General features: G+C 48.5%; 1 protein-coding gene, 1 long non-coding RNA gene and 1 other non-coding gene across 12 annotated transcripts; 2 read left to right on the plus strand and 1 right to left on the minus strand.

Annotated features, from left to right (window-relative positions):
* Positions 1-2727: 2727 nt before the first annotated feature.
* On the minus strand, positions 2728-16947 carry LOC102446281 (uncharacterized). The gene is made up of 4 exons (XM_075913107.2): positions 16817-16947; positions 9118-9318; positions 8078-8191; positions 2728-6053 (listed from the first exon to the last, which is right to left on the minus strand). Exons 2-4 carry the CDS (start codon positions 9302-9304, stop codon positions 4255-4257), a joined length of 2100 nt encoding a protein of 699 aa, XP_075769222.2. The 5' UTR covers positions 9305-9318; positions 16817-16947; the 3' UTR covers positions 2728-4254.
* LOC149522261 (uncharacterized) lies at positions 16891-45961 on the plus strand. 10 transcript variants are annotated; one of them, XR_016347356.1, is made up of 7 exons: positions 16891-17272; positions 18199-18618; positions 20510-20605; positions 21191-21423; positions 21732-21754; positions 24613-24667; positions 34183-37529. It is a non-coding gene; the product is annotated as an uncharacterized LOC149522261 (long non-coding RNA). The 10 variants fall into 10 exon arrangements; XR_016347359.1 differs by having other exon boundaries at positions 16922-17272; positions 21191-21539; positions 24613-24747; positions 28672-37529; XR_016347361.1 differs by having other exon boundaries at positions 16923-17272; positions 21191-21539.
* Positions 26226-26439, plus strand: LOC142821671 (small nucleolar RNA U3). Its single transcript, XR_012898359.1, has one exon. It is a non-coding gene; the product is annotated as a small nucleolar RNA U3 (small nucleolar RNA).
* Positions 45962-71237: the final 25276 nt, after the last annotated feature.

The raw sequence follows: 71237 nt of genomic DNA on the forward strand, positions 1-71237 counted from the left end.
CAGGAGCAGAGAGGTACCATGAGCAATGGCACTGCAGCCTGGCTCTGGCTCTGGCTCCAGCAGGTGTCCACTACATAGTCTGGGAGCATCTGGTCAGCCGCTACAAAGCCCTGGCTGTAGCTGCAACTTTCATCTCTGGAACAGCCGTGGGGCAGGCCGGGGCCCAGCCTCTGACCCTGGCCCCAGCCTCTGGACTAGCCGCCCCACAGGCCTGACCTAGCTGCCAGAAGCTCCCAAGGGTGCAAGTGACTTAGCGCCATGGAGAGCGCAGCCGGGGTCAGTGTGTGGTTTATGACTTTCTGGCCACGAAAGCAGCTGACGAGAGGGGGGTTGGTGAGTGCAGTGAGCAGGGGGAAACAGCCCACCAGTGTTTTCTTAGACTGAGTCATCTTGAGGATATCGGTCTCACCACTGTATTTATTTGTAGTGGCAACATTAGATCAAGTGGGTTTGGTATTTTTGGTGTTTGGTGGAAACTTTGGGTGATGATGGTGTGTTTGCAAATGATTTGCTACATTCTGTTAGTTCCGTAAGGATATGTCTACAATGCTCCTCTCTTGCGGAAAAACAAATGCAGACGAAGGTAAGCATGGAATATTGCTGTGCTTCATTTGCATAATTAATGAGGCCCAGTTTTTGTGCAAGAGGCTTTTGCACAAAAAAAGCCATCTGTACTGCTTCTTTTTGCACAAACCCCCCCTCTTGCACAAGAACCGTTCTTTCACATTTTTTCCATTTACACAGCTCCTTTTTGCACAAAAGCTCCTTGCTCAAAATTAATTATGCAAATGAAGCACGGTGATATTCCACACTTAGCTTCATTTGCATTTGTTTTTCCACAAGACAGGGGCAGTGTAGACATAGCCTAACGCAGACATTTCCTAAAGTGGCAGTTAGAGTTAGTTGTGATTTTTAATTACTCCTAAATAGTAAGTGCAGCCCGGGGCACTGTAGGGGCTGGGCATGCGGAGGTGCTGGGGGCACAGTGGATAGGGGCCTCTGCAGTGACCAGACAGCTAAGTTCTCTCTCAGCTGGGCACAAAATTTTCAGTCCCACCTACATCCACAGTGAAGCCGTGCACTCGCCTGTCTTACATGTGGCTGGGGAGCTGGTGGACGAGGACTTGGTGGGAGAGGAGGAGCCAGGGCTCCAATGTGGCTGCCCAGCTGATTGCAGGACGAGGTCCTGGGATAGCCGGCTGGCAGCCCCATGGGGGCGATGGGCCTGGGGCCAATCTCGACTCCACATGACCCCGCCCTGGGAGCAGCAGGGCAACCACCACATGGCCCTGGCCTTTGCTTCAGCCCTTCCCTGGGACTGGAGCCATGGCCAGGGCTGCCTTGTGGCTTCTCAGCTGCTCCTGGGGGCTGGAAATGCGGGTTGACCTGGGGCAAGAGCTAGGCCTGCTGGGCAGCTGCTCTCAGCATCGGAGCTGGAGCTGCAGCCTGGGCCATGTGGCGGATGACTGCTGGTGCTGGCACCAGGCTGCCTTGCAGTTGCTCCTCCGTGGAACGAGGTGTAACGGTAGTTCGAATTAGAAAGCCTAATTCAAACTACCTACTCCATGCCGTGTGTAGCTGCGGGCACGGAGTCCGAACTACCGGGGATTTAAAAATGGCGGCGCCTGGCAAGATGCAAATGAAGTCCAGGATATTTAAATCCCAGGCTTCATTTGCAACTTCGATTGACTACATTAACCACCCTAGTTCGAACTAGGGTGGTAGTGTAGACATACCCTTAGTGAGGTGGGGGGGGGGGGTTGGAGGTGGTTATTTTTGCATCTCATTTGTGTGGTCCCAACTGACTTTTCTGTGGGTCAGTGACCCCTGACTCAAAACAGGTTCCCTGCCCTTCTCATAAGTAAAGACAATGCTGAAACCTTTTGTGTTTGAAATAATATTTTATTTAAAAATGAAGCCTGGCCAACAAACCCCTAATTGGGGCCAAGCCCCCATCTGGCCTCAGCATCATAACACTCCTGCCCCCCTCTCCTGATCCCAAACCTGAGCCTATCATACACTAGAACCCCGTCCTGAGCCTCTCACATCCCCAAACTCCTGCATCCCCAGTCTTCTGCCACAACACTCCTACACCATCCACACACTGACAATCTGTGTCCTGAGTCCATCATACTCCCAACCCTCCCTGCCCAGGGTCCCTCACACACCCAACCCAAATTCCTGCACCCTCACATCCACAAGCCTGTGGCTGGCTCAGCACCTCAACAATACTGAGCCCAACACTGCTCAGCCTGGAGCTCCCTCCCTGAGCCAGAATCCCCTTCTCCACATTATCCTACATCTAAATTTCCTCCCAGAGCTTCCACCTCTCACCACTTCCCACACCCAAATCCCTCATTCCCACCCCAAAGCCCACACCTCCTGTCTCAATCCAGTGCAGATACGGCTAGACTATAAGGCTGTGTCTAGACTGCATTCCTTTTCCGTAAAAGGGATGCAAATTAGACACATCGCAATTGCAAATGAAGCGGGGATTTAAATCCTCCCTGCTTCATTTGCATAAACATGGCTGCCACTTTTTTCCAGCTTGGACCTTTGCCGGAAAAAAGCGCCAGTCTAGATGGGGATCTTTTGGAAAATAAACCCTTTTCCGAAAGATCCCTTATTCCTTTTTCTAAGAGAAATAAGGGATCTTTCAGAAAAGGGTTTATTTTCCAAAAGATCCCCGTCTAGACTGGCGCTTTTTTCTGGCAAAGCTCCTAGCCGGAAAAAAGCGGCAGCCATGTTCATGCAAATGAAGGGGGGCAGATTTAAATCCCCGCTTCATTTGCAATTGCGATGTGTCTAATTTGCATCCCTTTTACAGAAAAGGGATGCAGTCTAGACACAGCCTAAGAGTTTTCCAGGGACACGTTTGTTCTGCTTTTTTTTTTTGGCAGAAGAACAGACACGTTCCACGAGGAATAAGGGGGCTTCCAAAAGAGGGTTTTTTTCTGACATTTGGCCCAGTCTGAATGGGCCAAACGTTAGAAAAAACCTCTTCCAACAGAAGGATCCAAAAAAACTATGCAAAATGCGGTGTACGTTTTGCATAGCTTTTTTTGAAGAAGAAAACAAGTGGCAGTGTAGCTGTACCGTGAGAGTGTCTAAGGGCTGAGGATAGCAAGTGATAGAGAGGAGGGGAACAGAGAGGGCGGAGCCTCAAGGAAGGGGTGGGGTTTTTTGGGAGGGGATGAGATAGATCTTAGCTTGTTCTGACATTTAAAAAGTGATTTTGGATGTAAAAAGGTTGGACACCACTGCCTTAAAGGGACAGTTTTTGCAGGGGACACGGAGTTGAACCAAGGACCACTTGATCTGCAGGCAAACACTCTACCACTGAGTTACACCCCCACCAATGCTTTCCTTTTGATTCTCTGATCTTCAGGAATGTGAAGGACAGACCTAGCTTCAGTAAGTTTCATTTCTGTTCCCAGACCAGAGGGGTTAAAAATGGGCTTTGATTAAATGTCACACACACAAATAAATGCCCTGGCTTGAAAACCCACCCACAATGCTTCTCCACCTCACAGAGCTGCCGCCTCTCTGGGAGGTGGATGAACTGCAAGTGCAGGACAGCTCTCTGCCAGCATGGACAGCAGCCAATGTACCAAATATTGCTGTCTGCAGCCAGTGTTGGGAACTGAGCAGAGAGCAGGAGGGATATTTCAGACTGAATAACAATGAAATGTAAATCGCAGTTCCATCCCAAAGTTGGAGTGAAATAGCTGAGCAAGACAAGGCACATACTTCTGGTATCCCAAAAAACCCCCCGCCATGTCCAGTAAAGGCATCTGCTCTTCTGCTTATTTTTGCGGAAGAGCAAACATGCTCTTTCGGGGAGCCCTGTATACCTTGTTTTACAAGGAACAAGGGCTCCTCCAAAAGAGGAGGCTTTTCTGCCATTAGACCCCATTTACATGGGGCCAAATATTGGAAAAGCCTCTTCTGGAAAAGCAATCGTAAAAAGCTACGCAAATCCCTGTTACGGTATATTAACTTTTTGTCCTATTGTGATTAGCAAAACTGGAAACACACGGTTACATGGCCTCGTAGATGTCACAACCTCCCTAGGCAATTTATTCCAGTGTTTCACCACCCTGACAGTTATCAGGTTTTTCCTAATGTCTAACCTAAACCTCCTTCACTGCAACTTAAGACCATTTTCCCACAGTAAGAGCAATTAAAAGGCCTCTCAACTATGTTGGTTCTCTGATGTTCAAAAACCTATCAGCTACGATTGAACATTTTTGCTCAGTTAGAGCAGTTGAAATGTTTCTCTCCTGCATGAATTTTCTGATGTTTAATCAGGCTTGTGTTCTGACTGAAGCTTTTCCCACACTCAGAGCAGTTGAAAGGTTTCTCCCCTGTGTGAACTCTGCAATGGCTTTTAAGATGTGAGCGTCGACTAAAGCTTTTCCCACAGTGAGAGCAGTTGAAGGGTTTCTCCCCTGTGTGGACTCTCTGATGATTAATAAGGTTTGTGTTCTGACTGAAGCTTTTCCCACACACAGAGCAGTTGAAGGGTTTCTCCCCTGTATGGATTCTCTGATGTTTAATCAGGTTTGCGTTATGACTGAAGCTTTTCCCACAGTGACAGCAGTTGAAGGGTTTTTCCCCTGTATGGATTCTCTGATGTTTAATCAGGCTTGCATTCTGACTGAAACATTTCCCACACACAGAGCAACTGAAGGGTTTCTCCCCTGTGTGGATTGCACAATGAGTCTTAAGAAGTGAGCTCCGGCTAAAGTTTTTCTCACAGTGAGAGCAGCTGAAGGGTTTCTCCCCTGTGTGAATTGTAGAATGAGTCTTAAGATGTGAGCACCGACTAAAGCTTTTCCCACAGTGAGAGCAGCTAAAGGGTTTTTGTCCTATGTGGATTCTCTGATGTTTAATCAGGTATGCGTTCTGACTGAAGCTTTTCCCACACTCAGAGCAACTGAAGGGTTTCTCCCCTGTATGGATTGTATAATGAGCCTTAAGAAGTGAGCGCCGACTAAAGCTTTTCCCACAATGAGAACAGTTGAAGGGTTTCTCTCCTGTGTGGATTCTCTGATGATTAATCAGGGTTGCATTCTGACTGAAGCTTTTCCCACACTCAGAGCAATTGAAGGGTTTCTCCCCTGTGTGGATTGCACAATGAATCTTAAGAAGTGAGTGCCCACTAAAGCTTTTCCCACACTGAGAACAGCTAAATGGTTTCTCGCCTGTGTGGATTCTCTGATGTTTAATCAGGCTTGTGTTCTGACTGAAGCTTTTCCCACACTCAGAGCAATTGAAGGGTTTCTCACCTGTGTGGATTGCACAATGAGTCTTAAGAAGCGAGCGCCTACTAAAGCTTTTGCCACAGTGAGAGCAGCTGAAGGGTTTCTCCCCTGTGTGGATTCTCCTATGAGTAACAAGATTTGACCTCCTACTGAAGCTTTTCCCACAGTCAGAGCAGTCAAAGGGTTTCTCCACTCTGTGGATTTTCTTATGTCCAAGAAGACATGAGTGCTCATTGAAGCTTTTCCTACAGTCACTGCACTTGAATGGTTTCTCTGCTCTATGGTTTGTCTTGTGTTCAGTAACACCTAATCGGCAATGTAACTTTTTCCCACAGTCAGGGCACTCACAGAGTTGCTCAGTTGGATGCATTCCCTGATGGGTAATAAGCTTGGAGGTCCAATTGAAGTTATTACTACAGTCAGACAAGTTGAAGGGTTTCTCACCTATGTGGATTTTCTGGTGTAAAAGGAGGACCTGTTGACATTGGAAACTTTTCCCACAGTCGCTGCAAGTGTAGGGTCCCTCTTGATGAGGGATTTTCTGTTTAACAGTGTCTTTGTTTCTTTTCACACCTCTGTTCCTATGACTAGATTTACCCCATCCTTCCACTGCATGAATTCCCTGTTGCTTTTCTGGGCTAAGATGATTCTCACATGTCTTTCCCTGCTCAGGATTCTGGGAAACATGCCCTTCAGATCTTCCTAGTAACATCCCATGTGGAGCAACTTGCTCCAGTCCTGCCTGCTGAAGACTCTCCTCGTTGTTCTCCCTCAGCATCCCATCACCTGCTGGGACAGAGACAGAAACCAAACAGGAGTCATTCACTGTGCTGAGCTGAAAGGGGAACAGGAAAAGGGGGAGAAAACACCGAAACACCTGCAGGGGAGATGAAATTGTCACAGCCCTCCACTTCATGAAAACTGACTGATGAATATGAATTTTCATAAAGCATTTTCAAGATGTTACATGATGTGTTATGTCTATCATTTTTAAAGTTACAGTCTCCATAATCTGCATGCCCTGTTTTTGTGCCTGTATCATTCTTGTACGTGGAGTTAAACATACAAAGCATGAACCTGGTAGTGATTCAGTACTCAAACCAACCACCAATGACGGTTCTATTTCTGCTGTGGTTGATCCTAGAAAGTCACATGACCATGCCACAGAAAAGTCCATGTCCTTCCTGCAGAGATCTCTGTTGCAATTGCTGAGAAGCCTGTCTGTGTGCCCTCAGAGTGTGTCTGTCAGGGCCCCAAGGCAGGAAAACTCTGAAATATCCCACCTGGCTAGCTGATGGTTGGAAGGTGACTGCCTGCCTGACCTTCAGCATTGCTCAACTTTCCCTGAAATGATGGGTTACTGTAATACTAATGAATAAACAGGGATGACAAGTTAGGGACTTATCAGGGATTCCCCTACAGGAAGTTGTGGTCCCCACCAGCAGAAGGAAGATTGGCCCACTGAAAACTGCCGCTGGGTCATTCAAGAGCAGGGGTGGACAATCATTTTTTATGGGGGGGGGGGTTCACTCTCAGATTTTGTAAAGTGCTCAAGGGCCACTCATCTCTATGCAGGGGATGTGGAGTTTGGGAAGGAGGCTGGGTCAGAAGGGAGCTTGGGGTAAGGGGACTGGGGTGCAGAAAAGGGCGTGGGGTCAGAGAGGCAGTTGGGGTAAAGAAGGAGTTGTCTGGGGCAGGGGATTGGGGTGCAGGGTCCAGGAGGGAATGGGGTGCAGGAATTAATTTTGACTTGGGTGACAGAGGGAATTGTAACCTGGGGCAGGATGTGTGTGCAGAGCATTTGCATGGTGATGTGGGGAAGGAGGGGGTGGTGACCTGGGCAGGGAGTTGGGAAGTGGGAGGCCCTGGGGTGCCAGAGGCAGGCTCTGGCTGGGAGTAACTTACCTTAGGCTGCTCCCAGCCAGCAACCCAACAGGGTTCTTGAGGCAGGCACCCTCTTGCAGCAGCCCCTGGCGGCTCAGGGAGGTTACCTCCATGTATTGCTCAGAGCCATATGGCCCTGGGAAGGGTGTGGGGAGAGACTTTGTGTGTTTCCCTGCCCAAAGCCAATCATTGTACCTGGGCACGGGACCTGGGGGAAAAGAGAGTATGCAAACTCTTTCACCCCTCACAGCCAGAGCTGGGTGGCACCTACACGGAACCACCAGCCATTCTGAACAGCTGGCGGTTCAAAGCACTGCGCACCCCTGATGAAGGGTGGGGGGAGGAGACTTGGTTTAGGAGCAGGGAAGTGAGCAAAGTCTCTTGCCCCTCAGTTTCCTCCTGCTAGCACACATTTCACTGTTGAAAATGGCTGGCAGCTCCCTCCAGGCACCTCACGCTCCTGGTGGAGGGAAGCCACCAGCTTCAGGGCCCAGACAGAGCAGGCCTTGGGCCGGATCAAACAGCTTGGTGGGCTGAATCTTACTCATCCTTGCTCAAGAACTACACCCAACTTCAGGAATCTTTGCAGTTTGGGACATTTTACTAACCTGTTGTAGACAAGTGTAAGCAACTGAGGTGAAATAACGTTAAAGGTTAAGTGAAAGCTCTTCTGTGGTCCTGTTTGTGCCAGTCACCTATTGGTTGGAGGCCACGTCTCCCTGGATTTACTTCCCAACATCATCTCACACAGAGTCAAGCTACCCAGGTGGAAAGAAACCTGAGTAACACCCCGTCTCCCACCTCCCTCGCCAGACTGCAGTTGAATACAGGCTGATGGGGTAGTCAGACATGATGAAAATGCACAAGTGACACCTGCTACGAGGACACAGAAATTGGTTTCTGTGTCAGTTTAGCTGATTCCTCACCTGTGTGGGAGTCATTGAATATCTCCCCTTCCTCACAGCCTTGGAGATCTGGGACCCACAGCTCCTCCCCTCGCTCCACCCAAGAGATCACATGAGCTTTGGAGACTGGAAATCCTGTCCAGGGGAGCAATTAACCAAGTGCTGATCTTGTTCATTAAGGTTTGAACCACTTCCAGATCCACGTCACCCACCCAGAGAAGCTCCTTCCCCACGTTACAGGGACTGGGCTCTGGCTGGTACAAGATCCCAGGACACACTTACCTTCAGTAAAGGTGCCACTTCCCTGGGGGAGCTGAGCGCTTTGCTACACTCTCTAGGGTACAACTAAGTCTCCCTCAGGGTCCGTTCCATTCCCCCTGCCCCAGGGCAGGACAGGAACACACTGCTCAGAAAAGGAGCTCCAGTGAGGGCTCACAGGTCTGATATCAAGGCCCCCAGGCAGGGCTCAGACTGCAGCTGCCACACGGTGGGTCACTAGGACTTGGAGAGGAAGGACCCAGCAGAGCTCTAGTTCCCCAAGGGTTCTGACCACAAACTCCTGGCTGGAGAGCTTGGCTCGCCCTGATCTTTGCCTCAGAAGCTCTACTTGGGCCAGAAGGAGGCAGACGAAGTAGCCTGAGCAGCTAAGTGAGTCCTTGGCTGCCTGCTTCAAACCCTGACCAGGTGGGGGGGGGGGGGGGGGGGGACATACCCTGCAGGCACTAAGAGCAGCTGAACCCAGTCCCAGAGTTCTGATACCTGCCATTCCTGCCTGGGCCCTTCCACTCACACCTCCAGCCAAAGAACAACATGGGCAAGATGATGGGAAGCACATGGAGACTTGGGGCGTGGGAAGAGCTGCACCATTTTTATGTCCCTGAACCTGCTTCCCCTGGGAGAGGACATGGAGTAGACAGTCTCTCACACAGGAGTCAGGATGATTGGGGCTGATAGTCCTGACACTGGAGAAGCAGAGAGCAATGAGGGACCCTGAACCATACCCAACCAACTGCTGCAGAGCCCATCCAGCTTCTAATACCCGAGGGGACAGGAATCCTTACCCAGCCAGCTCACAGCCTCATAATTCTCCTGCATCACATCCCTGTAGAGGGCTCTCTGGCCAGGATCCAGCAGAGCCCATTCCTCCTCAGAGAAATACACAGCCACCTCCTCGAAGCTAACCGGCTCCGCCACAGCCATTTCATGTCCCTGGCTCTGCAGGCCAGGGACTGAACTGGAGACAGACATGGGTGTTCTGCAGCCTGTCAGAGGGAGAAAGGCAATGGGAGACATTTCAGAAAGGACTCTGATTCTTTTCCACACCCCCATTCTGCCTAGTCTCTGTCCCTGGTGACACACATGCTAGACTCTGCCACTGTGGGCAAATGCTGAGTCTAGATATTCCATAAAAAGCACACAACTTAGATGCCAAATCCACATTCATTTATCTCAACACCTGATTTGAGTTTCAACATTACTGCACCTGTAACAACGGGATTCAGTTCTGAGCTCCCAGTGTTTTCAAGAAACAAGCCACTAATTATGCTGCCTGAGCATGGATGTAGGTGTTTAAATTTAGGTTCCTGCAGCTACTCGGCTCTGGTCCTCACCAGATCTGGACGTATTGTGTCCAGTTCTGGGCCCCCCACTATAGAAAGGATGTGGACGCATCAGAGAGGGTCCAGCGGAGGGTGACCAAAATTATTAGGGGGCTGGAGCACATGACCTATGAGGAGAGAGAGAGGGATTTGGGCTTGTTTAGTCTGCAGAAGCGAAGAGTGAGGGGGGATTTGGTACCTTCCTAAAGGGGGGTTACCAAAGAGGATGGAGAGAGGCCGTTCACAGTAGTGACGGATAGCAGAACAAGGAGCAATGGTCCCAAGTTACAGTGAGGGAGGTCTAGGTTGGATATTAGGAAACACGATTTTATTAGGAGGGTGGTGAAGTACTGGAATGGGTTACCTAGGGAGGTGGTGGAATCTCCATCCCTAGGAGGTTTTTAAGTTTCGGTTTGAGAATGCCCAAGCTGGGTTGATTTAGTTGGGATTGGTCCTGCCTTGGGCAGGGGGCTGGACTTGATGACCTTGTGAGGTGTCTTCCAGCTCTATGATTCTAAAATGCCTCGTTTTCCTCCATTTATTTGTAGCACAGACTCAGGCCATCTCATAAGGACAAAACCAACAGAGACTTTATAACCCCTCCCCACAATAGACGTACAGGCTGGCTGTGTCTACATTAGCACCCTTTTCCGGAAAAGGGATGCTAATGAGACCAGTCGGAATTGCAAATGCTGCGGGGGATTTAAATATCCCCCGCGGAATTTGCATGAACATGGCTGCCGCATTTTTCCGGCTCAGGATTTTGCCAGAGAAAAGCGCCAGTCTAGACGGGATCTTGCGGAAAATAAGCCCTTTTCCAGAAGATCCCTTATTCCTACTTGAAAGTAGGAATAAGGGATCTTCTGGAAAAGGGCTTATTTTCCACAAGATCCTGTCTAGACTAGCGCTGTTCTCCGGCAAAACCCCGAGCCGGAAAAAAGCAGCAGCCATGTTCATGAAAATGCCACGGGGGATATTTAAATCCCCCGCGGCATTTGCAATTCTGACTGGTCTCATTAGCATCCCTTTTCCAGAAAAGGATGCTAATGTAGACACAACTGCTGTGTCTAGACTGGCCAGTTTTTCCGGAAAATCAGCCGCTTTTCCAGAAAAACTTGCCAGCTGTCTACACTGGCCGCTTGAATTTCCGCAAAAGCACTGACTTTCTACTGTAAGAAATCAGTGCTTCTTGCGGAAATACTATGCTGCTCCCTTTCGGGCAAAAGTCTCTTTTGCGCAAAAGTTTTGCGCAAAAGGGCCAGTGTAGACAGCTCAGATTTGTTTTCCGCAAAAAAGCCCCGATCGCGAAAATGGCGATCGGGGCTTTTTTGCAGAAAAGCGCGTCTAGATTGGCCATGGACGCTTTTCTGCAAAAAGTGCTTTTGCAGAAAAGCGTACGTGCCAATCTAGACGCTCTGTTCCAAAAATGCTTTTAACAGAAAACTTTTCCGGAAAATCATGCCAGTCTAGACGTAGCCATAGTGAAGTTAATGCCAGTCAAATGTTTACTATTAAGCTGGTGTGGTAAGTATTTGCAGGATGGGACCCTAAAGTTCATAGATTCACAGTATCCAAGATAAATGTTAATACTGCAATCTGACCCCCTCTGTGACAAGCCATTACGCTTAGCTCAGCTACCCAGGCACAAAGCTCTGTTTCCCTATAGAATGTTTCCCACAAAGTCGCCCAGTGCTGAGTTGAAAGTATCAAGAGATGGAGAATCCATCAATTCCTGTGGCTAATCACTGTCCCTAGCAAACATTTGTGCCTCCTCTCTTGCCTGGCTTCAGCTTTCACACTGAGCCGTATCCACTAGACCAGTGGTTCCCAATCTAGTTTTATACTGCGGACTGGTAAAGCCATTCACAAACTTTTGGCAGATAGGCAACATTTTCTTTGCATATTTATTATGCAAATAATGAATATGCAAATGAAATGTTGTCAGTCCATAATGGATCAGAGTTTGCCGATATCTACAACATAAAAAAAAATTCAGAGAAAGAATTCCCCTGTTGCTGTTGAGTGGGCGATTGGTGCAGGGAGGAGCACCCACAGCAGCAGGGAGCATTTGGGGCTCTCTATTTAGTAACTGAAATATTGTCAGGGGCATAGGAGCTGGTGCCACCTATTGCTACCACCAGTCACCTCTGCCCTCTCCCTTTCTGTCCCACGAGGCATCTGTTCCCCCCTTTCTGCATCTCAATTAGTCCTTACACCTCTAATCTGGACCCTTGCAAAAAAGGAGAGAATTCATTTTAGAAACCTGGATTTTGGCAACACAGAACAGAAAGACTGTTGGAGTGAAGAGCCCCATTGGAAAGTATTGTAACAATAGATGTAGCATGCAGAGAAACTGTGACACCAAAATATGTGATTAGAAGTACAAATATTCAAGTAAAATGCCCAATATTTGTATATATATCAAGTAATATAAAAGCGTGTACTTTGGGGTTGCAGGACAGGGAATTACTTACAGAAATACAGATTTTCATAAATTTGAAAGTACAAAGTTATTTCCCAAAGTATCTCAGAGCTTTCATATTTAATAACCTCGCCTGTAGTGAAAATTCAGAAAGCAAAATCTAAGTGGCTGGTGATGTGAAAAAGCCCCAGGCTCGGGGTGATCATATTTCCCTATGTTGGATACTGGACACCTGGTAAAATAACTCGTATTCAAGTGAGCTCAGCAGTAATCCATCAGAACTGAGCAGCACAAAAGTTCAAATTAACATCAAATCCCTGTTAAGCATAATGACTGTGCAGCTGGAGCCTTTTTATCTTTAAGATTTTAGGGTTCAAAAGGGCAAGGGGAACACCCCTCTACACCTCTCTCACATGACTGGGTGTCTGGAAGAGATGACTAGGGATGTTAAATATCAGTTAATTGAATAGTTGAGTAATCTCAATAATTCTTATTGGTTAGTTGACTATTCTATAGTCCCTGGGGGTGGGGCTGGAGCACATTGGCTGAGGAGCCCCCTGCCTCCTCACTCCTGAGGATAGCCCCTGCCCAGTGCTGGCTGCCAGGAGAGACCTGGTCTGCGAGGGTAGCTAGTTTAAAAAGCAGCTCCCCTCGCAGACCAGATGTCTGTTGCCCTGTACTGCTACTTCTGATAAAGAAGCAGTATCACAGGGTGGCAGCAGTTTCTGTCTAGGGGCGGGATCTGAGCTCCTGGACCCGGTTTGAACTGGAACTGAGCTGGGCTGCCTGCCCACCCAAGTCCTAATACACTTTAAATACAGAGCCGCAGCAGGGGTAGTTTCCGGACCCATTTCAAGCCAGGACTGAACTGGACTGCTGGCCAGCCTGCTAAAAAATGTACTAGCAAGTAGGGGTGAGGAGAAGTAATGTGTGTAGTCCAGTGGTCTCCAACCTTTTTACACCCAGGATCACTTTTTAAATGACAGAACAAGCCAACATCTATCGCTCTGCCCCTTCCTTGAAGCCCCATCCCTTCCTCTCTATTTTCCTCGTCTCCATCACTTGCCATCCTCAACACTTATACTGCTGCTTTTTTCCCCAATTCTTCTGTAGGAAGAGGTTTTTCCAACATTTGGCCTGTCTAGACTGGATCAAATGTCAGAAAAAACCCTTCTTTTGGAAGCCCCCTTATTCCTCATGGAAAGAGGAAAATAGGGATTACCGAAAGAGCACGTTTGCTCTTCCACTAAAAAAAGCGGAAGAACAAATGCCCCCTGGATGCACAAGAGTTTTTCTGGGATATCTCCAGAATCCTGCAAAACTCCTAGGCTGTGTCTAGACTGGCCAGTTTTTCTGGAAAATCAGCTGCTTTTCCAGAAAAACTTGCCACCTGTCTACACTGGCCGCTTGAATTTCCGCAAAAGCACTGACTTCCTACTGTAAGAAATCAGTGCTTTTTACAGAAATACTATGCTGCTCCCATTCGGGCAAAAGTCACTTTGCGCAAAAGGGCCAGTGTAGACAGCTGAGATTTGTTTTGTGCAAAAAAGCCCCTTTTTGCGGAAAAGCATCCGTGCCAATCTAGACGCTCTTTTCCACACAGCCCAGGGAAGTGGGTGCTGCCACCCTCCATCTTGGCAGGGAGAAAACTCTCTGTCTGGAAAACTTTTCCGTTAAAAGCATTTCCGGAAAAATCATGCCAGTCTACAGTGTAGCCTTACCCTTGCAGCCCTACAGTGTAGCCTTACCCTTGCTGGGTTGAGGCAGGATGTATAGGCTCTGAGGTGGGAATGAGGGACTTGGGTGTGGGAAGGGGTGAGAGGTGCAAGCTCTGGGAGGAAATCTGGATGCAGGAGGAGGTGGAGAAGGGGATGCTGAGTTGGGGTGGGGTCTTCAGGCTGGGCAGTGTTGGGGTCAGATGTAGGGTTAAGGTACTAAGCAAGCTACAGGCTTGTGGATATGAGGGTGCAGGAATTTGGGTTGGGGTATGTGAGGGGCTCAGAGCAGGGGGTTCCAGTGTATGATAGGTTCACATCTAGGGTCTGGGGGAAGGAAGAGTGAAGGAGTGTTATCATGTTATGGGCAGATGGGGGTTTGTTGGCCAGGCTTCATTTTTAAATAAAATACTATGTCAAACACAAAAAGTTTCTGTATTATCTTTATTTCTGAGAAGGGCAGGGAACCTGTTTTGAGTCAGGGGTCACTGACCCACAGAAAAGTCAGTTGGGGCCACACAAGTGAGATGCAAAATAAAAACTCCTCCATCTTGGGGGGTGTCCTTCCCTCTCATCTCCCGACCCAACACACATGTGGGGGGTTCTTGTTACTTCTGTTACTGCTTGCAAAGTGTAGTATTTTTGCTTTTTGACTGGTCTGTGCATTTCATAATTTTCATTTCTCTCTTACACTTAAATTTAATTCTTTGAGTAGTGAGTTCTAAAATGCCCAACCTATCATGGCTGGAGTCATTATCCCTGTGGTAATTGGTTTCTGGAAGTGGCTGGTGTGTCCCTGCAGCCCCTGAGAAAGGCAGAGTAGGGGTTCTCCACATGCTGTCTTTGCTGGCAAACACCACTTGCTCCTGTAGCTCCCATTGATCAATAATGAGGAACCGTAGCCAGTAGAAGCAGTGGGCTCAGTGGATGAGGGGCAGCACATGGCGCAATGAAGCCATTACTGTACATGCCAGCTGCTTTCAGGAGTAGTACAGAGCCAGGGCAGGAGGAAGCCTGCCTGAACCCTACTGTTCCAACACCCAGAAGCTGTCTGAGTTAAACAGTGCCCAGCCAGATGCTGCTTCCTGAACCCCTGTCCCAGCCCTGAGCCTCCTCCTACACCCAGCCTCCTGCCCTAGACATGAGTCCCCATGCAGCCAAATTCCTTCCCAGACTTTGCACCCCAAAACCCCTCCTGGACTCCAATCCCCCACACTAAGCTAAGACCACAGCCCCTCCCACAGTCCAAACCCCTTGTCCCAAGACCAGAGGCTGCAGCCCAACCCACTACCCGAGCCTGGTGAAAGTGAATGAGGATGGGGGAGGAAGTGAGCAGGGTGAGGTCTCGGAGAAGGGGTGGAGCCTCAAAGAAGGGGTGGGAAGGAAACGGGGCAAGGGTATTTGGGTTTGCAGTAGATTTACATTGCACTTAAGTTGAAAACGTGATCTTGTGGTTAAAAAGGTTGGAGACCACTGCATTAATCTATAGGCTTTTGCTATCAATTAATTGATTAATATACTAGACTATTACATTCCTGGAGCTGACCCTGCTGCTCTCCTTTGAGCCCAGTCCTGTAAGGAGGGATGACACACTCCCCTCTCCTGGCACCTGGAATCACATTTCTCTGGGGCAGCACATGGGCACAGGGGATATGGGGGAGCAGAATGCTATGGGGCATGAAGGGGCAGGGCAGGGAGAAGATAGCAAGAGGGGGAGGATGCAAAAGGCTGATGGGGGGCTGCAGAGGGAACAAGTCACCATCTGACGCCTGGCACCTGCTCACATGGACCGGCCTATTGCTACTGGTAGTGTGGTAAGAGCTCGATGGGAATGGAATGGGGGAGGGGTCTGCTGGCTGACGCTGACACGCAGCAGAAGAATCGCGGATGGACCAACTGAGGGAGCAGCCACTGGCCCCCCCACTCTCTGCTGGCTGGCAGGCGGCTGTGGAGCAAGGATCTGGCGGCAGCAGGACCTGCCAGTATGGAGGGGGAGGGAGACAGAAAATACAGGACAATTTACCCAGTTTTAAGAACCCTGCAGCAGGTATTTTACCCCGGACGTCTGCTCATAAACTAGAGTCCTTGGCAGGAAGCAAAATAGCAGCTCTCCCAGGCAGCCCCCACCTACTGAATCTTACCCCATTGGGCAGCACCCACCTCTCAGGTAGGGAAGAGGTGTCTTCTCTAGGCATTGGACACCCACACAGCCCAGGGAAGTGGGTGCTGCCACCCTCCATCTTGGCAGGGAGAAAACTCTCTGTCTCCTGTCCCATATTTTTTACAAACACTGCAAATGTCACCCCTTTTCCCCCAGGGTACTGTTTTTTTGGCAGGGCTCAGATCCTGTTTTTAACCATGATGCCTGTCCTAATTTTACCCTTTAACCCCTCTTGGCCCTGCAGCCAGCTGTGTCATCTCCCCACCCATTCAGTCAATTTGGCCCCTGCACAGACTTTGTCTCTCTCCCCTGCAATTTCATGCATAATCTTCCCTGCACAAACAAACTGGGGGGGGGGGAGGGAATCTTTCACTCACCGACATGGCCAACACACCAGCTGGAGTGACCGGGGGTGGGTGGGTGGGGGTGTGTGTGTGTGGCGGAGAACGGGACTAGAAAGCCAGAGCAGGCGCCCAAATATCAGGAGGCCAGATCCAGGTAAGCCAGAAGCCATGTCCAGCTCCCGGGCCGTAGGTTCCCTGCCCGTTTGACAGCGTGAGCCAAGCAGCTATAAGCAGACACACAAGCCGAACAGGGATTTTCCGGGCCCTAGACCCAGGCCAGGCGACGGCCGGTTTGCAGGGACTGCAGCTAAAACAATTACCTGCGTCCAGCCCCTCACCCGGGAGGGAAACACCCCCCCGGCCAGTCCCTGGGCACGTGGTGCCCGTCAGATCCCAGCCCCGGGAAAGGCCCTGCCCCCGCCCCACGGGCCGGTTTGCAACCACAACGGCCCTTCCCCCACTGACAGCACGTCACTTACACACACACACACCCTCCGAATAACCCCCGCCCCGCACTCACCCGGCTGCAACTGCACCAACAGCTGGTCTCAGAGTTCGCCCTCTTAGGACGCGCTGCGCAAGCGCCACCCGAGTGGAGCATGCGCAGTAGCCACAGTACCCTCACTATGCGCTCAGACTGGGGCTGGAACGGTCTGCTCACCGGCGGGAGGCGCTTGCCGAGGGGCCACCAGCTGCACGCGCGGCACCTGCGCAGTGGGGAAAAGTGGAACGCCGGAGTCACTGACGCGCTACACGCGGTTTTACCTCCCATTTACCTCTTCCCCCATTCCGCAGCGCCCCCGCCGGGTTTTCAGTGCGTCCTTCTCCGCCTGTCCCGTCACTCCTTGCTCAGGACCCGCCCACCCCGCTTCGATTGGCCGCAGGGTTTGATTCCGCGCGCGGCAGAGAGGCTGCGACAGGGAGCGTTCTGAGGGAGCCGTTACTCGCCGCGCTCCTGCTTTCGTGGGGGCGGCAGGTGAGGTCGGGGCCGGGCAGTTAAATCGCTGGGGGGGTGTCCCCCTGGCACCCAAATTTCTGGCTACGCGGGGGGAGGGAGAGGTTCGTTCGTTTCTCGCCGCTGTTCCCAACGGCTGGGAGCGCCCGTGGTTTGGTTTTCGGGCCTGGCGGCTGCTGGGCACCTCGCTCCTGCCCCGCCCCCGGGGTGTTTGCGGGGTGGCCGCTGCTGGGTGGGGGGGGGCAGCATCCCTTTACCTGCCTTTGCCCTGCTCACCTGCCACTTGCAGGGCATCAATGCGGGGGTCTGTGGGGGAGAGGCGCGGGGGGCAAGGCTGGGGGGCTGCAGCTCGGCTTGTGGGAGTTGGGGAGATTGGCACAACTGGGGTGGGGGAGGGGCTGTGACTCACCATCCTGTGCTGCTTGTGGGTCAGGCTTTGGGGAGTGGGATACACCAGCTGGGAGCATGGTATGGGGGAGCTGCTCCGGCAGCACAATGGCCTTGCCTCCGGCTGGCTCAGTGCTACCTGCTCTCTCCTCTGTTGAATTATAAAAATTCAGCTCAGTGCATGTTGCTCCATCTTTCTCTTCATCTTAGTGCTTCCTGATGCTCGTACTGGGCTGAGGGTGGGAGTGGGGCCTGAGAGCAGGTCCGAGCTGTGGAGGCACAGAGGTGCTGTAAGAGGGGACTGCAGAGTGTGTGTGTGTGTGGGAGAGGGGGGCATTTGAACACAGGATAAGGAGCCCTGGCGTCAGAGGTGCAGAGATTGGGGGGTAGGATTCTCGCTGGCGCAGTTGGCTGAAGGAGCCCAATAGAGGCCCTGGCATGTACAATGAGTAAACAAAGCTTTTGGGGCTCTTTTACTGTTTAATTTTGATTTTTTTTTGTTTTGTTTAACATCAATGCTGGTATGTATATCTCTGGACATCACGCACACTCCCCTCCAGACCTGCCCCAACATTGCTGAGTGCTGGAAAGTGAAACTACCCCGGTTCCCCAGCCCAGAGGCAGCTATGGCTGCAGAGAGCCCCGTGGAAAGTCTTCGGGAGGAACCGCTGTGTCCCGTCTGTTTGGAGGATTTTACAGCCCCAGTCTCTCTGGAGTGTGGACACAATTTCTGCCAGGCTCCCCTCAGCTGTCAGTGCAGAGACACTGAGCAGCATGGACCCAACCGTCAGCTGGCAAACATGGTAGAACTAGCCAAGCCACTGAGTTTCCAGGCAGCAGAGAGAGCAAGATGTATGGGGACCACCAGAAGGCTCTGAAGCTGTTCTGTGAAGAGGATCAAACTCCTATCTGGGTGGTGTGTGACAGATCCCAGGTTCACACAGTGGTGCCCATACAGGAAGCCTCCACAGGAGTACAAGGTACAGAGTTGCTGTCCTGTGTAATGGGAAATAAGGTTGGGTTTTAATTACAAGCTAATTTTACTGACTGTTACCTGGCACAGGTGTGACACAGGTGTGGCACAGGTGTGACACCGCTCTGTAAATCCTTCATGATATATGAGATGCTGTAAAAAGTAACTGCTCTGGCTTTGTGACAACTTACATCAAGTCTTTACAGATACTTGATGTGGGAAACATTTCTCTGAGACTCTGAATCCTGAAACCCAGTTCCCACTGGTGACAGGAGGGGTTTTTGCACAAGGGAAGGTGTTAACAATCAGAGAGGTTTAGATCACAGGATCTGCAGGGCCACTCTATATGAGCGAGCTGCCTTGGGACAGGAGCCCAGGAGTTTACAAGCTGTTACTGTTTGGAATAACAGCAGTAATAATCTGTCAATTTCCTTATAGACCCCCCCAATGGTATCTGAGCCCTGCACAACACCCAGCAAGGGACAATCCCTGCCCTAAGCAGGTCACAGACTAGTTAGACAAATGGTGGGAAGGAAAAGTGGGGCAGCAAGTTGCTCATGGTCACCAAGTACATCAGTGATGGGCTGTGTCTACACTGGGCCACTTATTCCGGAAAAGCAGCCGCTTTTCTGGAATAACTTGCCAGCTGTCTACACTGGCCACTTGAATTTCCGGAAAAGCACTGACAATCTACTGCAAGAAATCAGCCGCTTTTCCGGAAATACTATGCTGCTCCTGTTCGGGCAAAAGTCCTTTTTCTGGAAAACTGTTCCAGAAAAGGGCCAGTGTAGACAGCACAGTAGTGTTTTCCGCAAAAAAAGCCCCAATTGTGAAAATGACTATCGGGGCTTTTTTGCGGGAAAGTGTGTCTAGATTGGCCACGGACGTTTTTCCGGAAAAAGTGCTTTTCCGGAAAAGTATCCTGCCAATGTAGATGCGCTTTTTCCGGAAATACTTATAACAGAAAACTGTTCTGTTTTAAGTATTTCCGGAAAAGGGTGCCAGTGTAGATGTAGCCTATAGAGTTTAGCCCAGAACCCCGGTCGCTGTCCAAGGTCCTAACTGTTAGGCTACACTGCCCCCTGCCCCTCAGCATCACTGAATAGTGTTGAAGTGTGATCCTTAGGAGGGAAAGACGCCTTGATAAAGCCCCAGACCCAGCAGGGAGAAGAGGTTTCCCACTGGGATGCTGAGCTCCTGTGATGCTCCAAGAGAGGTTAAACTCCAATGCTGCAGCGAGTTCTAGAAGAGGTCACTAGGCTGGACATTGTGTGGGGCCCAGATACCTTGAGTCCAGCCACAGCAGGGCTTCAGGCAGCGCAGGTCCATGTTAGAGACCACTGAGATTCAGCTGGGTTGTAAAAAGAGTTCCAACTGGTCAACTGATGAACTAATGCTTATCGGTGCTAGTTAACAGTTAAACTTCCCACTGCCCTTGGCAGTGCCTGCTTTCCCCAGCAGCTAATGTCAGTTTGCAACTGCTGGGAAGTCCCCACCTATCAGCAGTCCTTGTGGCTGACCCCATGAGAGAGCCCTGCCCCCAGGAGAGCTCATGTCCACTACTGGCCTTGTCTTTCAGTAGGTTAAAAAATACTGTCACTGCTTAAATTGTAATTGGTTACATGATAAGTTGTCTTAAATCTTTTTACCTCCCCAATCCCTACCTGCATCATTCTTTACAAAGGTGCCACCACCGATCCATCCCCCACCCTCACAGGCGTCCTGCTTCATTTGCAGTCTCCTCCTGTCTTTTTTTTTTCTATGGACAAAGCCACGTCCAGGGCTGAGTCCCTGCCGGACAGGGACAGAGCTCCACAAAACTAGGACTGTCTTAAAGGCAGACAAATGGGCTCCAGATATCTCGGGGTTTGCCCTGGTGCTTATTTCTGTTTCTTCAGGAAAAATTGGAGACCCATTTGAAGACCCTGAGGGAAGAGAGAAAAAAGCTGCTGAGAAGTAAAATGAAAGCAGAGGGGAAAAGCCAGGAGTATCTGGTAGGTGCCTGAGGTTATGAACCGGCAGGGACTGGCAGTGGGAGGGCTGTGTTAGGAGGCAGTCTCCTGTGTGGCCTTGGTGAGGTTGGGTTTGTTTGTGTTTCTCCTAGATCATGGGTTGCTGGGTTAGATCCATGTGTAGACCTCCTCTAAGCTTCCATGTCAGTGGATGAGTTGATGTCCAGCTCTTGTGGCTTTCCCAGAAGTCCTCCCCAAGGGAACTGAATGTGAAGGGCTGTCTGCTCATTTGGTGCATTAACATGTTTGCTGCTTTTTCCTCCCTGGGTATTTCTGTCAGCTTGGTACTGAATCCTGCTTCCTGCTGCTCTGGGTCTGAATTCCCAGAGCCCATGAATAACAGAACTTGCTGCCCATGACAGACATGGGGACATCCTTTTCAGAGGGACACAGGGCCAAAGGAGATGCTGGAAAAGAGGCCTCTCCCTAGTACTTGCAGAGTAGAGTCAAATGTCACAAATTTTAGGGTTTTCCAAGAAGTTCTCCCTGCTGCACACTCAGTTCCCCATGAAAGGGACCTGGACTCCATCTGTGCCCCTGACCAGCCCTTTCCCTGTTTTCATACAGAAACAGACACAAGCAGAGAGGCAGAGAAGATTGTGGCTGAGTTTCAGCATCTGTGGCAGTTTCTGGAGGAACAAGAGGAATTCCTGCTTACTCAGCTGCAGAAGCTGGATGAGGAGATTGGGAGGCTTCAGACTGACACTGTCAGGAGACTTTCCATGCAGATTTCCTATCTCATTGTGCTGTGCAGTGAGCTGGAGGGGAAGAGTCAGAAGCCAGTGAGTGAATTCCTACAAGTGAGACTGAGGAAGAAACATCCTAGCTCACCACACAGGGAAGGGAGGCTCCTGAATCACAAGTGCTGGGGTCCAGCTATCAGATCTTGGTGTAACACCTTGTGCATTGCTGACATGTGAGTAACTGTTGTGCTTTGCATAGTTACAGGCACAGAGCTATTAAAGATGGCAAAACCCCGTTAGTTCAGGTAATCTATGGCCCTGGGGTCAGGACAGAGGCTCTTTCCCCATATTTGTAAAATCCCTTCCCTGGGGTTCCCTGTGTGTGTCCAATGAGGCTGAGATTCTTTTCTGTCTCTTTTCTCTAGGATGTGAGAAGCACCTTGAGCAGGTATGTGGCTCTCACTCCTCTCTCACTGCACAGTGCAGGAAAAGAGCTTGGAGCTGATGTTAGCACCACATCTCCACAGAGCCCTACAGCCAGATGTTGGATACAAATGTCTCTGACTCATTTAATTCTGAGGGTCTCATCTTTGCACAACAGACTCTGGAATTCTCCATTCAGTGGCAAAGTCTGTTGTCAAGTACAGTAAAACTCCGTTGGTCTGGCATCTGATGGTCCGGCACTCCTGATAGTCCAGCACCATCAGGAACCCGGTAGTGCTCCGGGCAGCCGGACCATTAGAGCTGCTCTGCCCCCAGCTTCCTCGATTCAGCCGCTGCTAAAACTGACCAGCGGCTGAATCAGAGAAGCCGGGGGCAGAGCAGCTGGAGTGCTGCCGGGTAGGTCCTGTAGCACTGCCCCTCGGGGCTGTGAGACCAACCCGGCAGCACTCCAGCTGTCCCCAATTCAGCTGCTGCTGAAACTGACCAGCGGTTGACTCCCGGAAGCCCGAGGCAGAAGAGCTCTGCCCCGGGCTTCCTGGAATCAGCTGCTGATCAGTTTCAGCAGTAGCTGACTTGGGGACACCTGGGACAGAGCAGCTGGGGTGCTGCCGGGTTGGTCCAGTAGTGCCGCTCCTCGGCGCTGCGGGACCAACTTGGCAGCCCCCCAGCTGCTCTGCCCCAGGCGTCCTGATTCAGCTGCTGCTGAAAATGACCAGCGGCTGACTCCAGGAAGCCGGGGGCAGAGCAGCTCTGCCTCGGGCTTCCTGGAGTCAGCCACTGGTCCGTTTCAGCAGCGGCTGACTTGGGGATGCCTGGGCAGAGCAGCTGGGGTGCTGCCGGGTTGGTCCAGTAGCGCCGCTCCTCGTCGCTGAGGCACCAACCTGGCAGCACCCCAGCTGCTCTGCCCCAGGTGTCCCCAAGAGCAGCTTGGGTGCCGCCACATTGGTCTTGCAGTGCCAAGAGGCAGCGCTACCAGACCAACCCGGCAGCACCCCAGCTGCTCTGCCGCAGGCATCCCCAATTCAGCCGCTGCTGAAACTGACCAGCAGCGGCTGAATGGGGACGCCTGGGGCAGAGCCAGATTATCGGAAGGGGGGGGCTATGAGGGGTCTGGGGTGGCATCCCCCCACCCCAGACCCCTCATAGCCCCCCTTCCAATAGTCTGGCATATCTGATAATCCGGCACCCCCTAAAGAGACCCACTCCTTTCCCCGGGTGTCTGGGATGGGCTGGCGCCATGGAACTTACAGGCTGGCTGGAGTGGCAGGGGGCTGAGCTTGTGTTGCTGGCCGCTTTCTCTGATACCCTTACGTCTGGTCCCTGCAGCTGCCAGACTCTGCCTCTTGTCCGCCCCCCCCCCCCCAGATGCTAACAGGAAAGAGCATCAGGTCAGGCTGACTGGCCAAGGAAGAGCAGGAGCTCTGTCCTAGGAGGGGAGAGAGGGGCCAGTGTGTGTGAGGGCGTCACCGAGATAGCTCTGTCCTCCCAGCCTGCAGCTGGCTATCCAACATCTCTAGAGCCCCTGAGTCTCAAGGGATCCCAACACAGACGCAAGAGCAGCAGCCTTGGCCAATTGTTCCAGGTTTGCAGGGACTGTCCGTGGCTCCCTGCTCAGACTGGCCAGTGGTGCACGTTGGCACTAACAACAAGTGGCGCCATGTTTCACCCAGGCTGACGGAGTGTTTCTTGTGGCATTACCTGATGCTCACAGGTGTAGTCCATGCACTCTTCCCCTGGCCCCTGTGGGGCTGACGGGGAAGAGGCCCAGGCTAGGCTGGAGCCTAGCTCCCCTCTCCTCCTCTGGGCACCATGAGCAGGGGTGGCTGGTGCTGATACTCAAAAGCCACAGAGCAACCGAGGCAGGGCAAGAGGGGGAGGGCAAGGCCAGGCCTACATGTGGCTACAGAGACCCCCCTGGTCGGGCTGCTCCCTGCCCTCTGGCTGCCAAATGCTGAGAGAAGGCCCCACTCACCAGCCCATGGGCAGCTGCTGACACTCTGTGACCAGTGTGAGAAGGTGTCAGAAAAGCAGGGCTAGGCCCCCTCTGTGCTCCCACTCCAGGAGCTCAGAGGGGCATGTAGCCAGACAGACGCGCCCCCCCCCCCCCCATCTCATCCATCTTATTTGCCTCTCTGAGGTTCCTGAAGCATACAGGACAGAGAAGGAGCAATAATATCAGTGATAGAAATGTAGCCGTGTTAGTCTGGGGTAGCTGAAGCAAAATGCAGGACAATGTAGCACTTTAAAGACTAACAAGATGGTTTATTAGATGATGAGCTTTCGTGGGCCAGACCCACTTCCTCAGATCAAATAGTGGAAGAAAATAGTCACAACCATATATACCAAAGGATACAATTAAAAAAAATGAACACATATGAAAAGGACAAATCACATTTCAGAACAGGAGGGGGATAATATCAGCATAGTCTATGCTGGCTCATCTGATCCTGAGGAGCTGAAAACAGATATGTGGAGAGAGAGCGATTAAGTCAATAAGCTGGCCTCGAGGCTGCGAGAACTGCCCTGGCTGGCACCCATGTTGATTCGAACACACACACAGTCCCTGGGAGAGGAATTTCCCACTGAGAAAAGAATCCCCAGTAATTCCAATTTAGTTATCTCTTACAAGTGTAAATTAAGTTCACAACTCCCTTGTAAGAACTGGTCTCACAAAAGGCAGACCAGCACTATTTGGCATCACAGATAAGAAAGAGAAATATGTGACCCAAAATGGGTATAAAAGATGGGTCCAGCACACACTCACTTGGAGTGTCATTCTACCCTCTACCTGCTGGTCGGGTTAGGTGTTTGACCTCCCGAGGTTCTATGGGGACGCCCACCTCGTATTTTCGTCTTTCCTAGGAATGGAGGGACCGGCCCTGGCCTGACATGCTGGAGTCGAGAGGCACAGAAGGGGGTAAAAATTATACCTGGATGTGGTCCTCTGTCTTAAGTGTACACGGACTTAGAGCTCTTTAAAGATTAAGCTGTTACTTGGTATTATTATTTCTGTTTTCCTATCTTTATCTTATTTGTAACCATTTTTAAGATCTATATTTTGCTAGCAGTTAAGAAATAGAACAATAGCCATTGCAACCATATGATTTATAAGCTTCCTCGATAAACCTGTAACTGTTTAAGCTTTAACCTGACTCCTTCAGTTGCTGTAACAGAACCAGGCAGAATTTAAAAGAACTTCAGCCGGTCATAAAGGGACAGTTATAGGAAGAGCTTGGGCGTTTGGATCTGTGTCACTCCCAGGTGACAGGGTCCACTGGGGCACTTCTCAGCCTTTCCTGGGCTGCCTGCTGTGAAGGAACTCCTCCCCCGTGTTCTAGCAGCTAAAATCTGAAGTGTAATAAGCTCTTCCTACACACTGGGGCGTCTGTTAGCCTGTTTGGCTACCCTCTGCGACGGGACCTCGGTCCTAGCAGTAAAGTCACGGACGTTAAACTCTCGGGGCTCCTTTCAGCCTTCTGGGCTGCCCACTGCGACGAGACTTTGTGTCTTAGCAGCTAAAGACTTAGGAGACACACCCACACACACTGCCCTGACCGTCGGCTGACAGGGCAGGAGATGTTGCCCAAAGAACCTTCTCCCCAACAAGTGAGAAACAGAGAAACACCCAGGGCCCAGATGTGCTATTAAATAAGCCCTTTAAGCCCAGGGGCCTATTTGGGAGAGAAACTACCCCACGCACTGGCCTGGCCTCCTCCTCTCTAGCAAGGCCAGAATGGCAAAGGCTCATATAGGAGCAGCCAGGGATCCTGCCTGCCCAGCAATTCCTTCCCAGGGCCCAGCTAGAGCCAGGCCAATGGGCTGAAGACAGCAGGTCCCACAGATAGAGACAAAGCCAAGCCATTGCTATTGCAAAGGGATGAAGCCTGGACAAGCTGGGTTCTCTGAGTGCATTTCTCAGCCAGGCAGCCCGTGTCCTCAGGCATATAGCACTGTCACAGGCTAGCATGGCTGCCTATTGTACAGGAAGTGAGTTTGGTTGGGGTAGCAGCTGGGAGGAGGCTCTGCATAGCACTGGGCCCTAGTCAAGTGCTTCAGATAACCATCACTGCGACTCCAGCTCCAACTGCAGCACACCCAGCAGCCCACTACTTACCCTGATGTTGCATGAGGAACCCCCAGTGGGCAGGGCTCATTAGCAGCTTGGGGCATGACCTGGCAGTGTACCGTGGCCTGGCAGGCAGGGATTCCTGGCCCACAGCAGGTATGGGGACAGGCAGTTGGGAATTGCTGATTTAGAGGAGCCAGAGGCACTGCAGTTTCAGGAAGTGAAAGCAAGAGATTTTGATTGGCTGCCAGGCGCTCCACATGCTAACCGGAAGGTGTTTGTGTGTCTGTCTGTCAATAGGGATATGGCGTATATTCTAGTATACAGTTTTCTGAATAGGGCAGAGTATGCTTTAATGGGACAAGTCCTTCATTAAGATTATTTCTGTTAGTTTTCAAAGTGTCCTGCTAAGAATGTATTTTTAGGGATAATTTCTATAGTTTGTAATTAGAGGAGTGTAGCTGAAAGTGGTTGGTGGTGTTAACCACAAGGAGGAGTGATAGTGTTCTCTTCAGAGTGTGAAATGAGCAAACAGTATTGCTTTAATGCAGCTGCTGTCTGCTATTGATGATGGTTTTCTTTCCTATGAGAAAGTTAGAGGAAGAGAGCACAGACTGAGTGGTTGGTTCTTCTAAAAAGGGTTAAAATTAGCTTTGTGTGTGTGAGAGAGAGAGAGAGAGGCAGTGATTTCACTTTTTGTTTCACCCTGCCTCCACTTTTCTTTAATTCCTAGTTTCACTTGTACTGCTCTGGCTGTGATTCTGCTGCCTTCATGCTTCCCTCTCACTTGGGTGTTAGTTTTTTTCCACATGCTCCTCACATTGGACCAAGGCAGCCCCTTGGGTCTGCCTCATGTCTCATCTCCCATCTGCTCCCTATTGGTCCTGGAGGGGCAGAGACTAGCCACAGCACAGTGTTAATTATCCATTGGGCTATGTCTATTCTGCAGCAGTTTTTCGGAAGAGGAAACTTAAATCTCACGGTAATTTGAAAATCTTGCACTTTCATTTACATATTCTCTTCCAATCCTTTTTGCAGAAGAGGTTTTTGCGATAAAAAGCCTTGTGTAGATGAGGCCATTTGTCGGGAAAACTCTGTTTTGTACAAGATCCTGTAAACTTCAGAACTCACACGGCAAGGCATGTGGCACATGTGGAGTAACTGTGGCGGGGACTGCGGTCTCCCTCTGTCCGTGTGTGGAGTCAGACGCAGCTGCAGGCTCTGCCCAGGGGCCAATGGCAGTGGGCTGGGCAGGGCCTGAGCAAAGGCAGGGAGTGACTGGTGGTGGGGGGGAGGAACAGACTGGGGCATTTCGGAAGGGGGCGGGTCAAACTGTGCATGCATAGCGAGTCAGTGACTCTGGTCTGAGCCAGGGTCAGGGCTTAGTTCAGACCAGGAGCTACCTGGCCATGCTCCAGCCCAGCAGGGTTGGACTCTCTTGGCAGGGTCGCAGGCTGCAGCCTTTCAGCCTATTGATTGTGTGAAATTAAGCCCACATTGCAATGTCTCAGATTCAAGGGGCTGTAACTTGTGCACTTTAACTTCACCCCTTTAGCGACATCCCTTCCTAAGGGGATGGTCTAATGGGAAATGGGGGGTAAGAACGTGTATTAATTGCTCTTCCATCACAACTACACATATGGCACTCAAGCTACATCTACACTGCAGGCTTCTTTTTGTGCAAGAGTGCTTCCACACCTCAAAGTGCATTGCAAAAGGGATGTGCTTTTGCGAAAAAGAGCATCCACACTGCCTGGATGCTCTTGCACAAGAAAGCTCTGATGGCCTGCAGAGTATCCAGACTTGCTTTAACAAAATACAGGACTATGTAGCACTTTAAAGACTAACAAGATGGTTTATTAGATGATGAGCACAAAAACCTGGCAGTGTAAACGTAGCCTCAGATGCAAATACCTGAGACAGCAAAGTAGCACAATTGGTAGGCGAGTGGTCATAAAAAAGTTTATCTTCTTCGAGTGGCCCCGTGGGTGCTCCACTCTTGGTGTCGGGTCCCGTCCTGGTGCCACAGTTTGGAGAATTCTCATAGCCGTGCTCCGCCGGACCACGTGGCTTCCCTGAAGCACCGTTCGCGCCTTTGATCAGCTGCGCGTGGACCGGCAACCGGCAGTTCCTCTCAACCACCTCAGGTTGCAGTCGGAGTTCCCTGTGTTCTTCTGTTTCTTCTCTCAGAAATGATCCTAGCTAGATTTTCATCTGTAAATAGTTAGAAGTTTTAGTGTTAGTCATGTTTAGTTAAAGCGCTAAAGAACTGAAATTGACAAAGCAGCAAAAGCGGGGATCAAACAGGCATTCAGCCACCCTTATTGGCCCTGACAATGCCGGGGTTGCCAGGTTTTAAAAAATGCTCAGTTTGTGGTGAAGCCATGCTGGCAGCTGACAGCCATGACGTTTGCATTAGGTGCCTGGGGGAAGCACACGTCCCCCGGAAGTGCATCCACTGTAGCAAGCTCACATCGAGGGCCCGGAGGGAGCAGGAGTTGAAGGACTGAATGATGGCCTTACCGATTGATGAGGCAATCGTGGAAGTGGTGGATGAGATATGGCAGACGCCAACATCGGTTACACCTATGAGTAAAAAGGCCGATAGAAAATACTTTGTACTGGCAAAGGGGTTGGATTTTCTATTCAATCATCCCCAGCCTAATTCATTAGTAGTTGACGCAGTACAACGTAGAAGTAAGGCACTGCAATACAAAAACACGCTCCCGGATAAGGACAATAAAAAATTAAGTATCTTTAGTAGAAAAGTCTACTCCTCAGCCACACTTCTGTTACGCATTGCAAACTATTCGGCTCATTTATCTAACCATAATTTTGATATTTATTCAAATTAGCAGAGTTACTACACCATCTCCCAGACAGCAAGAAACCACTTCTGAAAGCAATAGTACAAGATGCATACGCATCATGTAGCACTGCACTGCAGATTGCCATGGACGTGGCTGACACAGCTGCTCGAGCCACTGCTACGGGCATCGAAGTGAGAAGATCGTCATGGCTTTCATCCGCAGGAGCACCAAGAGAGTTACAAAGCAAGGTTGAGGATCTGCCTTTTGATATGCTTAAGCTTTTTGTGACAAACACCGATGAAGACCTTCACTCAGGCAAAGATTCCTGCACCACCCTACGTACACTGGGGATGTACACGCCTCCCTTCAGATGTAGGCACTATTATCCTTATCAGTGGAGATATGATTTTAATTTCCCGAGACAGCAAATGCGTACTGTGGAGAACCAACGCCCTAGGCAATGTCCTCAACGAAAACGACCCCAACAAAACTGTTTGTCCAATTAATCTTCAGCCAAACAGCAGATTTGATGCCTTCCATAGTCAACGCGGAATACAAAGATCTGCACCTCTTATGTTATACCAAATAAAAGCAAGCAGGATCTTATGAGGGGGATAAGGCAAAAAGCCACATTTATTGTAAAGATAATAAAAAAATAAAGAAAAGATAGAAGCAAACAACGTTGTTTAACTACTTATTCCTATCGCTACTTAACCCTTATATACTTATATATAACCATTCATTCATACATCCATTCATTCAAGTTCTGTGTATAGTTACCAGCCTGGAAGTTGCTTGTGACAGAATACTGTCCAGGTACTCTGTACACAAGTGATGGTAGTGGGGAGCGAAGTCCTGATCAGATGCGCATCTGAAGCTCCTGATAGGCTGGCAGCAGAACCTTGGATTCTGATTCCATAGTTTTTTTAGTCCAGTTCTTATAGGAATTTCTTCCTATGCCAGTCTATGGAAATTGCTGCATCATGCTGATGTCTCCAGGGTGGCTGCCAGGTGCTCGTCAGTGATCTCATCGGGTGGACCTCCAGTACTTGGTTTTCTCCACTTGACACCTTTTGGTTGCACTGGCACCTGACGCCTTCTTCAGCCCTTTGTTGCTGTATTCTCAGGCTGGCACCTCTCAGAACCATTCACTCATCATCCAAGCACTCTCTCTCTTACATACATTCCTTAATTAATGTTTCCCATACAATATTTTTGTATAACAATAACTTTACATATATCAGAGTTGTAGTTACAAAAAGTTTCTGGGTGGTATTGCTTAAAACATTCTCTGAGTGCTGAGTAAAGTTACAATGTTTTAAAGAGAACAGGCATCAATTAAGTAACACTGCCCTTAGTCAATTACAGGGCTTGGCTCCCATAGCGGAGTTAGTGGCTTGACAATGCATTGTTACAATGTATTTCTGCAATGTCAATTTCAAGCAGCCCCTTGCACAAGCTTGAGCATGCCCTGGGGCACAGAGGGGGGGCTATTTCTGGCTACATAGGATTGTATTCTTAACAGTTCTAAGTTACATGACCTAATACATTATATTCTAAAGGGGCAATAATAATAATGAATCTAAACATTTAGCAATCTTAACAAATAATAATAAGAAGAATTAATAATAAATCTAAACACTTTAAGTTGTGGGGAACAAATTATGGGGAGTCACTTCCATTTGGGGCAATAATTTTCAATACATTAATATGTTATCCCTACACTTCCACCATCGCCTGAGACCATACCACCATTATTGGTCCTGCATCACCACAGACAAATGGGTACTAGAGGTGTGTAGAGAATCAGCAAGCATAGTGCTTTGGCCGCATGACAGAGCGTCCCAAGGACGAAACCAAGCAAGAGTCCTGAGCCAACAATAACAACATCTGCCTGAGTCAATGACCTTCGAGAGTGCTGTGTTTGGGACTGGGAAAAAGCAGTTTGTGAAAAAGCAGTTTGTAAACTTTTAAGGGTATAAAGGTAGTTGTGATCTTGCAATAAAAGGATTTCGTGCTTGCACCGGCCGGAGTCCGTGCCTTCATACACCACAAATGGCGCCCGATACAGGGCTTGAACTGAATGAGTGATTCAAACCGGTGGTGTACCCGCGTCTGGACGGAGGATAAGTTGTTGAGAGGAGCTCCCGAAATTACTGACATCACCATTCGCAGGACGAACAGGTGAGCAGCCACGGACAGAATAACAGAATGGGGCAGTCTGCCATGAAAGAGCAAAAACTGCAGCTTGAGATCTTGCAGCACATTGTGAAGGAACAGGGGTTTAAGGTTCCACCTGTACAGCTGGTTCAGCTGTTGGTTTGGATACGAGACCATTGCCCGTGGTTCCTGGAAGGGGGTTCTTATGATTTGACCTTCTGGGAGAAGGTGGGCAAGGAATTGAGAACCTCTGAACATCTTGCATTATCCCTCCCAAAAGGGATCATAGTAACGTGGCGAACTGTTTATACAGCCATACGGGCATTGCATCCCACCGAGCGGGTCCTGAAGGAAGCGTCAGAAACATTTGATCCCAGGCCATATCAGGACCCAGAGGATCCCTCGTCCCCTCCCCCAAACCCCCCGGGGAGGATTGTGAGCCAGAGTACGCCACGGTCCCGGTCTCCCCGGAGCCTGATGACTTGTGCCTCGGCCCTGAGGACAGTGAATCTGAGGACGGCGGGACCGAGGACCCCTTTGACACAGGGACGGCGGCGGTCAGCGTAGGGCCTGACTCGTACCCGTCGTTCGAGCCCGTCAAGGCCCTGGCGGCATCTGTACCGACGGCGGAGCAAATTTTACAGACTCAGAGGCTACAAGCTGTTTCTCAGTCCTCGATTGTAGCCCCTCCGCCTTTTGCCCCAGCATTAGCTCCCGCTTCTTCATACAGGTCCGCAGGCCACACGGTTACTCCATATGGGCCCCCCTTGGCGGCGCCCTCGCATAATGAACAGGCAGGGGTTTTATCTGAATGCCGACGTGAGGCTCTTCGGCGAGAAGATGTGCAGCTTGTACAGGCTTTTCCAATTGTATATGCGCCCCAACGGCCCGCCCGACATGAGGCTTTGCCATATGAACTTGTAAAGAGTTGTGCAAATCTGTGAAGGATTATGGATTACAGTCTTCTTATATGATGAATTTGGTTGTGGCTATTTCGGAGTCATATGTTATGGCCCTGCATGATTGTCGCACGTTATTACGCCTGCTACTTAGCCCGGCGTAGTATGCAGTTTGGGACACCGAGTATTGTGACGGTGTTATGTCGCAAGTTATGGATAATATTACCAATGGGGTAAACGTTGGCATAGATGAACTTATAGGGCAAGGCCAATATGCTACTCCCTAGGCTCAGGCTCAGATGAATCGCTTGGTATTTACGCAAGCCACATCGCTGACCCTTCGAGCCTTATGACAGGTCCCTGATGCGGGCCAAAGGGGGACATCTTTTGCTACGGTCCACCAGGGCCCCCAGGAACCCTATGTCTAATTTTTGGATAGGCTCCAAACCGCCACACAACGATAAGTAGACTCAGAGGAGGTTCAGCACCTGTTGCTGTTTCAATTGGCTATTGAAAACGCTAATATAGACTGCAGGAAGGCTTTGGACCCCCTGCGTAACAAGGCAAAAACTCTTTCAGAATTGATAAATTTGTAAAACCTGAACCCTAAGGGTTAAATGTGTCTTCCAAGGAAACTAATTATTGTTTTAAGAATCCAAACTCTGAAACTTCACTGTGTTTCTTTTCAAGGCTGAGTTGATAGCACTCTTGGCTTGCTTTCAGACCCAAGGTTGTGTGTGTCTGCAAACTGCCTGTCTGTTCTGGAAGGGGGGGGCACTGTCCCCCATGAGTAAGCCAGTAACATTGCATGTGATTCTTTTCAGGAAAAGAAAACCTTTTTGCTTGCTGGAATAGTAATTAGCAAGCACCTTGTTCTAAGAGAGTTTCTGTGGCAGTAAAAAAAGCCTGGTCTGCAGTACAAGAGGGAAACTGAGGCATGCCACCTTTAACTTAATAATTAAACAATAAAGTAATTTATTCAAACCCTCTCAAGCTGGTGTTCAAAATAAAAGCATACCATTGGGTAACAGCAGGCTGATCAAAAAGTAGCAAAAATCTGTAAAGAAAAAGTGTTCTAAAATATAATGCACCACCCCAATGTGGGTAGAAATGTTTTCTTGTCTTTCAGATCATCAGAAAGCGCTGGTGCCAGCTGAAGAAAAACAACAACAACAAAAAACCATGGTTCTGTGTCATGACATAATAAGTTTGTGTTCTGTGTTCTGTCCAGATTTGTCTTGTGTGTCTTGTTTGTGATATATGTATTTCAAACGTTGTGTGTACAATATTGTTGTTTTAATGAAAGAATAATTTAAGTCCCTTGAATAATCTTAACTTTGTGCTTTACACAGACGGTTTTTTTGCTTTTATAATTCTAGTGGAGTTTTAATAGCAGGCTATGCAGTTTGTACTGTCTGGAATGTAGTGAAATCTGCTCCTCTACCTGCTGTTTTTCCTTTCTCTCCTACGATCGCCAGCTCCTTTGCCATCTCTTTCGGAACTGGCCCTTCTGCAAGACCAAGCCCCAGAATCGGGAAAGCAGGAGTGGAGACTGGCAGGGTGCACCTTGCACCCAGAGCACTACTGGTGCAGCTCTGATGGCCACATTGTTGCCCCAGTGGTCTTGCTACCTCACCTTGCCTCCGTGCTCCCTGGATTGTCGCACGTTGGCAAACGTAAAACAAAATTGGTTTGCTCCCAAATTCTCCCAAGCAGTCAAAGATTACTGTTTGGCTTGCCCTATCTGCCAAGCCTACAACGTGGGTAAACCTGTAAAGACAGTCCCGGCAACCAGACCTCCGCCTTTGGGACCATTTCTGAATTTACAAATGGACTTTATTCAATTGCCTAAATGTCAATTTTTTTGAATAATGTGCTGGTGATTGTTTGCTTGTTTTTGAGATGAGTAGAAGCTTATCCCTGCAGGAAAACTGATGCCATCACAGTGGCAAAGAAACTTTTAAATCATTACATCCCATCATGGGAATACGCTTTGTGATCTCCAGTGATAAAGGTACCCACTTTAGTCGACAAATTGTTCAAAAACTGGCAAAGCACTACTCTACCAGACAAGCACTGCACTGTGCGCGACACCTGGAGAGCACAGAAGCAGTAAAAAGATGAAACAGGATTTTAGAGAACAAACTTGCTAAAATATGTCAGAACTCTGGCCTGTGTGCACTCTGGCTGCCCTCTGTGATGGGACCCCGGTCCTAGCAGTAAAGTCACAGACGTTAAACCTTTTCTCAGCACACACACACACACTGCCCTGACCGTCAGCTGACACATGGGTAGAAGCACTCCCGATTGCCCTAATGAGCATGAGAGCCACTCCTAATCGGAAAACTGGACTCAGTCCACATGAAATTGCATGTGGCCGACCTATGAAATTGTTAAGCAACCCAAAATTAACCTGGCTGATGCCACGCTTGTTAAAAGAAGCCTAGTCAAGTATTGTCAGGAACTTATGAGGTGTGTACAGTCTTATCATTCACAGGTTAAGGACGCCTTCCAGGAGGACCCGACTGAGCCGTGCCATAAACTACAACCAGGAGACTGGGTTTGTGTGAAAGTTCACCAATGAAAGACTGCCCTGGAACCCAGGTGAAAGGGTCCCTACCACGTCCTTCTGACCACAAATACTGCTGTAAAGTGCAAGGGATTGCCCACTTGGATTCATGCCTCTCACTGCCAACTGGTTCCAGCGCCTACAGAGGTTTGCCCCAACAAGGATCACTGCAGACCTGGTACCGGAGAGCCAGGTCCAGAAGTAGATAGAGATCAACGCAGGCTTGGTACCGGCAATCCAGGCCCAAAAGCAGACAAACCTGAGAGACCAAGGCCAAGGTACCAGCTGCAGCCCAGAAAAACCTGCCAGCGATAGGTGAAGCAAACTACGAAGTCCTGAAGAACAGCCAGCATGAGGCTAGACAAACAATTCATGTTGCGCTTATGCTTAATCTTGTTTTTAATATCTAGCAGTTATAACCTATATGGTTCAAATGTGTTATGATAAGCACGACTTTCACATGATTTTTTTCACCAGAATGCTAGATCATTAGCTCAGCAATTTTCCCTTACTAAACAGCAGGCGCAAGATATAGTTCGCGCCTGTCCGGATTGCCAGCGTCTATCCGCCATTCTGGTACCTAGCGGTGTTAACCCGCGAGGCCTACGGGCCAATGAACTTTGGCAGTCTGATGTGACCCATTTTTCCGAATTTGGCAGATTGCGCTATGTACATGTTACTGTTGATACCTTTTCCCACCTTATTGTTGCTACTGCCCATGTGGGAGAAAAGGTTCGTGATGTTGTTCGGCATTGGTTACATTGTTTTGCTGTTATGGGTGTTCCAGTTTCTGTTAAAACTGATAATGGTCCCGCTTATATCTCCCACAAAGTTCAGTCCTTTTTGCAGGATTGGGGTGTAAGCCACATCACAGGCATTCCACACTCCCCCACGGGCCAGGCGATTGTTAAACGCACGCACCGCTCTCTCAAGACCCTTCTTGATAAACAAAAAAGGGGGAGTCCAATGGGAATGACCCCATAGGAGCGTTTGGACAAAGCTATGTATGTGTTAAACTTTTTAAATCTTTCTGATTTGTCTTTCATGGCAGCACAGCGCCACTTTGGGCGAGAGACTGCGTGGCCGGAGCGGCCACAGGTTTACTACAGACACCTGGAATCCGGACAGTGGCAAGGTCCCGTACCATTAATCACGTGGGGACATGGGTATGCATGTGTTTCTCTTCCCTCAGGTCCCTATTGGCTTCCTGTGCGATTTGTTAAGCCAGCCAGGATTGGTAAGCCATCAGCGCAAGAGATTCAACTCAAGAATGAAGGGACTGCTGCCGATCCATAGCGACAAATCCATGACGGTCACCACTGCATTTTTGTGGTTCCTGTGGAGCGGTTTCTGTGTGCATACTGCGACAGCACATTTGTATTGGGCACACATCATTGATCCCCCCGTATTCAGGCCTGTGACGTGGTGGGATCCCTCACCGCCCATCAGTAACAATGGTACCGACTGGGTGGGAGGGGTGTGGATACCCCCTACAGCGGAACAAGAAACCGAGGTCGTTAATGTTACCAATGTCACCTTTGTCACTGACCTCCCACCGCTTTGCTTTTCTACCCTTCATGACTCAGGTTGTGTGCCCGTGCAGCCACAGTTGCACCTAGTGGCGCGGGAGCACGATGGAAGGGTTAACTATACCTTACTGAGCATTCCTGGGATGCACGGAAGCGGCAATGACTCGTGGGAGCCATACGCCCCTGATTTGCCCCGCTGCATGATAAAGAGGATATCAGCGGACGCGGCACCAGTTTGGCAGGCATGTCATGGACGCAGCCCCCTGGTACTCCGGGCCGAATTCGGCACGGTTGTGGATTGGGGCCCTCACGGTGTGCTGTGGGATAAAGTGGACAATCGCACTGTCCCCTTCGGCCGGTATAATCATAGCCTTTCATGGCATGGGGGAGGCTCCGCCGGTCCTGTGTTACAATTTATTACTAATGGGGATAACACCACGGCCTCCACGTTACATAAGGGGGTGTGGCGGATAGGGTTAGCATTTATGGGTTATAATTTAGGGAGTTTGATTTTAGAGAATTATACATCTAACTATATTAAGCAGCAAGATAATAGTGTTATGGTTTGTACTTCGCATCCATATGTTTTTGCCTTGACACAAAATGCAAGTTTTAAGAGATGTAAATTTTCCCATTCTTGTTATTCTGTTATGTTGTCTGAGGTGCGATATAAGACCTGCATTTCCATGAGTGATAATGTAACCTTTGTGTTCCCTCTTCAACGACGCTCTGAGTTATGGATTCCTGTTAATCTCACACGAGACTGGGAAGGAGATAGTGGCTTTGGCCATCTTACAAGGTTGCTGCAGGAGGAGATTACTAACACTCGTAGACGTACGAAGCGATTTTTGGGGTGGCTGATTTTTGCTCTTGTCGGCAATTATTATTCTTGCTTCTGCCACTGCTGCTATTGCCTCTTTAACTCAGTCGGTTAAGCCTGCAAAAATGGTAGGGGAAACTCTAATAAACGTTACATGGGAGTTCCAAATGCAGAAGACCATTGATGAAGAGATATTGGCGCGGCTTGAGGCCCTAGAAGCCGCAGTCATTTGGCTTGGTGATAGGCACGCAGCCTTAAAGACTAGGTTGTCTCTGCATTGTGATTGGGAGTACACTGCTGGAGGTCTCTGTGTGACATCCCTCCCCTGGAATTCATCAGTTCATGATTGGAACCTTGTTAAACACCATTTACAGGATGCCTTTGATGTTTCTTTACGTTCTCATGTTAATTCTTTGCATGTTCAATTAAAGAACCAAATTCAGCAATTGCAAGAATTAACCACACAAAAGGCTTTTGCTACTTTGCAATCTGACTTATTTTGGCTTAATCCTACTACGTGGTTTTCTGGATTAAATTTGCGCATGTGGGTGTTTATTGGACTTGCTAGTGGGCTTCTTATTGTGCTTTTTATAATTCTTTCTTTACTTTTTTCTTGTATTCATTCTGCTCAGAAAGTTGAGGCTCATGTAATGACAATGTTACTTATTAATGGTATTGCTTTGTATAAAAGAGGGGGAGATGTAGAGAATCAGCAAGCATAGTGCTTTGGCCGCATGACAGAGCGTCCCAAGGACGAAACCAAGCAAGAGTCCTGAGCCAACAATAACAACATCTGCTTGAGTCAATGACCTTCGAGAGTGCTGTGTTTGGGACTGGGAAAAAGCAGTTTGTGAAAAAGCAGTTTGTAAACTTTTAAGGGTATAAAGGTAGTTGTGATCTTGCAATAAAAGGATTTCGTGCTTGCACCGGCCGGAGTCCGTGCCTTCATACACCACAGAGGTGATACAGTCCAGTATCTCCATCCCCTTTCTCTCCTTTCCCCCTATCTCACCCCCTACTTGTCCCTTTTCAGGGACCCCTCTCACGAGCAACTGCTAAGACAAGAAGTTCAGCATTTGCTCACAATCGGGGCAATAGAGAGAGTACCCAAACAATTTTGGGGAAAAGGATTTTACTCCCGATATTTTCTCACATCAAAGAAATCGGGAGGATGCAGACCCATCTTAGATCTTTGAAAGGTAAATCGCCACCTTTGAAAACTTCGATTCAAGATGGTGACCTTAAAAACTATTATTCCATCGTTCAACAAAGGAGACTGGCTTGCAGTCCTCGACTTGCAGGACGCTTGCTTCCAGGTTGCTATTCATGTGACACACAGACGTTTTCTTCGATTCCAGCTGGGAGACTAACATTTTCAATACCGGGTTTTACCATTCGGACGAGCGTGTGCCCCCAGGGTTTTCACCAAAACCTTAGCGGTAGTAGCGGCCCACTTACGAAGAACGGAAGTCACAATATTTCCCTATTTAGACGATTGTCTTGTCAGGGGCACAACATATATGGAGGCATGTCAAATGGTGTAGACAATGTCCAACGAGTTTGCATCGCTGTGCCCTCTCATAAATGTAAAAAAACCATCACTGGTTCCGTCTCAAAACCTGATTTTTATAGGTGCACGGCTCAGCTCAACCATGGCACATGCTTACCTACCGACGGAATGTTTTGCGGCGATCCAAGACCTTGTGCATACTAACATGCTCCAACAATTCCCACGTGCGTCTGCTTACAACTGATGGGTCACATGGCTGCCTCTACCATCATAGTGCAGAACGCAAGGTTACTTTTTCGTTGCCTCCAGCATTGGTTAGCCATGGTTTACATCCCAGCGAAGCACAGTGTCCACAGACCAGTAGTGGTACTACAGCATGTACGACAGTCCCTCCAGTGGTGGACCAAACCGAGCAATCTTCTCATCGGCATCCCCTTTCACAGCTGTGGAAGATAACATTGTCCTCACTCTGAGTTTGTAAGCAACAAGTAGCCAGAGGCAGTTTTATTACGAGCTGCAGCAAGGGAAAAACTGGTTCAGACGGGGGGGAGCCCCCACCCCTTCCGAGGCAGATCTTCGAATACAAGCAATTATGAAGCAGTTTATATACTGTCTATTAGATATAATAACAATAGCAATTAATCTCCTTCCCATTACTAACACCAATGGCTAACAGTTATTTAGTTGCACCCAGATGCTCCTTATCTCAAGGTTCCTGCCAGAGTCAGCATTCTATCCTTATCTCCATATGGAGGCAAGACGCGAAGGCAGCGTCTAATTACAGCTCTCGCGTTGTCAGGCCACAAACTTAGCCTGACTCTTGCTAACAAGACCAAGATGGCTGCACACAAATTCTCTTATTCCCTTTTTCTGCCTCCACAATCCCCCTTTTGTGCTTACAACACAACTACCTTTCTAAACCTTTATTTTCATTAAACATTACATATTAGTACAAACATAAAAGCTATTTCTATTACTATATCTTTTACAACAACAACAATCTAATATAAAACCTTTAATAAATAAAAGCAATATAATCATTAATATCCCCAATATAATTCTGTGATGGGGTTGTTCTATAATTTTAGTAACATAACACAACATATCATAATTAGTAACCAAATTAGGGAGGGCAGGTAAATGCTGATGGTACCTGTCCATAAGCACAGAGTCCGGATCAAAGGGAGAAACCCAAACCACTCCCACAAGTTTCTCCTTGGCAATATACAATACTTCGCTTCTTTCAACAAGGTCAGTTCTTAATGTCTTTTTGTAGTCAGAAATCTTTGGGCTTTGGCAGTGTCAGAGGAGCGACTTTTCCTCTTTTTTTTCTTGAAGCAGTCGTGGTTCAGCATCATGCAGGGGAGAGGTTACCAGCACATCACCCTGTAATATTTTGGTTCTTCTGGTGTCCAGCAGGTAGGAAAGCAGGACCAGAAAAGAGAGGCTTATCATCAATCGGGGTAGGACCATTTCGAGATGGAGGGATCTTTTTGCAGTGAGAAGCATTGGCCAACAGTCAGTTCTTGGCACATCACAGCGGTGTTGGTGGTTAGCAAAACTTGGTAAAGGTCTTTCTAGAGCAGTCTTTCGCTGATGGACATAAGAGTCTCTATTCTCTGAGCTAAAAGCCAGCTAGCTCCTTTGGAACCAAGGTTATTTCCTAGGAATAAAGCAAACCATAAAAACAATCCCACATGGTTGTTTGATTGTTTGGTACTGGCCTTATCAAAGTGAGGCCCTTTTGGAATGTGGTTGCCAGGGGAACCAGGATCACAGTAACTGCTGTACTGTATGCTTCTCAGGCTGACATGATTTGAGTTTGTCAGTTCTCAGCAAGATACCATGGACTGCCTCAGTTTACTCCTATAGTTCCTTTCTCTTGACTTTGGGGTTCGCCTTAACCCACGAGGTTAAATACAACAATTTAAGGGGTTTTAATTTACTCTGGAAGTGCCAGTACAGCACCAGCATTATTATAAATGTTATAATCAAAACTTCCCACATAATTTGGCAAATACTATTCAACTCCATCCCCAAGATATTTCGTTGCCTTACTGGCGCTGTCCATGATTATAGGTTTGACCTCTACTGCCTGGTTGAGTGCTGCAGAGGTAGGTGTTTGGCATGGTCCATGGTGTTTCCCTATCTGCGTGTAACTCAGACGGCCAGCCCCGATATATCTTTGGGCATTGGCCACCAAGTTCTCGATCTTCACCTGCAGGGCCAGTAAACCCTCCTCTAGGTACTTACTTCCGCCATGCCACTCAGGATCTCATGTTGGGTTACTCATCACTGCCAAAGTGTGATAGAGCCGCATTCCATCAACAGTCAGGATCATCCGGCAAGGGGCTGTTATGCACACAGACGGATATGTAGAGGGGGAGGATGGAGTGATCTGTCTGGGTAGTCAAACACCAGTAGGTACCATTCATTTGGACCAGCTCGATGTTTTTGTTTCTCTGAGACAACCACATCAAACCTAGGCAGATTCGTCATGATGTTAAATGGGCAGGTATATAAAATTTCCTTATCAAAGTGGGTGCAACAATCCCACACCTTCAGAATAAGCGATGCTCTCAACTCTATCTATATGCTCCTGCTTTGGTACAGGCAGGGAGTTTACCATTCTGATCTGATCTGAGTGAGGAGTCTCCAGAGGGGCCAAAAACAAATGGTTATACTATGCCCTGTCCAGGTGGGCCTTTGGGTCCTCATGGATTCTCTACTTCCCCACTCCCATGGGTAGGCAGGGGGGAGATGGGGACTCGCCACCATAAGGGCTGAGTGGTCAAAGCTATCCTCCAACATTGCTCTTCTAATACCTTTAATTTAGTTCCATTAATTAGCAATCCAATTAGTCTCTGGTCCAAATATCTGAAAGTGGACACAGAGCTGGACAGATCCTTCAAACTATTTAGGATCACTTGATTAGCTTGGCTGGTGTCTAGGCTTTCACGGGCCCTGGATATTACTGTATCTACCAACCTGGATTCTCATACAATTTCTGGGCTATGACATAAGTGTTGCTGACAGTTTCCAGGCCCAAACCAATCTGCGATGGTATTTGCTAAGCCCCGTCGTTGCCTAATCAGGCACTTGCCAATTTGATTAGCCAGTCTAGCACACATCTGGTCTATACCAGTGTGGAACATCAGCAAGGTAAGGACCAGTCACAGTTGTCCTGGTTCTGGGACAGGGGTCTGTTCAGGGCATGATGCACAATTAGGAGGCTCTATTTTGTCCTTAAGGTCCTGGTTAATAATATCCAAATGAGGGCAAGTTAGCAATGGCCATTGTTTAACAAATGACAGCCATGCCTCAGGGGTTACCTTTGTCCGGACTTTAAGTGGTAAGCCCCAGTGGGAGTCAGTAGGTCCAACTTCAGCGACCTGATGTTAGTGTTTAGCTTCTTTCCCACAATATTCCATACAAACTTTAACTCAGAGGACTGTGTATTCTTTGTCCTCGTAGTGTTCATGTTGTTACAATAAACAAAATAATTGTGTGAATGAGGGGCGGCCCAAGGCCGTGTATTCCCCATTGCCATTAGCGTGTATTTGTTCTATGTATGTGACTTGAAGGAGGTTACGTTGACTAGAGTCACTTTCTCTTATAGGACCAAGCATGGTTCACAGATGTTTAATTGATAACCTATGCAATTCCATAATTCTTGAGGCCTTTTAAGGCATCAGGCACCAATGAGTAGCAGGGCAAGTAGCTGTTATTGCTATGGTGAGGTTACTAGTTTCCTCATTGTTGTGGGCATCTTTACTTAAATATGCTGATGTCTCACTTGCCCATGTTGTTTCTCATAGATTTCTTATTATCTCTGGCCAAACCACTTTTATGGTTGGTGTGCAAATTTACAGAAGCTAAATATTTCATTTGTGTAGCCATTAAAGCAAAACCAATGCGGTGGGGTAGAGGGCTGGTACCCCACTCCCAGTCCTTCTGTTCACGTGATGCACTTCTTGCTTCCTTCCAGTTCCTTTTTTTGTTCACCTGAGGAGACATTGTTAACATTTTCCTAGCCTAAACAATTACTAAACTATTATCCTTTCCCTAAATTTTGAAGTTGCCAATTGACTAAGTTTAGAGTTGCCAATTGATTGGGCCCAATTATTAATTTTGTTGGTTTAAATTAATGCTTCTGCTTTACTCAAATTATCCTTTCATTAAAACAATACCCTACACACAACAATGTTTGCTATAAGTATTACAATTAAGACACACAAGACAAACTTGGACAGAACACAAACTTATTATGTCATGACACAGAACCATGGTTTTTTGTTGTTGTTGTTTGTTGCTTTTCTTCAGCTGGCACCAGCACTTTCTGATGATCTGAAAGACAAGAAAACATTTCTACCCCCGTCGGGGTGGCCCATTATAACTTAAAATACTGCCTAAGATCTGTTAGGGGAACCGGTTACAGATAGTTCCTTACCACTTCCATGGGCTAGTGAGCTGCAACTTTCCGAGAACAAGGGCACTTCATCGGTACTCGTGACCTTCCACTCCCTTGAATTACCTCAGAGTTGCTAGCCCTCCCCAACAGTGGCATGCCTCAGTTTCCCTCTTGTACCACAGATCAGGCTTAATGTGTGAAGCTATAATGCTTTTCCTTAGCACAAGGTATTGGTTGGCCAGTTACTGTTCCAGCAAGCAAAAAGCTTTTCTTTTCCTGAAAAGAATCATATGTACAATGTTACAGGCTTACTTATGAGGGACAGTTGGCTTCACACCTCTTCAGAACAGACAGGCAGTCTGCACCCACTCACAGCCTTGGATCTGAGAGCAAGCTAAAAGTGTTATCAACTCAGCCTTGAACAGAGACACCGTGAAGTTTCAGAGTTTGGTTTCTTAAAACAATAACTTGTTTTCTTAGAGAGCAAATTTAACCTTTAAGGGTGCAGATTTTACAAATTTACAGTATATAGATTTATTCTTTTATACAGTTAACCAGTTAAGTGTCTGTAGCCAAATAGTTAAATTTGATTGTTTCTTTGCCTAGATGGTTTGCACACTGCTTAATAAAGAGACTGCAAAGAAACGAGGTGTCGTTTTTAAAGCAGGTTTCCCTTCACATATTACAACAATCGCTTAATTCCTTCCACTGTGCCCACAGGGCTCCAAACCTTTCGCCTTCCCCTTTCGCATGCTTTTTCCTTATTATGGTCCATCCTGATTCCTGCTAAATGACTTTTCCCAATGACACAAGTTTATCCAGTATTAATTTGGTAAGGAGAGTGGGCTTTCCCGTTAGCCCCCACACCTCCTAATTCTTTTCAATAGGTAAATCCAAATGTGTATTGCAGTCAGCTATTACTAATTTTAAACTTCTCAGTACAGGGTTTTCATAACATCCATGCTGCAGCAGTTGATCTATGCTGCTGACTCTGGGATGGATCGCTCGACCATGCTCTGTAAGGAGATTTATGTTGCAGAATGTGTCTCCTTGTTAGGGCAGATTTAGCTTCTAGTGATTACATCTTCGAATTCAATTTCTACCAGTTGACTTTTAGGTTGCCTCCTCCTATGCCCTCAAGCCAATTATAATGGCATGTGAGGGAAAGGTTTTAACTGTTTGTTATTATTTTTCTGGATGGCCCCCACTCATGCATTATGAAACATCCTTGGGTTGCCTGCGATTCCAGCCAGAGAGGCTGTAGTTATCTATTTGCTAACAAGGGCTTGAGAATCTCCTGAAGTTGCTTGGCAGCCCTTTCCTACTCCTGCATTGTGTTCTGTGTATATGTTTCCAACCAAAATTCCTAGAGCCAATATGGCTTGATGGTTGGCAGGCATTCCTTCCTCTGTCAATCTGTCAAATGCTTACAGGTCCTTGGACCATGATGCACGTACATGTAGTATGCAGGGGTGCCTTTCGGAGGTCTGGTGGGTATGCTTAGACTGATCCCCATCCATTTTAGTCATTCAGGGGAGTATCCTGTCCGCTCCCTGTCTGTACAGTGGCTTATAGAAAACTAAATCTACACACTCCAAGGAAGGAGTCTGCTCGGTCTAGAGCGTCAGGCCTTATCAGCAGCTCATGAAATAAGGGGAGTTGTCACTCCCTCACATATCCGCTCGGTCTCGAGGTTCAACTGACCCCCCTTGCGTTCAGAACTCCCTTGTGGGAGAGCCCTGATGTGGCTGGAATCAGCTTACTTCTCAGAGACCTGGGCAGCGGCATTCACACTCCACTCATTACATTCACACTCAGCATGCTTTTCACACAGAAATTTTCCCACTTTTAGAAGCATCTCTCTTTATGGACCTCGTCCATATTTGGGGCGGCAAACAACACTGTTCCCCCCAGGGGCAGCAAACAACACATTTCCCCCCAGAACCACAGCAATTCCCAGTACTGCATAAACCTAGGACTATTCGGGGGTAACAAAACAACCTCCCCGGAACCAAGATTCAAGAAATTCAGATGGTGTGAGCCCACTAGAAGCAGACGACCCCACAGGCAGTCCTCCTCCACACCCCAGTAGAGATTTCAAAAGGTCTCTTATCTCTCATTTGGTGCCATGAGGGAGAAGGGGGATGGTCTGCAGCTGCTGTCGCTGTCTTCAATCGGGCGTTGCCATCCGAGTCACGGCACCAAATTGTGGAAGAAAACATTGTCCTCACTCTGAGTTTGTAAGCAACAAGTAGCCAGAGGCAGTTTTATTACGAGCTGCAGCAAGGGAAAAACTGGTTCAGACGGGGGGGAGCCCCCCCCCCCGAGGCAGATCTTCGAATACAAGCAATTATGAAGCAGTTTATATACTGTCTATTAGATATAACAATAACAATTAGTCTCCTTCCCATTACTAACACCAATGGCTAACAGTTATTTAGTTCTACCCAGATGCTCCTTATCCCAAGGTCCCTGCCAGAGTCAGCATTCTATCCTTATCTCTGTATGGAGGCAAGAGGCGAAGGCAGCGTCTAATTACAGCTCTCGCGTTGTCAGGCCACAAACTTAGCCTGACTCTTGCTCTCTTGCTAACAAGACCAAGATGGCTGCACACAAATTCCCTTATTCCCTTTTCGTGCCTCCACATAGCCCACAACCTACAAGGGAAATAACCACAGATGCTTCCCTTACAGGTTGGGGGGCACACATGAACAATCTGACGATCCAAGGACGGTGGTCAACACAAGAAATGCTATTGCATATCAATGTGCTCGAGTTGCAGGCGGTGCAGTATGCTTGCAAGCATTTTCAGTCCCAGATACGGAATACAACTACCAGAATCCTGACAGACAACATTGCAACCATGTTTTATATCAACAAGCAGGGAGGCACCAGATCCCGTTCTCTCTGTGCGGAAAGCATCCAATTATGGAACTGGTGTATCCACAACAGTATTATTTTAACAGCATCCTACCTACCGGGCATCGACAATTCAATAGCAGACTCACTCAGCAGGTGCTTGTCAGCCAATGGTCAGGGTGTGTTACACCCAAGTCTTCAACTGCTGAGATACAAGGTCCCGTCGCAGTGGGCAGTCTAGGAGAGACTGATGGGCACACTGAGGAGTTTAACATCCGTGTTTTTGTCTGCTAGGATCGGGATCCCTTCGCGGCGGGCAGCCAACAGGCTGACAGATGCCCCAGAGTTTATAGGAAGAGCTTATTACATCTCAGATTTTAACTGCTAGGATACAGGATCCCTTCGCAGTGGGCAGCCTAGGGAAGACTGAGAGATGCTCCTACGGATCTGTCCTCTGGAAGCAACACGATCCAAATGCCCCAGCTCATCCTATATCTGTCCCTTATGACCAGCTGGAGTTCTTTTAAATTGTGCTTGGTTCTGTTACAGCAACTGAAGGAGTCAGGTTAAAGCTTAAACAGTTAGGCTACGTCTACACTGGCCCCTTTTCCGGAAGGGGCATGTAAATTTCACCAGTCGTCGTAGGGAAATCCGCGGGGGATTTAAATATCCCCCGCGGCATTTAAATAAAAATGTCCGCCGCTTTTTTCCGGCTTTTAAAAAAGCCGGAAAAGAGCGTCTACACTGGCCCCGATCCTCCGGAAAAAGTGCCCTTTTCCGGAGGCTCTTATTCCTACTTCAAAGTAGGAATAAGAGCCTCTGGAAAAGGGCACTTTTTCCGGAGGATCGGGGCCAGTGTAGACACTCTTTTCCGGCTTTTTTAAAAGCCGGAAAAAAGCGGCGGACATTTTTATTTAAATGCCGCGGGGGATATTTAAATCCCCCGCGGATTTCCCTACGACGACTGGTGAAATTTACATGCCCCTTCCGGAAAAGGGGCCAGTGTAGACGTAGCCTTACAGGTTTATTAAAGAAGCTTATAAATCATATGGTTACAATGGCTATTGCTCTATTTCTTAACTGCTAGCAAATATAGATCTTAAAAACCGTTACAAAGAAAATAAAGATAGAAAATAGAAATAATGGTACCAAGTGACAGCTTAATCTTTAAAGAGCTCTAAGTCTATGTGTACGCTTAAGACAAAGGACACATAAAGCTACAATTTTTACCCCCTTCTGTGCCTCTCGACTCCAGCGTATCAGGCCAGGGCCAGTCCCTCCATTCCTAGGAAAGATGAATATGAGATGGGCGACCCGTGGAAGCTCGGGAGGTCGAACACCTAACACAACAAGCAGATAGATGGTAGATTGACACTCAGAATAAGTGTGCTGCTGGACCCATCTTTATACCCATAGGGGCCCGTATCCTCTTTCTTATCTAAGATGCCAAATTGTGTTGGTCTGTCTTTGTGACACCAGTTCTTACAAGGAAGTTTCAACTTAATTTACATTTGCAAGAGAGACAACTAAATTGTGAGTACTGGACATTCTTTACTGGGCGGGAGATTCTTCCCCCCATGGACGGCTGTGTGTTCGTATCAATATAGGATTCAGTCAAGGGCACTCCTTGGCAGCCACTTGGTCAGCAGTTGGTGTATCTCTGTTTACAGCCATCCAGGGTCACAGCAGCCTGCATATCCAGGCCTTCTGTCAAGGATCTTACTGCTCTGTGTGCCCTGTATGCTCCAGGTAAACAAAAATGGATGTTATGGGGGGTTCCTGTCTGGCTACAGTGCTTTCCCCACAACCACGAGTGGGAAATCCGCATGGAAATTTTCGGTCAGATGTGTGCTCAGTGCGGGTTTCCGACAATAGACTTGTTTGCGACGGAAAGCAATACGAGGTGTCCCGCCTATTGTTCCAGATGCGGCAGAGGACATCATTCACTAGGAGATGCCTTTCTTCTCCATTGGGGAAGGATGCTGTTGTATGCCTTTCCCTCAGTGGCTCTAATACCCAGGGTTCTCGAGAAAATCAACATCGAAGGCGCTTAAGTGATTCTTATAGCCCCAGTGTGGGCTCTCCCACCCTGGTACTCGATGCTCCACCAGATGTCGATAAGGGTACCGTACTCCCTACCCCCTTCTGAGATCTCTTCCAGTTCTATGATTCTATGATAAGGGGATGGGTTGATGAGAGAGTATGATCTTGGTAACTAATTGACCATTAATTTTCAGTGGGAAATATGTCAATGGAGGGATGATAGGAGTTATTATAGAGAATTTCTGGGTGTCTGGCTGGTGAGTCTTGCCCACATGCTCAGGGTTTAGCTGATCGCCATATTTGGGTCGGGAAGGAATTTTCCTCCAGGGTAGATTGGCAGAGACCCTGGAGGTTTTTTGCCTTCCTCTGTAGCATGGGGCGCAGATCACAGCTGGAGGACTCTCTGCATCTTGGGACCTTCAAAGTATTTGAAGGCTTCAATATCGGAGATATAGGTGAGAGGATTATTCTAAGAGAGGTGGGTGAGATTCTGTGGCCTGCACTGTGCAGGGGGTCAGACTAGATGATCATAATGGTCCCTTCTGACCTTAAAGTCTATGAATCTATGAATCTCTTCTCTCCAATCTCTTGACCCAGGACAATGGATCCCTGAGCCATCCTAAACCTGAGATTCTGCACCTCACGGCATGGATGCTTCCTGGTTTAGCGATTCTGAACAACTCTGTTCCCAACGGGTCAAACAGGTGTTAATGCACAGTAGGAAGGAATCTACATGAGCAACATATACAGCTAAATGGTCCATATTCCAGGCATGGTGTGCGAACAATAATCTGGATCCTCGCTCTGCAACCTTACCTCGTATATTAGAATACATTTTACAGCTCCATGACAATGGGCTGGCAATAGCTTCTCTATGGGTGCATTTGGAAGCAATTAATGCTTTCCATCATATAGACAATTCCTCCTCTTTATTTGCGCATCCTACCACAAAGAGATTCCTGAAGGGGCTCACAAACCTTGTTCCACCTCGGAGACCCCTTCCGCCTCCATGGAATCTGGATCTAGTATTGGAAACTTTGACTTGCCCTCCCTTTAAGTCTCTAGCCACCATTCCATTACACATACTTATCATCAAACTTTTGTTTCTCCTAGCCCTTACCTCAGCTCATAGAGTAAGTGAGATAGCAGCCTTCATGGCTTCGCCTCCTTATACAGTTTTTTCTAAAGACTCAGTGACGCTGAGATCTCACCCAGCCTTTATTCCAAAGTCTCCTCTGATTTTCACATCAATGAACCAGTGGTCCTACCTTGCTTCTTTCCTAAACCCCATGCCTCAGTGCAAGAAGCGACATTACACGCATTGGATGTAAGGAGAGGTTTGGCGTTCTACATTGACAGAACGAGGGACTTTAGGAAAACGGACCATTTAATAATATCATTAGCGGACCGTTCAAAAGGGCAACTACTGACTTCATTTTGAGACTGATAGTTTCATGCATATCTATGTCATTCTATACATGGAAAACCTCTGCTGTGCCCTCCTAAGGCCCATTCCACCAGAGCGGTATCTACTACTATGGCCTTTCTTAGAGGAGTTCCATTTCGTGCCATTTGCAGGGCAGCAACATGGTTCTCTAATGTTACCTTTATGAAACATTATGCCATAGTTGAGCGTTTTGCTTCAGACTCCTCAGTGGCTACGGCAGTACTCAGTCGTGGTTATAAACCTTAATTCTGGAGCCCTCAGGCAACTTGGGTACTGCTCCAAAGTCACCAAGAGTGGAGCAGAAGCAACAGCAGCAGCTCGCCCTGTGAAGTAATGATTGTGGTGCCCTGTGGGTGCTCCACAACCCGCCCTTCCTCCCCGCTCCGGAATTGTTTATTTTCTCTTTCAGACGAGCGGGTGAGAGGAACTGACGGTTGCTGGTCCGCGTGCGACTAATCAAAGGCGCGAACGGTGCTTCAGGGAAGCCACGCATGCACAGTCTGGTGGAGCATGGCTATGAGAATTCTCTGAACCAAGGCGCCGGGAGGGGACACGTCACCAAGAGTGGAGCAAAGAACAATCATTAATTCACAGGATGAGTAACTTCTTCTTCACAGCTGATTCAGCACACTGCTGTGTCCTCTGTGCTAAGAAAATATTTTACCAGTGAGGAGCCAGCACTAGCCATAGAAACATATGTAGAAAAGCCAAATCTGGCCAGATCAGCACTATGCAGAGACCCAACCTGTACAGAGACGCATTACTCATTTTAAAACTCCTGGGCTACATCTACACTGTGTATTGTTGTGCAATAAGATATGCAAATGAGGCACAGGGATGAATGTTGCTATGCCTCATTTGCATACCTAATGAGCTGCCATTTTTGCGGCACGGGCTTTTGCTCAAGAAGGAGCTGTCTACACTCCTCCTTCATGCGCAAAAAACCCCTCTTGCGCAGAGCTGTTCTTCCTGAAAATAAGCGGCAAAAATGGCGCTCATTAGGTATGCAAATGAGGTGCGGCGATATTCATCCCAGTGCCTCATTTGCATATCTTATTGTGCAACAATGTGCAGTGTAGACATAGCTCTGGGTTTTGGCAACACAGAAGAGTAGCATTGTCAGAAGTAAGAGCACCAGTGAAATGTATCATATACATTTCTATACAAATCTATGACATTAACATGTACAAGTAGAAATATAACCGAGTAGAAAACTCGACATTTATCTCTGCAATACATAAAATAATAGATGAGTAAAGTGTGTCATTCAGTGGTGACAGGGTGTAGAATTACTGACAGAAAGAAGAATTTTTAATAAGTTTTCAACCACAAAAGGATTTTCCAAAGTATCTCGGTGCTGTCACATTTACAATCTGCAAAGTCTGCCCCCATAGGAGGACAAAAGGAAACTGAATGTTTTGATACCACCCCAGGAAAGCTGTCAGCCTGAATATCACATGGACCCACAGTCTAAAGATCTGAAGCTGCAGCACAGACAGGCAGTGCTAGATTGGAAACCCTGGCTCTGCTGAAACCACCTGCTACATGGTGTTTTGAATGATTTCTTGGTATTCAAATCACACACACACTGTCTACCCTGATTTCATCCTTTGGCCCCTCTCCTAGCCCTGCCACCCGCTGTGTGACACTCCCTCCGCCCATGAGGTTGGCTTGGCTCCTGCACAGATTCTCCACCCCACCACCCCCTGACGATTTGGCCCTGCCCTGGGTCCTACAGCAACATAACATTCAGGATGAGCCTCAGGACAGGTCCCCCACCGACCAATCCTCTTCCTCGCCGGATGATGCAGCATTCCAGGAAGACACATCACCATCGGATGATCTCTGACAATTCCAGGACCTTTTCAGGAGAGTGGCGGCGTCACAGACTGTGCAGATTGCAGAAGTCCAGCAGAAGTCCCACCAAGACTACACTTTCGTTGTCTCCAGCATTGGATAGCTACTGTTTATACTCCAAATGCTCGAGATGTCCACAAATGAGTATCAATTCCCCCGCACATCAGAAATTCTTTAGTTTGGTGGACGGTTCCCAAAAATCTGATGTTGGGTGTCCCATTTCACCACCAACAACCGACAATACAACTGACCACTGATGCATACTAGGGTGGAGTGCACATCTGGAGCACAGTCAGCCTCAGGGACTTTGGCCCCCCGTGGAGTCGATGATGCATATCAATTTCCTAGAATTGTGAGCGGTGCACAATGCCTGTCGTCACTTTCTCCCAAAGATTCGTGCTCAAACCATCTGAATTCTTACCGACAACATGACCACAGTATACTATATAAACAGGCAGGGCAGGGCCCGATCCCGGTCACTTTGTGCCGAGGCGATTGCTTTATGGAGTTGGTGCATCCACCACAAAATCTCCCTCATTGCAGAATACTTACCCGGTCAACAGAACACTATGGCCGGTGCACTGAGCAGGCATTTTTCCATGAAGCACAAATGTGAGCTTCACCCAGTAGTCGTCCCAAGTGCAGGACTCTACACTTGTCCTTGTTGAACCTCATTAGATTTCTTGTGGCCCAATCCTCCAATTTGTCTAAGTCATTCTGTACCCTATCTCTGCCCTTAAGCATATCTACCTCTCCCCCCAGCTTAATGTCATCCGCAAACTTGCTGAGGGTGCAATCCATCCCCTCATCCAGATCATTAATAAAGATATTGAACAAAACCGGTCCTGGAACTGAACCTTGGGGCACTCCGCTAGAAACTGACCACCATCCTGACATCGAGCCATTGATCACTACCCGCTGGGCCCGGCCTTCTAGCCATCTTTCTATCCATCTTACCGTCCATTAATCCAATCCACAATCCCTTAACTTGCTGGCAAGAGTATTGTGGGACCGTATCAAAAGCCTTTCTAAAGTCAAGGTATATAACATCCACTGAGTTCCCCATGTCCACCGAGCCAGTTACCTCATCATAGAAGCTAATCCGATTGGTCAGGCACGACTTGCCCTTTGTGAATCCATGCTGACTATTCCTAATCACTTTCCTCTCATCCAAGTGCCTCAATATGGATTCCTTAAGGATCCCTTCCATGATTTTTCCAGGAACCGTGGTAAAACTGACCGGCCTATAGTTCCCTGGATCATCCTTCTTCCCTTTTTTGAAGATGGGCACTACATTTGCCTTTTTCCAGTCATCCGGGATTTCTCCCGATCTCCACGACTTTTCAAAGATAATAGCCAAAGGCTCCACAATGACATTTGCCAACTCCCTCAGTATCCTCGGATGCACTAAGTCCGGACCCATGGATTTATGTACGTTTAGCTTTTCTAAATAGTTCCTAACCCGCTCTTTACCCACCACGGGCTGTCCATCTTCATCCCATCTTGGGTCACTTGGCGCAGAAGTCCAGGAGACCTTGTCTGTGAATACAGAGGCAAAGAAAGCATTGAGTACTTCAGCTTTCCCCACATCATCTGTCACTAGGTTACCTCCTTCATCCATTAGGGGCCGCACACCCTCTCTGATCACCTTCTTCTTGTTAACATGCCTGTAGAAACCTTTCTTGTTATCCTTCACATCCTTAGCTAGTCGCAATTCCATTTGTGCTTTTGCCTTCCTGATAACCCCGCGGCATTCTCGAGCTATACCTTTAAACTCCTCCCCGGTCATTTGTCCAAGTTTCCACTCTTTGTAAGCTTCCTTTTTGTGCTTAAGTTCACCAAGGATTTCCTCTGTAAGCCAGTCCGGTCTCCTACCATGTTTGCCTCTCTTGCTACGCGTCGGGATGGTTTCTTTCTGTGCCTTCAATAAGGCTTCTTTAAAATACTGCCAGCTGTCCTGGACTCCTTTCCCCTTCATGTTAACATCCCAGGGGATTCTGCCCATCAGATCTCGGAGGGAGTCAAAATCTGCTTTTTTGAAGTCCAAGGTGTGTATTTTACTATTCTCTTTTCTTCCTTTGATCAGGATCCTGAAATCTACCATCTCATGATCACTGCTTCCCAGGTTGTCACCCACCTCCACTTCCCCTATTAGTTCCTCCCTGTTTGTGAGCAGAAGGTCAAGCTGTGCATGGTCCCTGGTCGGATCCTTCAGCACCTGTGTCAAGAAGTTATCCCCAACATTCTCCAAAATTCCTGGATTGCCTGTGTACTGCCGTATAGTTTTCCCAGCAGATGTCAGGGTGATTAAAGTCCCCCACGAGAACCAGGGCCTGCGATCTGGAAGCCTCCCACACCTCTAATTCCCAGAGTACTAGAGAAGATACTTATGGACAAAGCCACGGAAATCCTGATAGATCCTTTTTGGCCAAGACAAACGTGGCTTCCTTACCTCCATCAAATGTCAGCATATCGTCCATTCCCTCTGCCCAAGAGGCACGACCTTCTTTCCCAGAACAATCAACGATTCTTCCATCTCCAGATCAAGCTTCTGGCACTGACAGTCTGGTTCCTAGTTGGTTCCAACAAACAGAAATGATCTGTTCGCAAGAGGTCAAACACGTTCTTCTACATAGCAGAAAATTATCCACAAGATCCACCTACCTTCACAAATGGGCACAGTTTTCTACATGGTGCTCATTGGCATGTCTGGACCCCTACTCCGTGCCCATTCACCGGATTCTGGGCTACCTTGTGCAGCTCAAGAACTCTTCTCTCAGCTGCGCCTCCATTAAAGTGCACATTGCCGCAATCACTGCATTACATCATGCTGTGGACGGTTATTCCGTTTTCTCTCACCCAATGATGTGGTGCTTCATGAAAGGCTTGGCTAATCTTTTTCCACACCGCATACAGCCAGTGCGACCATGGGACTTATAGCTAGTTCTTAACACATTAACGTGGAAACCCTTTGAACCCTTGGCCACATGCAATTTGCGCACCCTCACAATGAAAGTTACCTTTTTGATTGCGATAACCTCTGCAAGATGGGTTGGTGAACTGGCTGCCTTATTGGCTATTCCCCCATACACAGTGTTTACCGATCAAGGAGTCATCTTACGCCCTAAACCCACTTTCCTTCCGAAAGTGAATTCACAATTTCACATCAATGAACCGATAATACTTCCCACTTTCTACCCTAGGCCCCATGCTTCGGCAGAGCAAGCTCGGTTACATACTCTTGATGTCAGATGTGCCCTGGCTTTCTACATAGAGAGGACTAGGTCCATCAGAAAGACAAACACGCTACTTGTGTCTACAATCAACCGTTCTAAGGGCCGTTCATTATCAGCACAGCACATTTCGTCAATCATAGTGAACTGCATAAAGGAATGCTATGCGCTACATAGTAGACCACTATTACAAAAACCGACAGCACATTCAACACACGCAGTTGCTACATCAACTGCATTCTTGAAAGGCATTCCGCTAAAAGACATTTGCAGGGCTGCCACATGGTCGTCAAACTTCACCTTTGCCAAACACGATGCCATTCCCAACCTTCACCTTTCAGATGGGGCAGTGGCAACAGCGATGCTGTCCATAGCCGCAGCACGATAGCTCCGAACCCCCTTCCTTTCAGGGGCTACTGCTGCGAATTCACCTACAGTGGAGCACCCACGGGACACTGCTCGAAGAAGAAGTTACTCACCCTGTGTAGTAACGATGGTACTTCGAGATGCGTGTCCCGTGGGTACTCCACGACCCGCCCTCCTCCCCTCTTTGGAATTCTTATTTTTGTCTTTCAGACCAAGAGGATCAGGAGGAACTGGCGGGAGCTGGACCACATGAACACAAACGGCGCGGAAAGGCACGAACTAGACTACAGCTAGAAAAGTTCTCTGATCTGCGGCGCCAGGACAAGCCTGACACCTACAGTGGAGCACCCACAGGACACACATCTCGAAGAACCATCGTTACTGCACAGGGTGAGTAACTTCTTTTTTTTGTGCCCAGGGAGCCAGACATTGCCTCCAGGCCAACTCTACAGTCTCAGCGGCTAAAGGTCCTGCCTTGTAAGCAGGAGAGCCTGGTTTCAACTCCCAGTGGTGTCTTCTTGTAGCCTTTGTTCACATTTTCCTAGGTACTTCTGGGACACAGAAGTGGCCTCCCCTGGCTATCCATGGAACTGTTCAGAAAAATGCTGATTGGAGAGGAGCGTTGGAATGAAGTAAACCACAAACCTGGTGCGGGTGTAGAGGCTGCTTTAACTGGCACTGGCAAGGCAGGACTCTGACTGCAATTGCTGGGGTAGGAGACCCAGCACCACACACCCTTGGGATTCCCTGGGGGTTTCAGCGCCCAGGGATCCTGAGAGTGCAACCTCTGCATTTCCTATAGCCATGGAGGTTGACTCTCCTCTCCCCTCCCTTGGGATGGGCAATGGCCACATTTGGAGCAGCTGGGAGAAAAGTCCTAGAGAATGGCTGCATGGCTAAGCTGGCCAAGGCACTTGCCAGATACAGTGGAGATGAGGGAGGCAGCCCCCAGTGGTGCCTGGCCAATGTGTCTGCTCTACCCCCCCATCCCTCCATATGTCAAGTTGGAGTTGGCTTCCTTCAGTTGAGCTTGGCTGTGTCCCCGCAGTGGGAAGCTAAAGGGAACAAAGAGCAGAAGTACTGGAAGCTGGTGAGGGTGCCCTCTGGGTTTGATTTAGTGAGTCTTAGCTGGACTTGCTAAATCGAACTCCATAAGATCGATCATGATCATTCCTCCCCAGCTGGACATGGTTCTTGTTCTTCTGCATAGATCATCCCTGGGAGACCAAGCACCTGCCAATGGGCACTCAGATCACACCCTTGTTGAATGGATGGGAATAGAAACCCAACACACAGCAGGTTTGAACTGGTTTCAGCTGAGGGCCGGGTTTGCCAGGTTTATGTGCATTGGTACAAGAATGCATTAAGGCAAGATACTGAACGTGTGGACCGTGGGCCACGTACAGCCCGTGGCCTGTTTGTATGCATCCTGCAGTGCCTTGAGCCACTTCCCGGGATGCCTGCCTGCCTTGTCACTTTGGGCTCTAGCGGTAGCACCTCCCTGCCTCCTCGAGCTGCCAGCTGGTGGGAGGGCAGCATGAGATGGTGTCAGAGCACACCTACCACATCGGCCACAGTGGCAGCACCTGTCCACGAGCGGAGATGCACAGCGCTGCACTGAGCCAGGCCACAATGGCGTGTGCACTTCCCTGCTGCCTATCGCTGGGGATGGCAATAGGCAGCAGGGAAGCCAGGCAGCAAGGCACTTGGCAAGGCAGCAGTGGAGCCAGGCAATGAGGCTGGGGTGAGGAAGGTATGAGCTGGGGCTTGGGTAGGGTTGATTATGCAAATTAGGCATGGTGATATGCTAATCAGTGCCTCATTTGCATACTCACTGCTGGTTTTGCCAGCAGTTTAGACAAAGCCGAGGTGTTTTCCAGTGAGCTGACAAGAAGCAGAAGAGGGGAAACCACTGGCCAGCAGATCTGAGGCTAGGGAGTCTGTGTCAGTGGGGTTAGGGATCCTGAGCTGGGTGGCTCCTGGGATTGCTGAGCTCCATACCAGGGGTGTTTCTTCTACAGTGCAGTCCTTGTTCCTGTGACACATTTTATGCAGGGCCCCTTGGTCTTTGTGCCACAGTATGTGCCTGGAATGTGGGACTGAGGAACCTGCCCCAAATAGACACGTATCCACCCCTCCTCCATCCCCAGTCCTGACACTCTGTTCTGCTTGAGACCCCAGAGCCCTCCTTTGGGCTGGCTGGTGCCTCGCATGTGGGGAATTAGATCTAGGGGGAGATTTCTAGAGTCCCATAACAGCTGCTGTTAGCATGCAGATGTGCACATCTGTCTGGGTTTACTGGACTCCCAGCCTGCTTTGGAACATCCCGGATTCTGTTCCTGCCAACCTGGATAAAGCAGCAGCCCAAGAGGCCCTTCAATAGCTCAGCTGGCAGAGCAAGGGCTGTAGTGGGTTTCAACTGGTTTAATGCCGTTTTAAGACGAACTTCTTTTTCCTCCCCTGGCAGAGCAGGAGAAGAGAGGCAGGGCTGGTTGGCTCCTAGGTGGGGCAGGGCGATCTGCTTTTTCGAAAGATAGCGTCTTTCGAATTGGATGATTGGATGCTATCTCACATTTCAGTTGTGATTACTGTGGACAGAGTGGCCACCAGGGTAGCTGTGTTATTTCCTGGGGGGGGGCCTCTTCTTTCGAAAGAACTCCCTCTTCTGTGTCCACACACACCTTTTCCCGAAAATGCTTTTTTTGGAAAAAGGCTTCCTCATAGAAAGAGGTTTACCGTCATCAGAAAAAAACCTCCATTCTTTTGACTTTCAATGGCTCCTGTGCCAGGGCTCTAATGGGGACGTTCTATGTCAATTTGGAGCCCCAGGAAGCACTGGGGAGTAATTACTTTCAATGGTCCTGGGGAGGAGTGATTTTGAAATACCAGCAGTGGAGCATCCACACTACAGCTATTTTGTGTCACTTGCTCAGGCTATGTCTACACTATAGCCTTTTTGCGGGAAAACATATGCAAATGCGGCTAAGTGTGGAATATCGCTGTGCCTTATTTGCATAATTAATGAGCACCCATTTTTGCACAAGAGGTTTTTGCACAAGAAGGAGCCGTCTACATGTCTCCCTTTTTCACAACTCCCCCTCCGCCACCGCACATCAGCCGTTCTTCCAGAAAAAAAATGCAGAAGAATAGCTCTTGCACAAGAGGGGAGTTTTGCACAAAAAGGAGCTGTGTAGATGGCTCCTTGCGCAAAAGCCTCTTGTGCAAAAATGGGTGCTCATTAGTTATGCAAATGAGGCATGGCAAGATTCCACGCTTAGCCTCATTTTCATATGTTTTTCTGCAAAAAGGCTATAGTGTAGACATAGCCTCAGGGGTTTCTCTACTCAGTGCACTTCAGAGAAAGCCCTTGTTTGTTAAAGGACCTTAGGGAGCCCAAAGCAGAGGGATTCTAGACCCATTTGATCCCTTCAACACACTCACACAATCCCAACCCCAAATACCGACCACCACATCACTAATCCTGTGCCCTGACTTCAGTAACCCTCCCACATCCTCACCTCAGCCCTGAGCCCACTCACACACTCCCCAAATCCCTGCCCGGAGCCTCGCACACTCCAATCCATACTTTAATTTCTTACAGGTGATGTCCTATCACAACATCTTCCCCACCTTCCTATCTTGAGCCTCCCTCCCTCCCCCTGCCCAAGAGGGGTGGGGTGCCCAATAGAACAGTCCCTGTACAAATGTGTTATTTTCACCCCTGGGAGCAGCTCAGCCTTGCAAAGGGGCTGCCTGGGGCCTGAGCGGGGAAGTAGGGACCCGGGGAAGGATTTAGGCCCCGGGGACAGTAACTGGCCATGAGCTCCCAGGGCAGCGTGGGGCAGCCGGACTGATGGGCCCCTGGGCTGTGTAACGAGGGGGCAGGGAGCAGGCACCGGGAGGGGGGGGATTTCCCCAGCCTGAGGCCTTGGGGAGGCCGATCCTGGATCCTGAGCCCGGCTCTGGCCTCATTTCAAAGGCTGCTGGCAAAGTGCAGCAGGGGCAGGGCAGGGCCCTCTGCTGCTACAGGGGATTTGCCGACTCCCTGGGCTTTCTTGGTTCCATTTTCTCCCAACCCCTGCGAGTTAGCCCAGGGTCTCACACACTCACCGAGCAGCAAGAGGAACAGAGACAGGAGCATCGGGGCTGTGGCAGGAACCGAGAGGGTGGAAATGGCCAAACGACGTCGGCTTCTGACGGGGCCAGGAAGGGACAATCTGCAGTCGCTGTCTGCTCCGACCTGCCCCCCGCTGTCCCTCTGGGCTCACAGCAGAAAGCCCCCCTCCCCGTGCAGAGTCTCTGCCAGCCCCTCAGGGCTGGGCTGGGAACCCAGATGCTGTCGCTGCTCTGATCCTCGTCAGGGCGTACGGTGAGGGAGCAGAGATGCCGCGGCCCTTCTGCTCTGCCCCGTCCTCTCCTCATGTCTGATCGTCACTGTTCTTCATTTCCTGTCCACTACATACCCCACCACCAACAACATCTTTATTTAGCACCGGAAGCCTGAGAATCAAACACACGTAGTTACAGGACTCAGCGAAACCTACCATGTTAGATGTAGTCCTGGCCTCGCTGGAAGGTTTAACATGAACTACACTGAACTCATGCATAGATCTCATAGTGCTGTATCAGGGAAACAGGTGGGGAAACTGAGGCACGGGAAGGTGGGAATGGGAGTGTCCTGAAGTCACCCAGCAGGACAGAGCCAAGAATAGAAGTCAAGTCTTTGTCTATACATTCAGCATTAAAACACTGCGCGCACGGGGTGATTTTTTACACCTCTAAGCAATGTTCCCTCTAATTATTTTCATTTGTGTGCACCATAAATGTTATGTGCACTGAGGTATGTGTGGATATGCATCACTAGTGGCAACACCTGTTCCCGGCTATGGGCACTGTGCTCCTCAGCTGGGCTGCATGTAAACGAAGGGTAGTGGTGGTTGGGTCGGAGACTCTCTTCTAAGGGGGACGGAGGTGCCCATCTGTTGCCCTGACATTTCAGCTCAGGAGGTATGCTGTCTGCTGGGGGCCGTATCCAAGTTGTTACGGAGGCATTGTCGAGGATTATCCGGCCCTCTAACTACTACCTCATGCTACTCATCCATGTGGGCACAAATGATACTGAGAGGTGTGACACTGAGCGGATCAAGAGTAACTACAGGACACTGGGGGTATGTCTAGACTACAGGCTTTTGTCGACAGAAGTTTTGCCGATAGATACTGTGGACAAAGCTTCTGTCAACAAAGAGCGTCCAGACTACTTACAGTTCTGTTGACAAAGCAGGCTGCAATAACGCCTTCTATTGACAGACCTCTGTTGACAAAAGGTGTTATTCCCTGTAGAATGAGACCGCCTTGGCAGGTAGGAGTGGGTATGGCAGTGATATCATAAGGGCCTTTTGCAGCACCTCAGCTTATTGGCTAAAGGAGGTTGGAACATGGTGACCTCATAGAGAGTCCATGACAATGTCAGGTGGGACAGGTTGCAGGGCAGGGGCAATCTCAGAGACACCCCCATGGCTTTGCTACAGGGAATCTCCTTCCTGAAGCCCGGGAGAGAATGAGGGTCACAAGCATAAGTGTGAGGAGGAGCCTCTTTGGATCATTCTCCTTTCCCACGACTAACTGATCTAGAAGACAGACATCCCCGTGGAGAAGATAAGAGCCTCCAAGAGGACTAGTACTGACAGAGCAGCGGAATTAGCTCAAGCAGTAGAGTGTTCACGTAGCATGTGCGAAGCAGTGGGATTGATGCCTGCCCCATTTTTCTTTTCACAGGCAGAGCCAGCTAGGGGCATAAGGGCCTATAGTATCCCTTCCCTCTTCCTACTTGCTCTACCCAAAAGCCAGCCACACGGGCAGAAAGCTGCTGAAACTCGGTCTCCCTTTACCTGGCAGTGGTAGGAGTGATGGAGACAGGCTCCAGGCTGGCAGACTTGCCCCACTGGGAGAGTGCCTGCAACACAGGAGAGAGGCAACAGCTCGACCTACATGATCGCCAGCTGGCTCCCCAGGGTTGAGGCATTGGCTACTTCCTTGCTGACCTAACAAAAGAGCTCTTTGCCACTGCCTCCATGATCCTCCTCACAAAGCTGATTGGCTGGCAGAGTGCCATTCAAGGGCACAATTGCTTGGCTCCCTGGGATGCACTGAGTGATGGAGCAGACTGGTGGGAGGTGTCGGTTGACCAAGTCACCCACCCAGCCCCTGAGCTCAGCCCATGCTGGAGGCAGCCAGGCAGCTTAGAGGGAGCCAGAGCCTGTCAGGACCAGGGGACAGGAAAGGGGAGAGGCAGAGAACAGAGACGGGCGCAGTAAAGAACATCCATAAATCTAGCCTAACTGCTTGTCCGGCTGCCATGCAAACCACTACTCCACCCGCCACCAGCCTACAGTGCTTTCCCCAGCCCAGCCCCACAGCTGCTTAATAAGCCCTGCCCAGACTGGGGCTCAGGACTCTGCACACAGAGCTGCCACGTCTTCTCCAGAGCCCTTAGGCTGGCACCGGGGAGGCCTGAGTCCAGACAGTGGCCAGTGAAGCCCAGTAAGGGCAGAGGGAAGGGCTGGGTACATGGGGGTGGGGCTGCGGGTTGTTCTGAAAGGCTGTAGGTGCCCTTAGACCCTTTTGTCCTTCCCTGTCTAGCCCCAGCACTGAGCAACACTCAATGTCAGTCTGAGCATCTGTCCTGTTTTGGGACATGTCTGTGGCAAGAACCTGCCCAGGCAGCTCTAGAAGTGAGGCCCGTCCCTGGCAACACCAAGCAGTGTGGGGGCATCCACACAGCAGTGATATTTCATAATAGCAATGCAAGTGTCTACCCAGCAATTCCATTCTTATAAATATTTCTGAAAGTTTGTTTGTATGCTTCTTTGTTTGTTTGTCCAGAAAGATCTCTGAAATGGTAAGAGCTAGAAACACCAATTTTGCACAGATACTCCTGATTTCCTAACTTAAATCACTGGATTGATTATATCTCAAAATTGGTTCCCGCAGAGCCCCAATTGGGCCCACTGATAATTAGCTTTTAGTAGTGCCTGATCATAGTCATTTGCTGGATTCTTCTGTTAAGCGTATCACATAAACTGCAACTACAAGATCCTAGAGGATAAAACATGTGGGCACTTGCAGCACCATCAAGGTGCTGGGGGTGAGGCTGCAGTGAGGCAGAGACTCAGCAACCTCTTCTGTACTAGGGCACCAGCAGGTCTCCAGGACAGACCCAAATGTGGCTGATGCTGGCTGGGATCTAGCCTTGCTAATTTTGGCTGGGAGAAGCCTCCAGCTGTCACAGCCTCTCAACATCTTCATGCAGCCGGACTCCAACTGAACCCCTTCTGGAAATTAAAGTTGCTTCCCTCCCCCCACACCCAAATGAGCCATCCCACCACTTCCCCTCCTTTGGGCTGTGTGTGTTCTCCTGGCATGGCTGTGTGCATTAATAGCAAGTGCCACGAGCATTATGTACTTCGCAAGATTCAGCTCACAGTATAAAGAGGAGGTGGTGGGTAGGAGGACATGGTTTTGAGCACAGTGGCGCCTAAGGAAGACACGGTATACTCAGAACAGCCTATTCTCATTAGAACAGGTACGTTCAGATGCTCTATGTTCTGATTATCTAGAAATCACTAATTGCACCAGGTCTGAAGGGCTACGTTTAGACTACATCCCTTTTTCGGAAAAGGGATGTAAATTAGATGTATCGCAATTGCTAATGAAGCAGGGATTTAAATCTCCCCCACTTCATTAGCATAAAAATGGCTGCCGCTTTTTTTCTGCACGGAGCTTTGTCGGAAAAAAAGCACCAGTCTAGATGCTGATCTTGTGGAAAATAAAGCCTTTTCTGAAAGATCCCTTGCCCCTCTATGAAATAAGGGATCTTTCGGAAAAAGCTTTATTTTCCGCAAGATCAGCATCTAGACTGGCGGTTTTTTTCCGATAAAGCTCTGTGCGGAAAAAAAGCGGCAGCCATTTTTATGCTAATGAAGCAGGGGAGATTTAAATCCCCGCTTCATTAGCAATTGCGATACATCTAATTTACATCCCTTTTCCAAAAAAGGGATGTAGTCTAGACGTAACCAAGGTGTTTTGCTTTGTCTGACCAATATAACCGGTCCAGCTGCCAATAGGAAGTCCATTCAGGTGGCCCCATGGAACGTGCACTGAAGGCACTCGGGGAGTGGCTACTTGGGGAGCAGTGATTTCCTGCTGCTGCAGAGCCCAGGAGACATCCCCTCCATTTCTCAGAGTTTCTAGCAAGGAGGCTGCAAGCATTGGTCTGCATAGAATCTTTAAGAGAAGATGGGCCTTCCTGATTTGTAGGGATTGAGAAAAGAGACCCTATGGGATCTGTCATTTAGTAAGCACATCACTAGCTATGTTAATTTCTTAAAGTAATATATCAGATAAAAGTATTTCCAATAAAATACGCTATGTTAATGTCATTGATGTAGTTCATTCATCACACCTTTTACTATATTTTCCCCAGGTGACGCCGGGTATTTCTGCTAGTTTCTAAATAAATTCAAAATACCAGATGGCTTATTTTGAAATCTGTAAACCTCATTGCACAAAGAATAACTCCTTTTCTGAAATAGCTATTTTGAAATAGCCATCGTGTGGATGCTGCACTGCTGCTATTTCAAAATAGCTCCTCCCCAGGGCCATTGACAGTAATTGCTCTCCAGTGCTTCCTGGGGCTCTAAATAGCACATCCACATTAGAGGAGCCTGCCTCAGACTAATCTTGAGGCTTTCCTGTAGTGTGGTCACACTATATCGAAAAAAATGCAAAATAGCTTTTTTTAAAAGATAAGCGCATTGTGTAGACGTACCCTGAGAGATGAGTTAAGTGGGAGGAAGCAGGACCAGGGGGAGAAGGTGCCATGACAGTGTAAGAGGATGGTTCGGCTCTGCCCTGGCCAGTGGGGAATCGTTGCCACTCTGAGGTTCTGTCATGACCATGAGGGATGGCCAGCAGTCTGGGGACTAAAGGGTTAACTATGTCCCTTACCTAACCAGCTATCTGCTCAGCCAATAGAAATGTAGGTTGGAATTTCAGACTGGTACAAAGGAATTTTGGGGTTTTTCCCTCCTTTGTCTCTGAACAGTTTCTCTCCAGATACTGAGGGAGACAGACAACATGTCTCTCTTCAAGAAAAGACTCTTCACTATCTGTAAGTAGGATAAAGTTTAGATAAATCCATTAAGTTTTATTGTTTTATGGTTTGGGAATGAGAATCTGATGTCTGTGCATTTAAAGTGGGGTTTTCTCTCCTTTGTAACTAAACTTTTGGCCCATGGGGGTCCCCCATTAGTATATTAATTGGTGACTTTTCCATCTAATCATTATGCTTGTAACAGGAGTATTGGGGTGATGATAAAAGTTCTTTCTTTTTAAAAAATTAACCTGGTATTGGTTAATTTTTTTGTGTCCTGGTTTTACTTTAGGGCTGAGATTTCCCAAGTGATCTCTTCCCTGGTTTTCTTACCATTACTTGTGTAGTGAAATATAGTAAAAACTGTGTGTGCTTCTTCCCCTTTCCATTACTTAAGCTTGAAACAGTACATGTCATTTAGCCGATTGCGCATGTTTTAGAAGCTGTGGAGGTACTAGCTGTTTAGACCCATTTCTCAAGGACTGGAGTACACCTATTACTTGAGTTAGGGGAATTTGCTAATTGCTATTGCTTAAGTAAGCTATACTGGTGGTTGTTACTGAATGGAATAGAGTTGAAATATGCTAACCAATAACGCGGCAACATGAAGCTAAGGTAACAAATCAAGACATGCCAAGTTAGATAAGAAAGTGAAAGAAAGTATAAAAAAGGATGCTTAGCCAACGCCCAGGGTCAGCTTTGCTTTGAGCAATAGCTCCTTGGCTGACCATTGCTTGCAAACAATAAAATGGAGTTGGACCCAGCCTGAAAGTGTGACTCTCTTCTGTGGGCAAATTAGACTGGCCTCCTGGGGACGAACCTTGCTATTTATGCAACAAATTGGCGACCCAGATTGGACACCCCTTGGACTACTCCGGAGTCGGACGACAAGATTCACCGTAGGTGACCGTGATGTGCGCACTGGACTGTTTGAGTCCGTCACGGCACCGAAAGCGTGAATCGGGACATCCGGAAAGTTAAAGGAGTCTCTATTGAATGAGTCACACGAGGCTGTCAGGTCCGAAGAAAAGAGGAAGGCGCCGGGGTGTAGACGGAGTGAGTATACCTATTCCTGTGTTCTTGTAGATATTAATCTGTAAGTTTGCACTCAGCACAGAGGTCTGAGTATTTGTTTGTCTCTCGGGGACGTTGCGTTCAGCACATAGGTCTGAACACTGGAAAGAACACAATATTGTGGAATTGGGTCACACCCAAATGGTAGAAACCTCTGTAAGCCCCATAGGGAATACCACCAATCCGTGGTCCGTAGTAACCAATTATGGGGATTTAGAACAACCTCAGGGAATACTTATATTTATAGTGGGAGTACTCTTGTTCTTTGTTTTAATGATTTGTTGGAAGCCTAAATTGTGAAACCAAAGTTTTGTGTGCTAGTATGATTGTCGCTGACCAGGTCTGAGACTTAAGCTGACTCCAGCCGCCCCAAGAATCCTGCAAGGGGAAACCCGATGAACAGGATTCCTTGATTGCAAGGGGGGTCAGCCGAACCTCGTGACCCAGCGAGTCTCTAAGCCCCCCGTTTGTCTATATTTGTTGCTGTTTGATAGGCCCGTCTTAAGTGTCACGGCTCCAAAAGGGCACACCGGTGTCTCTAGTGAGACAGCCAAGCGTGGGACCCTCCGGGTTCGGACGCTAAAAGCTGGTGTGGTGTCATTCCATCGACACATGGAGCCGCGATAAAAGCCTGTTGACTGTGTGTGTGTGTGTGTGTGTGTGTGTGTGCGCGCGCAATATATAAATAGATAGACATGGGTTCAGAAAGCTCCCAGATAGAAAACTCCGCAACCCCATTAGGATGTATGATACAGAATTTTAGTAAATTTAAGAGTGACTATGGAGTAAAAATGACAAAGAATGAATTAATCAAATTTTGTCAATCTGAATGGCCTACCTTTGGAATTGACTGGCCAGATACGGGCTCCTTTGATGTAAAATTGGTATCTTTGACTCATGGCATTGTGACACGGGACGGACATTGGGATCAGTTCCCATATATTGATTGTTGGTTATTCCATGTTCAGGATCGACCGAAATGGTTATTAAAATGTAGCATGGGGGTATGCAAGGTCATGACAGCAAAGGCCAAGACTTTGGGGGGTAAAAACCCTAAGATACTGGCTTCTTCCAACGACGAGGATTTTGAGCCCTATGGGAAAAAGAGGCCTCCCTCTCCTTCTGGAAGATCAAGCCCTGATAGACCCAAATGTCCCTCTCATGCTCTTCCAGAAGAAGACAGTAGCTCTGAAAACACGAGCGAGCCTGCTTCGGGAGGAACATCCCCCCCCCCTTATCAGGCTCCAGCTGGTTCTGAATCCCCCTCTGCCCCTATTCTCAGCAGCACCGAGGGAGGAACTGAGCTAGCTGGGTTTGCTCCAGCCGGGCCAAAGAAGTACTTTTTGCGAGCAAACCCATCGGGTTCAGGATCAGGATACCATCAGTGCCCCCTTCGAGAAATAATAGTGGAGGGGGATCCGACTTTTGTATATGTGCCATTTAGCACGTCTGACCTATTTAATTGGAAAAATCAAAACCCCTCATTTAGAGAAGACCCTTTAAAGATGCAAAGCCTTTTTTTGTCCGTGGGCCAGACACACAGACCCACATGGGCAGACGTGCAAATGATGCTACAGACCCTTTTAACTACCGAGGAACGCCGCTTAGTATTAAGTACTGCGGATTGGATAGCTGAAGAATGCCGAGCCCAGGAGGGGGGAAGAAGCGGACGAGGAAGGAGCCTAAGGGAACTATGCCCATTGGAAGACCCGGGATGGGATATTCGGCATAATAGAGAACGTCACTAAGAATAGGGATCATAGTACAAGCCTTAGGACAAGCAGTACCGAAGGTTACCAATTTCTCCAAGCTATTAGACGTTAAACAAGGCCCAGTAGAAGACCCCTCTGCCTTTCTTGGGCGGCTGTATGAGGCATATCGAAAATATAGTAATCTAGATCCTGAAGCTCCTGAAAACCAAAGAATGGTAAACATTATGTTTATAGGGCAATCAGCCCCAGATATTCGCAAAAAGTTACAGAAGACAGAGGGCGGGCCCGGGAAACCCATATCCGAATTGGTAGAGATCGCATACAAGGTATATGCTAATAGAGACCAGGTGGCTGAAAAGAGAGAAGATAAGAGAGCGCAGAAACAGATGGCAGCCCTGGCAGCAGCACTTTCTGGCAATCAAAGACCAAGCCAGAAGGGGCCCCCTCGGAAGGGAACGGGACGAGTGGGAGCCAATGAATGTGCCTATTGCCGAGAAAAAGGACACTGGAAAAAGGATTGCCCCCGATTAAAACCCACCAGGGATAAGACTCAATTGGGGCCCAAAAAGAAGGAACAGTCGGAGAACTGCCAGATGCGGGCAGAGTCCTCCGGAGAGGAATCTAGTTGAAGGGGACCGGGATCTAAGGCCACCACCCTTCGAGCCGAGGCTCGAAAGGATCCCATGGTAAAAATAAGGGTTGGTGGCAGGGACTATGAGGCTTTGGTGGATACTGGAGCCACATTTTCTATGATTCCCGTAAAACCCCCCTCGGCTAAGGAAAGTGGAAAGCATGTGATAGTGGAAGGAATTGAGGGAAGAAGAAGCAGGCTACCTGTATGTAGACCCCTCCTCACAAAGATTGGAGACAATATGCTGGAACATGCCTTTGTTGTATCATCTGCATGCCCAGTTGCCTTACTAGGGCGAGATATGCTAACTAAGCTGCAGGCTGAAATTTTCTTCCGTGGTGATCAGATAGTAGTACAGCTGCCTGTGAAACAGGGCTCAAATTACCAGATGGCTCTCTGTGCAGCTGAGACACCGTCAGGGGCAGAAGGGACTGAAGTCTTAGAAGGCGTCAATCCATGTGTATGGGCAGATGGGTCCCCGGCCCGAGCGAAGTTTGTGACTCCAGTGAAAATTCCTCTCATTGAAGGGGAAGGCCCCGTGCGTGTAAAGCAATACCCCCTGAAGAAAGCCACCCGAATAGGCTTAAAGCCATTAATCGAACAATTCAAAAGATATGGCTGGTTAGTGGAAGGCTCCTCTCCTTTCAACACCCCTATCTTAGGGTTGCCCAAACCAGACGGCATCTCATATCGACTCGTACAGGACTTAAGGGCAGTAAATAAGAAAGTTCTTGTAGATCACCCTATGGTCCCGAACCCACACACAATTTTGACGCAGGTTCCTGCAAAAGCAAGAGTGTTTACAGTGCTGGACTTGAAAGATGCTTTCTTTTCTATACCTTTACACAAAGATAGTTGGAAATTATTTGCTTTTGAATGGGAAGACCCGGACACCCATCACAAAACCCAGCTGTTGTGGACCGTGTTGCCCCAGGGTTTTGTGTCATCCCCCCATATTTTTGGGACGACATTGCAAAAGGACTTAGAGGACTGGAAAAGACAACATCCTGAGGTAGCGCTGCTCCAGTATGTTGATGATTTGTTAATTGCCAGTCCTGATATGCAAAAAGGGAAGAGGGCAACGGAGTCCCTGTTGAATATCCTAGGAGAAAAGGGATACAAAGTCTCACAAAAGAAGGCCCAAATATGTCAGTCAAAGGTCACTTTCTTAGGCTATGAGATTGAAAAGGGAGTATGGGCTTTAAGCCAAGATCGAATCCAAGCAATACAGGACATGCCTGTCCCACAAACTCCCAAAGAACTACGGGCTTTCCTAGGCTTAACTGGATTCTGTAGAATGTGGATTCCCGACTATGGGGGTAAAGCCAAACCTTTATACGAATCTCTCACTAAGGAAGATCTCACAAATTGGAAATGGACCAAAGAACATCAACAAGCTTTCAAGTCACTAAAAACTGCTTTAATGCAGCCCCCCGCCTTGATGATCCCTAATGGGCATAAGCCCTATAGACTGTATGTACATGAGAATAGGGGCATCGCCTCAGGGGTCCTGACCCAACCAGTGGGCCCAACTTGGAAGCCTGTGGGCTATTATTCAAAAGTGCTGGACTCAGTAGCAAAAGGGTGGTCTGCATGTTTAAGAGCTGTTGCAGCAACAGCTACCCTCGTAGAGGAAGCTCAAAAGATTGTAATGGGAGCCGACATGGAGGTACATACCCCACATGGAGTTCCTCAGATTCTGGGAGGAGAAGGGGGAAAGTTTTTAAACCCCTCCAGGCAGTCCAGGTATGAGATTTTCTTGCTATCTAACCCCAGACTTACCTTTAAACACACCGTGACTTTTAATCCAGCCACCTTGTTGCCCGAACCAGGACTACCCTGTCATGATTGTTTAGAAGTGCTATCTCAAACCGTGCTGATTCGGCCAGATCTGCAAGATGATCCACTTGAAGATCCAGAGGAAGAATTTTTCGTAGACAGCTCCAGCAGTATGGTAAAGGGAACTAGGCACACGGGTTGTGCAGTGGTGAACTTAACGGAAACAGTGTGGAAAGAGAAGCTTCCTGCAAGCTGGTCAGCACAAGCAGCAGAACTGACAGCCCTAACCCGTGCCCTAGAAATGGGGAGAGACAAAAGGGTGAATATCTTCACAGACTCTCGCTATGCCTTCGCCACCGTGCATGCCCACGGATTACTATGGAAGGAGCGCGGATTCATTACAGCTGCAGGGCAGAAAATAGCAAACGGACCACAAATTATAAAGCTGTTGGAAGCTCTCAGACTGCCTAGGGAAGTAGCGGTGGTCCACGTGAAGGCACACGGAAGGGCTGCTGATGAGTGGCAGAAGAAGGGAAATGCAAGAGCCGATGCAGCTGCCAAGGAAGCAGCACTAATGGGAGGTGATATAGGATTTCAGGGCTCTGCACACGAAGTTGCGTTCCCCCTTGAAGACTGCATAGTACATTACTCCCCTTCGGACGATGCCGCAGCAAAGGAGAACAACGCAGTAAAAAATAAGAATGGCTGGTGGATAGCGCCGGGAGGAAAAGTTATGGTGCCGCGACCCTTGCTGATAGAAGTGCTCCTACGTCTTCATGCCTCCACTCACATGGGAGGCACGGCAATGGGAGACTTGCTAGTGCGACAAGTGGTAGCACCAGGATTGTATCTAGAAGCACAACGAGTAGCGGCGCAGTGTCCAACCTGTCAGAAGGTAAATCCTAAACCAGCACGACCTCCTGCTCCCATGGGAGGGAGACAATGGGCCTATTACCCTGGCCAGGCATGGCAGATTGATTTTGCTGAGCTTCCGAAGTCCGGACGATACCAATATTTACTGGTGTTAGTAGATCAGCTAACAGGATGGGTGGAGGCATATCCCACCAGGACGGCTACAGCATCAACAGTAGCACGTATCCTACTGCAGGACCTGATACCACGATTTTTGCTGCCAGAGTCAATTGAGTCAGATCAAGGTAGTCATTTTGTAGGGAAGGTAGTGCAGGAAGTAGCCAAAGCTTTAGACATTAAGTGGAAACTCCATACACCATGGAGACCACAGAGTTCAGGTCAGGTGGAGCGCATGAATAGAACCTTAAAAACAATGTTAACCAAGATTTGTATTGAAACACATTTAAAATGGCCACAGGCGCTCCCATTGGCTTTAACTCGCATCCGTAGTATGCCACGTAGAGGGATAAAATTGTCCCCCTTTGAATTAATGTTTGGAATGCCTCCCAGAGTCTTGCCATCAGGGTGGAGAGAACAAATAACTGTTGATTTAGGGAAAACCGAACTCAGGGAACATGTTATTGCCTTGCAGTCTGTTTTGTCATCTCTCCACAGGTTTGTTGTACCATTCCAGAGCTTGCCATTGGACACTCCAGTTCACGCTTTCCAGCCAGGAGATCAAGTGCTAGTCCAGAAGTGGAAAAAGGATCCACTAACAGAAAAGTGGGAGGGACCTTACCAAGTGCTGCTAACAACCCATACAGCGGTGAAGTTAGCAGGTAGCGATAAGTGGACTCATTATTCGCGAATCAAGAAGTATTTGTCAAAGAAGCAAGACAACAACTCCCAGGACGTGGCCACTCCGGAGGCTGGCCATTCCTCGGAACAAGAAGCCGACCATTGAATCAGCACAGTAGGAGAAGGGTTAAAATTGACAATTAGTAAAAAGAAACATGAACCTTAAATCAGCCCTAATATACTGGGCCGCTGCCCTCATTCAAACACTAGACTGCACCTCAGGACAAGAATCCGAAAATAGTGTCTTGTTCCTAGCAGAAAATATAGCAAAGTATTTTAATCTATCCCATTGCTGGGTATGTGTGCAGGCTAGGGACCAGGGCCATCTCGGGCCATGGATACCTGAACCATTAAATTTGACCACCATGATAGATCTAGCATACAGCGTACATCTAAGTAATATTAGCTGGAAAGATGACCAGCTAGCCCGCGAAACTCCGTCATGGAAAGTTCAAACCCAGATGGTGCTTCACCAAAAATAAATCATCCAGCGCCACACATTTTGTAGGAAAGAGCACATGTAAAAATTACTTTTTAGAATCAGGAGCCTGGCACAATCTCCATACAAAGAATCCCTCATATTGTACAGCATATGCAGAATTCTACCGCATCTCTGCATTTTGTACTCCTGGAAAATCAGGCAATCTTCCTGTACTATGCCAAAATACCTCCTTATCCACCAGCACCCCACTATACATGCAAGCAATTGGCGCCAAAAATCTGGTTTGCCTCTGTTACTCTAGAAAGGCTAGTAGTACGAACTCGAGGTGTTTTCTAAATGGGACCAAAACCAATTTAGAGGAGGGGCCAGCTTATATGCAACACCCTCTTTTCTATTATCGAAAATTTCT

Source organism: Pelodiscus sinensis, chromosome 19 (assembly GCF_052426305.1).
Source record: "Pelodiscus sinensis isolate ZL-2025 chromosome 19, ASM5242630v1, whole genome shotgun sequence".
Lineage (NCBI taxonomy): Eukaryota > Metazoa > Chordata > Testudines > Trionychidae > Pelodiscus > Pelodiscus sinensis.

What these genes read in the sequence shown, in the direction of transcription:
- LOC102446281 (XM_075913107.2), bottom strand. Translation starts at nt 9,304, where the DNA reads ATGTCTGTCTCCAGTTCAGTCCCTGGCCTGCAGAGCCAGGGACATGAA. An exon ending in TGAGGCTGTGAGCTGGCTGG is followed by an intron (nt 8,192 to 9,117) that starts GTAAGGATTCCT and finishes TCCCCTGGACAG; the next exon opens with GATTTCCAGTCTCCAAAGCT. An exon ending in ATTCAATGACTCCCACACAG is followed by an intron (nt 6,054 to 8,077) that starts GTGAGGAATCAG and finishes CTGTCCCAGCAG; the next exon opens with GTGATGGGATGCTGAGGGAG.